The sequence below is a fragment of the Cannabis sativa genome, chromosome 7 (assembly GCF_029168945.1).
Source record: "Cannabis sativa cultivar Pink pepper isolate KNU-18-1 chromosome 7, ASM2916894v1, whole genome shotgun sequence".
Taxonomy (NCBI): Eukaryota; Viridiplantae; Streptophyta; class Magnoliopsida; order Rosales; family Cannabaceae; genus Cannabis; species Cannabis sativa.
In genome coordinates this window covers 2,223,972-2,296,060 of record NC_083607.1, presented here as the reverse complement: position 1 = coordinate 2,296,060, position 72,089 = coordinate 2,223,972, and the positions used below count along the sequence as shown (strand labels likewise).

Genomic DNA, 72,089 nt, shown 5'->3' with positions numbered 1-72,089 from the left:
ATCCGGAGTCAGATCTAAAGAGAAATCCTCCATAGACACATTCTCAACCAAGCTCACAACTTCCTCAACTGTATCAATATTAAACTCCTCCGTAGTCATCTTGAACAATCCCAAGTTACTGTGGCACTTTACAGAACTTCAAAAAAGAAAGAAGAGAGGTGAAAAGGGACTCTGTATATGAGGGGAAGAAATCCAAAGGCTGATAATATTCAGAAAAAATGCAGGATGTATGAAGAACTCTTAATAGACTAGTATCTTCTATTACAGGATAGGAATAGGCAGGTTTCAAAACCCTAAAAAAATTAAAAAGGTTGCACCTTTCCGAACTAGGAACGTCGCGTTCCCACCATACAAAGGACAATCGCTGCTCATTCGTACCCATACCATGGACGTGCAAGACCACAACCCGCGTTAGAATTCCAACATTCCACTAACTGTACGGAGAAAAATCTTTTATTTATAGTTGTATTATAGTTATTTTGAGATTGTTTTTTCTGGTTTTTTTTTATTGTTTTATAATTTATTTATAGTTATTGTAATGTTGGTTTCTCGTAGTGTTTTAGTATTTTTTTTACTTTTGCTTTTGTTGAGCGAACTGTATTTTTGTAATTTTAAAATTGTACAAGTATATTTTTGTAATTAAAAATTTTAGATCGTAAAATTGTAAATAAAAAATATATATATAAAAGAAAGATATCTAAAAAAAATCCTCTTTTTGTAATTATTTTTAAATTTATGGTTATTATATAAATTTTTCTTCAATGTATGTGATTAATTGTTAATAATTTTAAGTGAAATTAATTATGTATGTTACATCATTTTTAATTATATATGTTGAAATTAGTACATATAGTAATAGTATTACTCAATAATATTTAATTACATTGTTACATCAAGAAGATTCTCCATCTAAAATATATATAATAGAACCAAAGAAGTGATTAGTAGGTCAATCTCAATTCTCCTAATGTGAACTCATTAATTACACCACAACCACCTTTATGTGATCTCTCTCTTACACCTCACACTATACAATCCAAATTACCTCAAAACACAAACACATTGGCTTGTTCTTCAATTGCAATGATATATTATTAATTGGTGGTTGTGTATGATGGTAAGGATGTAAATGAGGCCTCCACTCACCAAAAACATGCCTCTCCTCTAACTATAATTTCGCTCTGCCTTAATATTAAGATAATATAGTTTTCTATTTGAACTGAAATGAGCAAATTAAATATACATAAATGTCTACTTATCATTTTATTTTATTTTATTTGTTCATTTCTCATTTTATAATCAATTAACTATATGTTAAAGTCACTACTATACCAACTATACATATCAACATTTATAGAATTTTATAGATTTGATTTGAACACTGGTGGCGTTTGGTTGGGAGGAATAAAAATATAGGAACAAAAATGGGAATGAAAATAGGAATGGAATAAAATAAAATTTAAAATATATTAAAAAAAATTGATAAAAAAATTATTAAATTTTTTCTCATCATGTATTGGAATGGTCTTTCCTTCCATTTCAAAATAGAATAGTCATTCTACCAAAATAGTGGAAAGGTCATTCCATTAAAATGACATTTGAATATTTTAATATGCAACCAAATAAATGAATGGAATGAAAATTGTTTCATTTCTATTCCATTCTATTTCATTACCTCCATCCAAACGCCACCTAAAAGAATTAATTAAGAAATATGTAGGTGTATATGGAGACTTTTCTAGTTATTGGGCTTAAGTCCAAAACTAAAACAAACTAGAAAACTCTAGTAAATTTAAGTTGGGCTATTTATGATACAAAAAATAAAAATTTTGATATATATCACATGCAAATTTAATTACACTAAATAAGATTTTTTTTTAAAAAAAAAAATACTTAAAATATGAGATAAATCATCATGGATAAGAAAAAAATCATAAAAAACTCATATATAAATTTTACTTTTATATAATCAAAAGTAGTTTCTTGATGAATGATCTTTGGTGAATTTTGCTCTGACTGAGTATCACCAGATGGGTGGATCGTCAGTCGCTGTTTACCGAATGTAGAACAAGTGAACGAAGGTGGATAAGTGGAGTTGTTGAGGGGTGATGGAGTTAGGGTTTGACAAAGAAGAAGTGAAATTTTTATTTTTTTAAATTGATTTATCTAAAGATTAAATATGGGTTGTGAAAATTAAATTTACAGATACATGGCATAGCAAATACATAAAATAGTTCCAAAAAAAAATTACCATAAAAAATGACCAAACTTAAAGCTGCTATATTTAAGTAAAAAAAATGAATTAACCACTATAAATACACCTGTTACGAAAATTCTGTTTATTACGCAAGTGTACGTATCAAGTAGTATCTCACGCAAGTGAGGTCGAACCACAGGGAATTGGATTAAGTACTACTAAACTATACTTATGATTCTATTTGGTAAAATAATAAGTTTGCAATTTAAAAGTAAATAACTCAGAAATTAAAGAGAAAATAAACGAAGATTAATCAAGATGAGAGATTAGGGAGGTGAATCCTGTTGATAAGCTACCTATGTCAATGCCTAATTGCTATCCTTATCTCAATGTGAAAGACAGATTATAAATTAACCTAACTCTTTTCAGATCTTTTAGGTTCTAAATAATATGTTCTCTAATTAACTTCTTAATTAGATCAACACAAAATCAGCATTAAGCAATAATCTATTAGTCACTAAGGCTATGTAAATACTTTCGTTTTACATCAAAACCTAGACTATCCAAATTTTAGCATTCCTAATTCTCACTTTTCAGATTTCGAATTAGGATCATAGAACATGTAAAAGGTGATCAAGCTTACACATGAAATTAAACACAAATAAAGATAGTATTCACACATAAGATGAAGGAATGGCAATTATTTATTAAGTAGGCATAAACTTAAACAACAATCATCATCCTCCCTTATTGGGAAATTTAGTTCATAATCATTCTAAAAACATCCATGATTAATTCAGAAATAAAAACAAACATAAAGATGAATAAAAAGGGTAAAAGAAAGAAACTAGAAGGTGGTATCGCTCCGGGTCTTCAAGATAGCTTCCTCTCCACTTTGCCTCCACTATTAGGTCTGTTTTTGCTTGCCTTTGACCTTCAATGTCGTATTCCTTATATAGGGATGAGTGGTGAGCCTCCAATTGAGTGAAAAATCAAAATTAGGTCAAATCTGCGATTTCCGTACCTAGTCGCGACTAGCATTTAAGCTGGTCGCGACTACAGGCAAAACTCGAAAAACCGAGTTTCTGCCTAACTTACGAAGTCGCGACCAGGGTCGCGACCAGGAAAAAGGGTCGCGACCTGGCTCTCTGGAGGTCGCGACTACTGATGCTTCTGGAACCGAATTTTCCAATTTTTCCAAGTTTGTCCCAGTTTTTCGCCATTTGACTGAATTCGAACTGTAACACCCCGGGAACCTGAAATAATGAAAATCAAGCGTAAAACTGCTCCAAAAGACACCAATAGACGAGATAATACTAACTTTAAAGACCCGAAATATAGGTTAATTATAACCTAACAAAATCCCCCAAACTAGATTCTTACTCGCCCCCGAGTAAGAGAAAAAAACTAACTACGCTATCAGATAATCACTACACTGCTGACTCATGCTCTGTTTTCTTCCTTGCATAGACTAGAATTTTGATCCTACTAACTCTAACAATTAACTCGGATGCTCAATTAACAACACTATGTGCAACTGCAACAATCTACTCAAATATGAAACATCGTTATAAAAGTTTTACTCTTTCCATTAGTTCCACAATCCGATAACTCATAAGCTTGCATGTTTACCTTTCTCCACTAATGTTGACAGTATTCTATGGAATCATTAGGTCTTTTCAAGGTTTAGGTAATATGGCTCAGATATTCAGGGATAGGCAAAAAAAACAATTTTGGCTCAAAATATCATAGGCGCACAAACAGAACCCACAAGCTTCTTACTTTTCTTTTTCAATACCCCATAGTGTTCCCACATTTACCAAGATTGAGAGAAGATATATTTACTATTTTCCAACATCACTGAAATCATATACTTTATTTTTTTTCCTTTGTTTTTTTTTTCTCTTTTTTTTTTTCAGTGACATTGAATTACACAATTTTTTTTTCCTTTTCTTCTCAATCTTACAAATTTTGTTTTCCCTCTCACTATTTCGTCACACTAAATGTTTCTAATCCCCAAAACTAATCATATAGCTTATGATATCATGGATAATCATGGTGAGAATAAAAATTAATAGTGTGGTTGCAACATTTCAAATCAGTGGGTGAAAACACAACAGGTTAAGGCTCAAAAGGGTAACTAGGGATATACATTATGGTAGGCTTGAAAGGCTCAAACTATCCAACAAATGCCTAAGTCATATTCCAATTGAACACTATCAAGGATTTCGCCTCAAGAGAATGAACATGCAAGTTCTAAGCTATCCTGTCAATCTTACCACAAACCATAGTAAAACAGTTATAACAATTTTCACAACTTGAGTATTTGCAGAACAACACAGGTTTCTAAGCATCCAAACTAATCCAAAGAGTTAACAAAATCAAGCACACAGTTATTTTACAGTTTCAGATCACATCACACTAATCAGCAGTATACAACTATCATCAAGCTTATTGCCATTCCTTAACTAAAACAAAAAAAAACTAAAACAGAAAATTAAAATGCAGAAATTAAAGTGCAGAATTTAAAAAAAAATTTCTTAAGCCTCTCCCCCCAAACTAAATATTACATTGTCCCCAATGTATACAGTAAAATGCAGAGAGAAGAAACTTACCTGAGACCCTTTCAGAAAGGGTTGGGTGGTGGCGGCTGGTCATAGGGATAGAACCGAGGAGGTTGTGCCAAGTAGTTTGGGTCATCAATCCCAATGTTCATTCTGTTGATGAGAGAGTTGAGTTGCTGAACTTGTCCCTCATCATAGATACTCCTCTGCACCATGTATTGTTGCATGTGCTTGTTCTGCTGAATTATGTAACTCAGCTGTGCATGAGTGTATTGTGTTGTAGGATCGATGGGCCCAGGCAATTGAAGTGTTTGCTCCTCTTCTTCTTCCTCAACACTAGGCTCACGTTGCCTCCTGCGCCCTTGCGGTGCATCAGGTGGTGGCTGCCCATAGGGGTGTGGCTCTTTCAGCCTGTTGACAAAGGCGATGTCCATCTTACGAAGTGGCAACACCGTGTTGTCAAACTCTAACTGGGGAACTTCATATGCCCCGCAGAGTTCTGTGATAACCCCTGCCAAACCGAAACCACCTCCCGTGGCTCCTTGCACGATTTGGTCAATGCTCTGCCTTATGACTTGTCCAATGTTAATGTTGTACCCTTTCATGATGGCGTACACATATTTAAGGCGATCCATTTGGACATCGGAAAAATGCTTGTTGGGCACTAACCGAGCACTCACAAAGTACAGCCATGTTTTTGCCACCGGGTTGAGCTCACACCGGTATAGAATATTGGGCGACCCCTCGGTACCATCATTGTCATGGAACCTCAACCCAGGAAATCCCACTGTCTCTGCGACATCCACCATATCAAATTGCTCTTCCTCCTCAATAATTCGGAGGCGTTGTTCCTCCCTAGTGTAATCTGGGACAGAGTGTTGGGTTTTATGCCCTAAATAAAACTCATTTCAATATAATCAGATTTACTTATTAATATAGATCAGAAATAACATTTAATGTTGCATGGTTCACATGATTTATTTCATGATTATATGTACATAATGTATGAATTCATCTGAAACCCTTTTCACATACTTGATCCTGTTTATTGTGTCGTCAACACATTGGAAAGTAAACATGACTATGTGAATAAAGTTTCCTAGATTTATCAGACACAGGGTTTTACTGATATGATAATCTACAACAAGAGTTTACTTGTATTTGGAGAAATACTATGTTCTTTCCAGAACATTGGTTAAAGTAAAGCTCAGGTTGGATGCATGGAGTATGCATCGGAAGGGACCGATATTGAACTTTGACTTAGATTTATTAAACCTACCGTAATATCTATTCAAGTCAATATCGCATAGTTGATCCTAGATCAAATGATCTTAATCCTGATATGATTAGGCTCAATCTCGAGAGGCTATTCGTGTTCTTTGATTTGTTAGTTAAGCCTACTTTTAGGTCAGGGTGATACGTACATTTTGGGAACACGGTAGTGCAATTGAGTGGGAGCGCTAGCATAAACATGGAATCTATAGCTTCTATCTGGCGAATAGTAAGCAAAGGATGATCTCCTTCGAGCTTGACCAAACGAACATAAATGGTGGAGTACTCATTTCACATAAGCTGAAATATCATTTATACGGGGTCAAGTGTTTTAAGGAATAAATACATTGTAGGGTGTAACGGTAATTTAATCCCTTTACAGTGTAGATCATTCATATAGAGGATCATTGATCACATTAGGATTATAACAATGGATAACTAATGATGTGTCTATATGGTGGAACATATAGAGCATTCTATATACTGGGAGTGCAATTCTAAGTTCTATGCGTGGATTCAACGAAGAATTAATAAGTTAGTGAATTTTAGTGCTAAATTCTTGATCTACTTATTGGAAGCTCGGTTATATAGACCCATGGTCCCCCCACTAGTTGAGATAATATTGCTTGTAAGACTCATGTAATTGGTTTTGATTAATCAATTATAATTCTCAAATTAGACTATGTCTATTTGTGAATTTTTCACTAAGTAAGGGCGAAATTGTAAAGAAAGAGTTTATAGGGGCATATTTGTTAATTATGATACTTTGTATGGTTCAATTAATAAATATGATAAATGACAATATTATTTAATAATTATTTATAGTTATTAAATAGTTAGAATTGGCATTTAAATGGTTGAATTAGGAAATCGGTATTTTTGAGAAAATCAGATACAAAAGGTGTTAAAATTGCAAAATTGCAAAAAGCAAGGCCCAATCCACTAAGTGTAGGGCCAGCCACTTTTGTAGGAAATTTAAACTGATTTTTTCATTATTTTAATGCCAAATAATTCAAACCTAACCCTAGTGGAATGCTATAAATAGATAGTGAAGGCTTCAGGAAATTTACACTTAAATTTTCTATTTTTCCTTCAGAGAAAAACCTGAGCCTTCTCTCTCCCTATCTTTAGCTGTCACTTCTTCTCTTCCCTCTTGAGAATTTCGAAATCCTTAGTGATTAGAGTAGTGCCCACACACATCAAGTGATACCTCAATCATAGTGAGGAAGATCGTGAAGAAAGATCATCAGCAAAGGAGTTTCAGCATCAAAGATTCAGAGAAAGAGATCCAGGTTCAGATATTGATAATGCTCTGCTACAGAAAGGAATCAAGGGCTAGATATCTGAACGGAAGGAGTCATTATATTCCGCTGCACCCAATGTAAGGTTTCTTAAACTTTATATGTGTTTATTTCATCGTTTTAGAAAGTTCATATTTAGGATGTTAATAAACATACTTGTGAGTAGATCTAAGATCCTGGTAAAATAATTTCCAACACAGAGAACATCACATTGAATGCGTCAGCAGTGGCGGGAACTTTCTTTCCACGAACTTCACTTCCCCATTTCGGCGGTCGGGCCAATTCGCAAGGAATTCACAGGCCATAGTAACATTAGCCCGACCCCGAGTATCCACAAAACTTCCCCACTTCATTCTTTCAATCTGCGCTCTGATCGTCTCAAACCGAGGTTGGCGCCTCAATGGATTTTCCGGGAATTCAATACCCCTATCTTCAATATAGGCTCTATTCTTCAACCTTACGAAGCGATTGTGAGCCTCGATACTACCAAAGCGGGTTCTATCAAAACCCGTTGGTGGTGGGTTCGAAGACGAACCTTCCTCAACATTCCTAGTCCTCTTTGGTGCCATTTTTTTCTCTTTTTTTTTCAGAATTTTTTTTTTTTCGAAATTACTTTTTTTTTTTTTCTGAAACCTTTTTTTTTTTTTCTAAGAAAAATTGGGCAGCACCTCCCCTTAAATTTCCTCTATCCCAAAAATAAAAAATTCACTCAATCAATGTTCCTAACCACTCAATACCACAATACAATAATAATAAACCCACTATCATCAATATTTTTACACCACACACAATTATATCACTCAAAATCTCAAAATAATTAATCAAATTCTTGAAAGAATGAAGAAAGTGATACTTACAAACCCGAAAACGCTTTACTCCACCTCCATTGTTGAATGTTCTTGAAAGCTTGAGGTTGAGGGTGACAACAATGGTGATTTTTTTGGATTTGGGTATTCTTTGGTGTGGGTTTTGATGATATGTGTAGATTGTTGAGTGAAATTGGGTTTTTGATTAGATTGGATTTAAGGGATTTGAGAAAAGATGATAAGATTGAAGATTGGAGATGAAAAATTGAATTTTTGAGATGAAAATAGGGTAGGGTCGGCTGAGAGAATTTGAAATTTGAATTTGGTTTGTGTACGGTTGAATGAGGGGGAAAGTGTGAATTTATAGAATTTTTGGTCAGCAAGTCGCGACTTGGCCAAAGGCTAGTCGCGACTAGCTAACGAGAAAAATTCAGGCCTTTTTGGAAAATCAGCAAGTCGCGACTGAGGTCGCGACTTGAGAAATAGGTCGCGATTAGGCTTAATGCTAGTCGTGACTTTTGGGCTTCAGGTCGAAAATATATATATATATATTTTCACGCTTTTCACGATTCAATTAAAAAGAAATAATGTCTGGTACTAAACTAAAAATTGAAAATACTAACAAAATAATCAAAACAAAATAATACTTGGGCTGCCTCCCAGAAGCGCTGTGTTTATCGTCATGCAGCTAGACGCTGAGCCTTGCACTTCAAAGTGGCGCCAGGATCATGGCGGACTTGGCTTGGTCAAACTGACCTCCCAAGTAGAGCTTTAACCTTTGTCCATTGACTTTGAAAGTTGTTGGACTTTCACCTTTTAACTCCACCGCTCCATAAGGAAACACCTTGACCACCGTGAATGGTCCCGACCATCTTGATTTCAGCTTTCCAGGAAACAGTTTCAGCCTTGAATTAAAGAGTAAAACTTGCTGTCCTGGTTGAAACTCTTTCCGTATTAGACCTTGATCGTGCCACTTTTTAGTTCTCTCCTTGTATATCTTCGCGTTTTCATAGGCTTCGTTCCTAAACTCATCTAGCTCATTCGAGTACATGTGATCTTTTCTCCTATGACTTTTAGTTCCATGTTAAGAGTCTTCATGGCCCAAAAAGCTCTATGCTCTAACTCCACCGGCAAATGACAAGCCTTTCCAAACACCAACCGATATGGGGACATGCCAATCGGTGTTTTGAAAGCTGTTCTGTATGCCCACAGTGCGTCATCCAACTTCCTTGACCAATCTTTCCTTGATCTTTGCCTTTGTTTTCTCCAGAATCATCTTAATCTCTCGGTTAGAGATTTCAGCTTGGCCATTACTTTGGGGATGGTATGGTAAAGCAGTTCGATGTCGAACACCATATCTTGAGAGGAGTGCTTCAAACTGCTTGTTACAGAAGTGGCTCCCTTCATCGCTTACTATTGCTCGAGGAGTACCAAACCGAGTAAAAATGTTCTTTTGTAAGAAGCGGAGAACTGTCTTTCCATCATTTTGAGGTGTAGCTGAAGCTTCGACCCATTTAGACACATAATCAACAGCCAAAAGAATGTACTGATTGCTAAAGGATGAAGGAAAAGGACCCATAAAGTCTATTCCCCATACATCAAACAATTCAACTTCTAAAATTCCTGTTAAAGGCATCTTGTTTCTTCTTGAGATATTACCTGTTCGTTGACAACGATCACATGCCTTTACAAAAGTAGTAGCATCCTTGAATAGCGTTGGCCAAAAGAATTCACTTTGCAACACCTTTGCAGCTGTTCTATTTCCACTAAAATGTCCCCCACATGGTAAAGCATGACAGTGATTTAGGATAGAATACATCTCCTCTTCAGGAACACATCTCCTTATGATCTGATCAGCGCAGTGCTTGTAGAGGATTGGTTCTTCCCAATAGTAATGTTTCACCTCAGAAAAGAATTTCTTCAATTGTTGACGTGAAAGCTCGGGTGGAGTTATTTTTGCAGCCAAGAAATTAACATAGTCAGCGTACCAAGGTACCATCAGGTTTTCCCTCACACTAAAGAGTTGTTCATCAGGAAATTGTTCATTTATTTGTACCTCCTTTGTATTCTGACTCTCTTGCAGCTCTAATCTTGACAAATGGTCTGCTACCAGGTTCTCGGTGCCCTTTTTATCTTTTATCTCTAAGTCGAACTCTTGAAGTAAGAGTACCCACCGAATCAGTCTTGGTTTTGCATCCTTCTTGGTCATAAGGTATTTGATTGCTTTGAATGATACCGTGTAAACAATTACCTTATTTCCAATTAGGTAGGGTCGAAATTTGTCACAAGCAAACACTATTGCCAGCATTTCTCTGTAGTGGCGTAGTTTAATTGAGCATCATTCAGAGTTCTACTAGCATAGTAGATTGTGTGGAATACTCTGTCAACTCTTTGACCTAGAACCGCTCCAATGGCATAGTCACTAGCATCACACATCAACTCAAACGGCAGTTCCCAATTTGGTGAAGTTACTATCGGTGCTGTAATCAATTTCTCCTTTAAAATCTTGAAAGCTTTTAAACAATCTTCTCCGAACTCAAATGGAACTCCATTTACAAGTAAGCTCGATAAAGGTTTTGAGATTTTAGAGAAGTCCTTGATAAATGCGGTAGAAGCCGGCATGTCCCGGGAAACTCCTCACTCCTTTTACGAAACCGGAGGTGGCAAATTTTCTATTGTTGAGACCTTTGCCTTATCCACCTCAATTCACTGCTTTTGAAATTTTGTGCCCAAGAACAATTCCTTCGTTACCATAAAGTGACACTTCTCCCAGTTTAACACCAAGTTAGACTTCTCGCACCTTGTTAGTACTTTTTCCAGGTTTTCCAAACAATGATCAAAGGAAGAACCAAACACTGAGAAATCATCCATAAAAATTTCAATACAAGATTCAATTAAATCTGAAAAGATAGCCATCATACACCTTTGAAAAGTGGCAGGGGCGTTGCATAAGCCGAAGGGCATTCTTCTGAAAGCAAAGGTACCATAGGGACATGTGAAAGTAGTCTTCTCCTGATCTTCAGGTGCTATAGCTATCTGGTGGTATCCAGAATATCCATCAAGAAAACAGTAATATTCTTGCCCCGCTAATGTCTAGCATTTGATCAATGAAGGGCAAAGGGAAGTTGATCTTTTCTTGTTGCTTTATTGAGTTTCCTATAATCGATGCGAGATCCTCCAACCTAAGGATCGTTCTTGTAGGAATCAACTCATTCTTTTCATTCTTGATCACCGTCATTCCACCTTTCTTCGGGACCACTTGCACCGGGCTAACCCACTTACTATCGGAAATAGGATAAGCAACTCCAGCATCCAACCACTTAACTACTTCTTTTCTGACTACTTCTTTCATGGGTGGATTGAGTCTTCTTTGAGCATCAATAGTTGGTTTGGCGTTGTCTTCCATGAGAATTCGATGCATCACTGTTGAAGGACTGATTCCTTTAACATCTCCTAGTGTCCAAGCGATGGCCTTGTTATGAGCTCGAAGTACCCTCAAAAGTCTATCAGTTTCCACATCAGAGAGAGAAGGCTGAAACAATAGCTGCGACTTTTTATCTTGACCCAAAAACTCATACCTCAAGTGACTAGGAAGCACCTTCAATTCAAGTTCTGGGGGCTTTTCAGTAGATGGCTTCAGCTCTCTTGGAACCGCTTCCAATTCCTCAAAGTATCTTCTGTTCAAAGGCCCATAGGAATCAAGCCACTTCACATACCCCATGACCTCTTGTCCTTCTTGCTCCGTCAATTCATCTTCAGTTAGACTTAGTTCAAGAGGATCATCTAGCAGCTTTTTCTCACTCACCATTTCATCAATCAAATCAATAAAGAAGCAGTTATCACTTGCCTTTGGGTACGTCATAGCCTTTAGCACATTAAAGACCACTTCTTCTCCTTGGACTCTCAGCTTTAATTCACCCTTCTGAACATCGATTAAGGCTTGGCCAGTTGCCAAGAATGGTCTCCCAAGAATAATTGGGACATTGCTATCTTCTTCCATATCCAAAACGATGAAATCAGCTGGAAAGATGAACTTATCAACCTTAACTAACACATCCTCAATGACTCCTCTAGGATGGGCTAGCGATCGGTCCGCCAATTGGAGAGTTACTGTTGTTGGCTTTGCTTCACCCAACTGCATTCTTTTAAACACCGATAGAGGCATCAAGTTAATGCTAGCTCCCAAGTCACAAAGTGCATTTATTCCCTCAATTTTTCCTATAGTACAAGGAATAGTGAAACTCCCTGGATCTCTGAGTTTAGGAGGGAGTTTCTTCTGTAGGATGGCACTGCACTCTTCAGTTAGAGCAACTGTCTCATAGTCCTCCATCTTTCTCTTCTTTGACATGATTTCCTTCATAAACTTCACATAACTTGGCATCTGCTCTAAAGCTTCAGCAAAGGGAATGTTAATGTGAAGTCTTTTGAACACTTCCAGGAATTTGGTGAACTGCTTGTCCAAGCTTGACTTTCTAAGCCTTTGAGGGTATGGTATTTTTACATGGTGATCTATATTAGTTGGTGGAGGCTATTTGTGGCTGTGGTTGACTATCAGTAGCCTTCGTTGGAGTGGGTGTTGGGGTCGACATCGGTTGCTCTTCATTCTCCTTTTCTCCATTCACTAGTTGTGGCATTTCAGGACCATCATAATTCTTACCGCTTCTCAGGGTAATTGCTTTGCAGTTTTCCTTGGGGTTTACTTCAGTTGTGCTAGGCAAATTCCCTTGAGGACGGGTTGCTACTTGAGTTGCTAGTTGGCCCATCTGTGTCTGCAGGTCTTTGATTGAAGATCTAGTTTCAGTCATGAATTGAAGCAGTAAATCTGTCTGCAAACTAGAATTTCCACCAGAGGTTTGTTCTTGATTAAACTATTGATTCGATTAAGTTCTGATTTCGTTGCTGATAGAACCCACTGTTTCTTCGGTTATTACCCTGGTTGAACCCATAGTTGTTGTTGTTGTTCTGTGAATAGTTTCCAATGGCTTTAGCTTCATCCATTGGCAAATCATCCACATCAGCTTGGCATTCTAAAAAGTGATGGCTTCCCCCACATAACTCACACACAACTTGGGCTTGTTTAGCTTGCCCTGCAATTATCTTTGTCAATGCCTCAACCTGTGCTGTCAACTTGGTGATGGCATCGACCTCTAACACACCAGCTACCTTCTTTGATTGACTCCTCTCAGTTGGCCACTGTTGATTGTTTAGAGCCATCTCCTCCAATAGATCATAAGCCTCATTAGCACTCTTCCTCATAAAGGCTCCTCCAGCTGCAGCATCTATTAAAGTTCTTGTATTTCCCACCAACCCATTGTAGAAGTTGTGGACCAGCATCCACTTCTCTATACCATGGTGAGGGCACTTTCTGATCAGATCTTTAAACCTCTCCCAAGCCTCATGGAGAGATTCATTATCTTATTGGCAGAAGTTATTAATTTCTCCTCTCAGCTTTGCAGACTTGGCTGGAGGAAAAAACTTTGACAAGAATTTCGTTGCCAGATCATTCCAGGTGGCGATAGAGTTGGGTGGCAAGGAGTTTAGCCAACTCTTGGCTCGCTCTCTAAGAGAGAATGGGAACAGTCTCAGTCGAATAGCATCATCACTAACTCCATTAACTTTAAAGGTTTCACACAGTTCCATGAAGTTAGAGAGATGCAGATTAGGATCTTCAGAAGGGAGGCCACCAAGGCGGGCGAAGGCTGCACCATACCGAAGTATGGCGGGTTTGATCTCAAAGTTGTTTGCATCCTTCGCCGTGGCACGATACATGTTGCACTCCCGTCGAGTAGGGAGAATGTAATCTCTCAAGGCTGCGGCCATTAGCTTGATCTTCTTTGCGCCACCATTGTTACCGTTATTGCCTCCATTGTTTGCGGCATTGGCGGCCATGATGTACGAAGTTTCGGCGATTCTTTGAAACTCCCTCTTGCCTCTTGTTCTTTCGGTTTCTCCTACAAGTTTTCTCGATTTCGGGATCAACTGGTAATATCACTGCTTGTCCTTGACGGCGCATACACTTATGATTCCTGAAATAGATCAAGAAAATATTGCAAGAAAAAGGTTAGAAAAATCAGCAAGAGAAAATATACCAAAGTAGAAGTTAGTATAATTTTGTGTAATATCAATCTTTAAACAATTCCCCGGCAACGGCGCCAAAAACTTGTTACGAAAATTCTGTTTATTACGCAAGTGTACGTATCAAGTAGTATCTCACGCAAGTGAGTTCGAACCACAGGGAATTGGATTAAGTACTACTAAACTATACTTATGATTCTATTTGGTAAAATAATAAGTTTGCAATTTAAAAGTAAATAACTCAGAAATTAAAGAGAAAATAAACGAAGATTAATCAAGATGAGAGATTAGGGAGGTGAATCCTGTTGATAAGCTACCTATGTCAATGCCTAATTGCTATCCTTATCTCAATGTGAAAGACAGATTATAAATTAACCTAACTCTTTTCAGATCTTTTAGGTTCTAAATAATATGTTCTCTAATTAACTTCTTAATTAGATCAACACAAAATCAGCATTAAGCAATAATCTATTAGTCACTAAGGCTATGTAAATACTTTCGTTTTACATCAAAACCTAGACTATCCAAATTTTAGCATTCCTAATTCTCACTTTTCAGATTTCGAATTAGGATCATAGAACATGTAAAAGGTGATCAATCTTACACATGAAATTAAACACAAATAAAGATAGTATTCACACATAAGATGAAGGAATGGCAATTATTTATTAAGTAGGCATAAACTTAAACAACAATCATCATCCTCCCTTATTGAGAAATTTAGTTCATAATCATTCTAAAAACATCCATGATTAATTCAGAAATAAAAACAAACATAAAGATGAATAAAAAGGGTAAAAGAAAGAAACTAGAAGGTGGTATCGCTCCGGGTCTTCAAGATAGCTTCCTCTCCACTTTGCCTCCACTATTAGGTCTGTTTTTGCTTGCCTTTGACCTTCAATGTCGTATTCCTTATATAGGGATGAGTGGTGAGCCTCCAATTGAGTGAAAAATCAAAATTAGGTCAAATGCGATTTCGTACCTAGTCGCGACTAGCATTTAAGGCTGAGTCGCGACTACGAGCAAAACTCGAAAAGCGAGTTTCGCACAACTTACGAAGTCGCGACCAGGGTCGCGACCAGGAAAAAGGGTCGCGACCTGGCTCTCTGGAGGTCGCGACTACTGATGCTTCTGGAACCGAATTTTCCAATTTTTCCAAGTTTGTCCCAGTTTTTCGCCATTTGACTGAATTCGAACTGTAACACCCCGGGAACTTGAAATAATGAAAATCAAGCGTAAAACTGCTCCAAAAGATACCAATAGACGAGATAATGCTAACTTTAAAGACCCGAAATATAGGTTAATTATAACCTAACAACACCTTAGGACCTAAAGTGAGTGTGTGCACAAGTGTCTTCTAAGTGATCAAACAATAAAGAGTCCCAAAGTAAAGTGTGTGTCTTAAAGAGTATTAAACATACAAGTGTGTGAAAAATTATGGGTGACTGCTCCAAATAAAGTATTATTGCGGAATAGAAAGAAGAGAGAAGACTTCATTAATTGTGATACAAATTATTACAGAGCAATGCTTGAAGCAAAGTTTATATATGAACCAGACTAACTAACCCAAACCCACTTAACTAAACCCAACTTAGACTAGGATATAAGTACCACACTAACTGTGGTAAAGAAACCGTTAAAACAGTTAGAAAAGAGGATAAACTCTAACTGTAACCTGTAAGGGTACAACAACCAATTAACCTTTAACAGAACACTTAGGAAAAATAAGGAAATAACAATACTCTTAATATCCCCCCCTCAAGGTGGACTGTATATGTCATATACAGACATCTTGGTAGTATGAGTAGTGAGAGTAGTGGAAGGTAAAGGTTGGTGAAGGCATCGGCTAACTGTAGATTGCTGGAAACAGGTATTAACCGAATGGTTGAGTTGTTGATTTTGTCGCGAATGAAGTGACAATCTAGCTCGATATGTTTGGTGCGCTCGTGAAAGGTGGGGTTGTTTGCAATGTGGATTGCTGACTGATTATCACAATAGATAAATGCTGGTTTGTGTTGTGGAATTTGGAAATCTTGGAGAAGATATTGAAGCCAAGTAAGCTCACTGGTGGTGGCTGCAAGTGCCCGATATTCGGCTTCAGCAGAACTCTTGGAAATGGTAGGTTGCTTCTTGGTCTTCCAAGAGATGAGACAATCACCGAGAAAAATACAAAAACCGGTAGTTGAGCGTCTTGTAACGGGACAAGAAGCCCAATCCGAGTCTGAAAAACCTCTGAGATGCATAGAGGAGTTAGCAGGATATAGTAATCCCTGCCCAGGACTTCCTTTGAGATACTGAAGTAAATGAGACACAGCCTGCATATGAGGTGTTCGAGGAGCAGACATGAACTGACTCAAGTTGTTTACTGCGAAGGTAATATCAGGTCTAGATAAAGTCAAATAGAGGAGTTTGCCAATGAGCTGTCTATATTCTGAAGGATTGGCCAGAAGCTCGCCTTGTTGGTCATCCAATTTGGTTCTAGGATCCATGGGGGCTTTTGCCGGTTTGCACCAAAATGTAGCCATTATCTTCGAGTAACTGAAGCGTATATTGTCGCTGAGAGAGGAAAAGGCCAGTAGAAGCTCTCGCAATTTCGAATCCGAGAAAATACTTGAGCTGACTGAGTGCCTTAAGTTTGAATTGTTGATTGAGAGTGGTCTGTAGCTGGTGCAAAATGTGAATATTTGGACCAGTGATGACAATGTCATCAACGTACACAAGGAGTGCTATGAAACTGTCATTGGTTCCTCGAGTGAAGAGAGTATAGTCGGCTTTGGATTGTTTGAAGCCTTCTTGGATGAGAGCTGCCGTGAGCTTCCTGTACCATTGTCGTGAAGATTGACGTAGACCGTAGATCGACTTGTGGAGTTTACACACGAGTTTGGCACCTGTAGAGTCATGGTCAGAATCGGTTAGTCCAGGAGGTAGTGCCATATAGACCTCTTCATTGAGGTCTCCGTTTAAAAAGGCATTATTTATGTCGATTTGTAGTGTATGCCATTGTTTGATATTAGAGATAGCTAGAAGAAGTTTAAGAGTGACCATTTTGGCCACGGGTGAGAAAGTATCAAAAAAATCTAGGCCCTCTTGTTGCGTATACCCTTGAGCAACAAGTCTTGCCTTGAATCTTTCAACTGAACCATCACTATTAAGTTTTATTTTATAAACCCAGCGACAACTGATAACACGTTTATTAGGTGGTAGGGGAACAACACTCCATGTCTTGTTGTTACGAAGTGCAGTTAATTCAGCATTCATAGCATCAAGCCATTGTTGAAATTGAATGGCTTGTTTGTATGTTTGTGGTTCCTTTAGAGAAGTAACTGCAAGGATAAAAGCTTTGTAAGATTCAGCTAATCTAGCATAGGAAAGATATTTATTTAAAGTGTGAGGTGTAGATGATTTGTCCTGCAAAGTGGAATAGCATTCAAAGTCTTTGAGATATGCTGGTGGTCTAGTTATTCTGCTTGTTTTTCGAGTAGTAACATCGGGTTGTTCAGTGATATGTTCCTGCAATTCTTGTAAATTTTCTGCAGCAGCAGGCGGACTTGGTGCATCAGGTGTGTTGTTGGAAGAGCTTTGTGTACTGGTGTGGAGATGTTGAGACGAGTCAGGTGCCTCTGGAATGGCTTGTTGGTAATCATCAATAGGTGTCTTAGAAACATTATTAGAAGGCAAAACAGTAGTAAGAAAAGGATCAATGTTAGTAGTATTTTCATTTAATTTCAAGAAAGGAAAGATATGTTCATGAAAAACCACATTTCTAGAAATAAAAATCTGTTTGTTATTAATGTCATAAAGATGATATCCTTTTACCCCTTGAGGATATCCAATGAAAACACAAGTGCGTGCTCTAGGATCGAATTTTTTCCTATGAGCTGAAAGAGTGGATGCAAAAGCTAAACATCCGAATGTCTTTAAATGTTGATAATCAGGCTCCTTTTTGAATAATAACTCATATGGTGATTTGTTTTGTAAATTTGGGGATGGTATACGATTGATTAAGAATGCAGCTGTCATGATGCATTCTCCCCAAATTTGATTGGCATATGAGCTTGAAAACATAAAGCACGAGCCACATTTAACAAGTGTTGGTGTTTTCTTTCAGCAACGGCATTCTGTTCGGGAGTTTCTACACAAGTAAAATCATGTAAGATTCCATGTTTTAAAAAACGATCTTTGAAGGTTAACTCAGGAGCATTGTCAGATCTAAATCCTTTAATCATGCAACCAAATTGATTTTGAACATAAGACAAGAATTGAGGAACAACATTCAAAGCATCAGATTTTTGTCTTAAAAGATAAATCCAAGTAAAGCGAGAGTGGTCATCCACAAGAGTAAGAAAGAACCTAAAATTTGAATGGGAGGGAACATGATAAGGTCCCCAAATGTCACAATGAACTAAATCAAAAATGTGGCAAGCAAAATTATTGTTATTTGGAAAAGGGAGTTTCCTTTGCTTAGCCATAGGACAAACATAACAAGGGGAATCTTTATGTAAAACATGAGTATTACAGTTGAGTTTGTTTCTTAACAAATTTAGGTATTTGTTGGACAAATGTCCTAATCTAGCATGCCAAGTTTCTGCATTGACAGCAAGAACATGATGAGCAGCAGGTGTAGGATCAAGCATGTACAGACCACCCTTTGATTCACCTCTGCCAATCATCCCCTTGTTGACAAGATCCTGCAAAATAAATTCATCAGTAGAGAACTTAATATCAAGGTTACTGTCACGGGTTAAACAATGTATCGATATGATGTTGTACTTGAAATTGGGTACATATAAAACATCTTGCAAAGTGATATGATCTGAAATCTTAATTGTGCCACTTTGATGTACAGAGACAAAATCTCCATTAGGGAGAAGTAACCTGGTAGGAACAACTATATATATGCATTGAAATAAACCTATACTAGAACAAATATGTCTAGTTGCCCCTGAATCTAAAATCCAGGAGCTGTTATTGGGTAATTTAATCATGTTAGACATTGCAATATCTGTGTTACCTGCACCATTACCAAGATCAGAGTTGGGAATGTTGGTTTGTTGTCCAGCAAGCAGGTTGAGGAGCTGCTGGTACTGTGCAGCAGAAAGTTGAGGCAGCAGTGCATGTTTTTCACTTTGGTCATCATCTACATCCTTGTTGGTTTGGACTTGATTTGCAGCAGCATCTTTTGATTTATTCTTGTTGTAACCAGGAGGGTAACCGTGGATTTTATAGCACCTCTCAATAGTGTGGCCAAGAACATTACAATGAGTGCAAAAAGGCCTATTCTTTTTGGGAGGATGAGACTTATTTCCTTGAGAATCTGGTTTATTCGGGTTAGATTTTTCTCCTTGAAAAGCAAAAGCAATCCCAGGATTGGGATCCGAAGGAGTGTTTGAGTTACTCTTTTGGTTTTCTTCTTGAGTGACAAGGTGGAAAACCCTATTGATTTCGGGTAAGGGATCCATGATTAATATACTCCCACGGACTTGGGAAAAAGAATCTGAAAGTCCCATAAGAAATGACATTATATGTTCCATGTGGTGGTGTTCTTGAAGTTTCTTGACACCACCACAAGTGCAGCCATTACAAACACAAGCTGGCCTATAATTGGACAATTGTTCCCAGATTGTTTTCAATTTCGTATAGTACATACTGACCGTTTGATTCTCTTGTTTTAAATTCATTAGACTTCTCCTAAGGTTGTATATGTGAGGACCATTTCGTTGATGAAAACGAACCTTAAGATCAGACCAAATGGCAGCAGCGGACTCATCGTACAATATACTAGATGAAATTTCTTTAGACACAGAATTCAAAATCCAGGAAATAACTATGTTGTTGTTCCTAAACCATGCATTGTACATAATATGATCAGAAGAAAGGGGTTTAGGAATGGTACCATCCAAGAATCCAAGCTTGTTCTTGACGGAGATGGCCAAGATCATTGCTCTGCTCCAAGACATATAATTGTCTTGTCCAGTAAGGAGTTGAGAAACAAGGACATTACCAGGATTGTCCCCATGATGCAAATAATACGGATGTGAGGGATCTTCAAGATGGCTTCTTGGTTGAACAGCTTGTTGAATTTGATGCTGTTGCACCGTTGGGTTGAGGGGATCTCCAGCAATCGTAGACATGCCATCATTATCGACACCATGAGTGGAGCTTTGATCATCAGTCGCCATTGTAGAATCAAATCAAGATATATCGAGAAAGAAAATCTGGGATGAAAAGAAAGAAACAGACGAAACAGAGCAAGCCCAGCTTCAGTCGTAGGACGTCGCCGGAGAAGGAGCACGGCGAGAACGAAGAGGAAAGAACGGATCAAGGGAAAGCATTCCTTTCCCGCTCTGATACCATATTGCGGAATAGAAAGAAGAGAGAAGACTTCATTAATTGTGATACAAATTATTACAGAGCAATGCTTGAAGCAGAGTTTATATATGAACCAGACTAACTAACCCAAACCCACTTAACTAAACCCAACTTAGACTAGGATATAAGTACCACACTAACTGTGGTAAAGAAACCGTTAAAACAGTTAGAAAAGAGGATAAACTCTAACTGTAACCTGTAAGGGTACAACAACCAATTAACCTTTAACAGAACACTTAGAAAAAATAAGGAAATAACAATACTCTTAATAAGTATCAAAGTATTTGAATAATATCGTGGTTAAATATTATATATAAGTTTTGGTGTAATTACTTATAATAAAAATAATTATATTTTTCACGTGTTATATTGTCTTATAATTAGTGGTATCAAAGTAATATGAGAAAGAGAACCATAAATCAAAGACACGAAACAAGGGAAAGGATTACGATGGAATAGTAGGACTAGGGCTGGAGAATTATTACGTATTTATTTATCAATTTTGTGTGATCCACTACAAAAAATATTTACTTTTAGTGATAATTTTTTAGTCATAACTTAAAGTTTTTGTGACTTAATGTGATTTTTAATCACAACAAAAAATTACTTATGACTAAAACTTAGTATTTAATTTAGTTATACGTTGTCACTAATTTATTTTTAGTCACAACAAGTATTGTGACTAAAAATATATTTAGTCACAAGAAACTGTAATATTTGTGACTAATACTTTTAGTCACCTTTAGTCACAACATAGGAATAATGATTTATAATTAGTTATAATTTTTTTACTTTTAGTCACAAGTTTGTTGTAACTAAAAATATATTTTTTTTTGTACTAATCTTATAGATAAATAATTAGAACTAAAATTTTAAATTCAAATAATTTTAAATCTACCCTAATAAGTTGTGCAATAAAATGTCTTGATTTTGTATGGTTTATTAAGTTATTAAACTTGCTTCATTTGTGTCTATCAGAGTGTTAGAGTTTGACTCAAATTATTTATTTTTTTTCTTTATTTATCTATATTTGTAAAGTTGCAATTTCTTTTTGGGTAATTATTAATTGGGAAAAGGAAACCCTTGGTTGCCAAGTTTTGAAAAGTCTTCTTAAGGAAGCTTTGGAATGTCTTGGTCTCCAAGTTGTCTTGGTGCCCAAGTTTTGTAACTTTATAAATATATGTTTTGTGTGAGAGAGAGAGAGATGGGTGTGTGTGGAGAGAGAAAAATAGTGAGTTGTGAAAAGAGAAGTGTGTGAGTTTGTTATGTGGTGAGAGTGAAGAAGAAGCAAAGGGTGTATTGGGGTTTGGGTAGAGAGATTGAGATAGAGAGTATATGTAATTTTGAAGTAATAAGTGAAATATATCTCTCTTTGTGGGTTTGGTAGTTTTACCAAACTGAGTAAATTGCTTTACTTCGTTTCTTTGTTATTTCGATGTGCTTGAAGTTTATTGTTTTTCCCAACACAGAGAGTGTTGTTTGTACTACAAAATAATAACTTTTTGATGTATTAATTTATAGACTAGATAAACTAATTACTAAACTTTGTAAAATTTCAATGCGTTCTTGCTATATTTTATTTAAACATACCTAAATAAGGTTCAAACTCTTGTACTGTTTTCGTTGGGCAAAGATTAAGCCGAAGAGAATGAATAAGAGTAAGTGTGGTTGGCCAAGGAAGAGAAAGAGAGAAATATAGATATAGGCTTAATATTTTAGATTAATTAATATTAATATTATTTTATTTTATTTTTAAAATATATATAATTAATTTTTTTTATAATAATATATAAATCTTTAAATTCAATACATAACAATCTATTATAAGAATATATACCTTACAAAATAATTAACAATCGATTTAAAATTAATAGTTAAAAAAATTTCTCTATCGATAAGAAATTTATGCTAAGTCCTACGTTTTGCCTATATATATTTATATAAGGTAGTGTAGGGACTAGAGACATAACCAATATTTTTATTGAAAGTGCTACAATTATTATAGTCACAACTTGTTTTAATTAAAGGATGTTACAATAATTTTTTCGATAAGAAATTTAAATAACAAAAAAATTGAGAGTTCTTTCCCTCACTATATGTTGGCTCAATGAATAAGAGATCAAGTTATAAAGTATTATTATCTAGCTCCAAAAGTTATATATATATGGACAAAACTATGGTAGTAAAATTAATTTTATAAAAAAATAATAATAATTCAAAATAAAAATTAATAAAATTTTTAAATATTAATATTATTTTATTTTCTTAAAAAATAAATATTATTATAATATGCATAAAGTTTTAATTGTATACAAGCAGTCCTATCGTAAGAATATACACCTTACATTATAATAACCACATGATCTAAAATCAATGGTCAAAAAAAATTCTCTACCGGTAAGGAACTTTTGTTAGGTGCTACTATAGTCTTGCCCAATATTTTTATATACCCATAATTCTTTCTATTTTTAATTAATATGAAACTTTAATTGCATTCCCAACAAATTTTGTAGTGATTAAAATAACGTTAGAATTAGATTTTTTTTTTCTAAAAATAATGGTAAAAGAGAAAATAGTAACTATCATCTTATATATTTTCTAAAATACCTATTTCACGTAAATGGTTAATGTTGATTTGTACATAACTTTATAAAGTTACATAGAATAAAAATAAAATAAAAATTTTACAAAATATTAATAATAATAATAATAATAATAAAAATCAAAAAAGCAACCGACACAAATTAATAAACCAACAAAGAAATTCATCTCTCACCGACTAAAAAAAAAACAGAAGAAAAAACAAAAAATTATATAACAACAAAAATATAATAATATGGGTCCATATATGATATATATATATATATAAATATTTATATATAATGACTTTATGAGGAGGAGACATAACGACTAGTGTACTGACATATATACCAATTATATCTATTTATTTTACTATAATAATTTATTTTTTTATTTTATTTTTTTTACATTTTAAAATAATTTTTTTTTTTACAAAAATCGATGAAACTCACATAGCAATTAAAAGAACAATTAGAATCAAATAATAATATTGTGTAATGCTGCTCTGCTAGGGCTCTGCGATTCCGATTTCAAATCGGTGGCTATGGCAGGTCGTGGGCGTCCGAGGAAGGTAGCGCAGGGGAAAACTAAAAATTCTGGAAAGAAAGTGAGGAAGAAAGGTTTTGGTTCCACTTCAGATATCATACGCACAAATACGGTGGAGGAAGAGATTGGTATTACGCCTCTGGAACTCTCGGAGGACGAAGATGCTGAAGTGCCAGGATTTGATGGGAGAAGGAGTTGTGATTCACAGACTGATCTGTATCCACCTCCCCTGTCTCCTAAATCGTCATTAAGAGAAATTCAACGTGCTGATGAAGCTCGCGAAGATCTATTGCACTTCATACACTTGAACAATCAATGTAACAGTGCCCTGATGCAAGGTAAGAACACTAATCCCCCTATTTTACGATCCAGTACTGTAATTCGAAATCTGGAAGAGACTTTGAATCATTCTATGAAGCCTAGTAAAGTCAAGATAACAAGTGATGATATAGAAGATGAAGTGAATTTCTGGCAGCCTTCGATTGTTTGCTATGTTTTGGGGTCTAATCCTCCTTTACATATTCTGGAGGGATTTGCTAATAGACTATGGAAGGACAAGATTGATAAGGTTAGGATGCTAACCTATGGGGTGTTCATTATTCGATTTCACTCTATGGAATACAGGGACCAAGCTCTGAATGGAGGGTACATATTCTTCAATCGACGCCCTGTTATCATGAAGCCCTGGGATGCCAATACGAACTTCAGGAAAGAAGATGTTAAAGCTCTTCCTATATGGATCCAATTAGAGGGTCTCGAACTTAAATACTGGGGGCAGAGGTCTCTATTCAAAATAGTGGGAATGATTGGCAAACCAGTAATGATGGACTCAGTTACTCGAGACAGAGATAGATTGAACTACCCAAGAGTATTGGTGGAAGTTCTAATGAACCAAGAGTTTCCTAGCATGCTAGAATTTGAGGATGAACATGGTAGTATGGTCTCTGTGGGTGTAAAGTATGAATGGAAGCCAGATTTGTGTGCTAATTGCTCTGGTTTGGGGCACCTGGTTGCAGATTGTAAAAAGAAATCTGGTGCCAAAAGGGAATGGGTCATTAAAGAAGATAAACGGAAAGAGAAACCCAAGATTGATGATGAGGGATTTCAAGCAGTATTGAAAGGAAAAAAGGTACAAGAACAACAAAATGGTGTGAAGGTGACTAGTACTTCAAACGGTTTTAAGGTTCTGGATGGGGTCAATGATGATATGGAACTTAAGGATATGCAGGATATGCAGTGGGCTAATGATGAGCAAACAGGCTATACAAGAGAGGGGGGAGGACCCTCTCTTGGCAATGGATAAGTTTCTAGTATGGAACGTTCGAGGAGCTAACAACCAGCAAAAACAACAACATATTAAACAGTTCATTCGAACTCAAGAGGCTGGGTTTGTTGGTCTTCTCGAAACACGGGTCAAGGTTCACAAACTGGGAGCCTTGTACCTTAATGTTTTTAATGGATGGTGTTTTTCGTCAAACATAGCATGGCATCAAGGGGGGAGGATAGTGATTGCTTGGAATCCAAATCGATTCATAGTTGATATTGTCAAATGCACAAGCCAGTTTATGCATTTGAAAATAACAACTATGGATAATACCTTTCAAAGTTTCCTGACTGTGGTGTATGGTTTTAATGACAGACAAGGAAGATTAGAGCTATGGAAGGATTTACAGGCTTTGAAAACAGATGAAAACTGGATGTTGATGGGAGACTTTAATGCTATCTTAGGCAAAGATGAAAGGGTGGGGCACAAAGTTAAATATCAGACTGAAGCTGAGTTTGTTGAATGCATTCATGACTGTCACCTTGAAGACATTAAAGCTACTGGCACCTTTTTTACTTGGTCAAACAAGCAGCAAGGCCTTGACAGAATCTTCTCGAGAATCGATCGAATCATGGCAAATCAGAAATGGTTAGATACTTACCCGAATGCTGAAGCTTTATTTTTGAATGAGGGAACTTATGATCATGCTCCAGGAATTCTGTCATTATTTCCCAAATGGAAGTGTGGGAAAAAACCCTTCAAATATTTTAGGATGTGGAAAACACACCCTGAATATGATAGTAAGGTGTCTAGTGTTTGGAAACAATATGTTGGAGGAACTTGCATGTACCAACTGGTGTCTAAATTGAAAGCTTTAAAACCTGTTTTTAAAGAGATCAACCAGAATGGCTTTTCGGATGTACAAGTTGCATGGATACAAGCAAAGCAACTGCTTGATGAAACACAAAGCAAGCTGCACTCTGATCCATTAAATGTAGCCTTGCAGGTTCAAGAGCTGAATGCCAGGAATTCTTTTTGCTTAGCTCAGCAACACTACCATTCTTTTCTGCAACAGAAAGCCAAGATTGGTTGGTTGAGGGATGGAGACAGCAACTCAGCTCTATTCCATGCGAGTCTAAAGCAAAGAAACAGGCAGAATCAAGTTTTTTCCATTGAAAATGAAGCTGGGGTAAGGGTCTTTGAGCCAGATCAAGTTACTGAGGCTTTCATTAATTACTATAAATCTTTGTTGGGTTCCAAAATGGTTAGTAGGAAGAGAGTGTCAAACCAGATCTTGTGTAGAGGTCCAAAAGTTACTTCTGGGCAGGCTGAGATGCTTACTAGGCCATTCACTATGGAAGAAGTCAAGAGAGCAGTATTTGAGATAGAGGGGAATAAAGCACCAGGGCCAGATGGTTTTTCAAGTTTCTTCTTCCAGGACAATTGGGATTTGGTAGGCCAAGATGTTTTCAGGGCAGTCACATCCTTCTTGTCTTCTGGGAAAATTCTCAAGGAGATTAACTCAACACTACTCACTATGGTGCCCAAGTTGAAGTGTCCTAACACAGTTAGAGATTTTAGGCCAATAGCTTGTTGCAATGTTATTTACAAGATTGCAACTAAGCTTTTGTGTTCTAGAATCAAATGGATCCTCCCTGAGTTGGTCTCAAATTCACAAGGAGGGTTTATTCAGGGTAGGTTCATTGGGCATAACATCATGATATGCCAGGACTTGGTGAGGCATTATGGAAGGAAGTCAAGCAAGGCAAATTGCATGATTAAGATTGATCTCCAGAAAGCGTATGATACAATTGAATGGGATTTTTTAGAGGAGATGCTTAGAGGTCTCCAATTTCCTTCTAGCTTCATTCAGGTTGTGATGAATTGTGTGAGGACACCCAGATTTTCCATTATGTTTAATGGTTCCACTCATGGGTTCTTTGAGGCAAAAAGAGGTCTGAGACAGGGAGATCCCATGTCTCCTCTTCTGTTTGTGCTAGGAATGGAATATCTATCGAGAATTCTTAAAGTGGTGGGTGATAAAAGTGGCTTTCACTTTCATGAGAGATGCTCAAAACTGAAGATTAATCACTTAGCGTTTGCAGATGATGTGATGTTATTCTGTAATGGGGATTACAAAAGCATCCTCTATATGCTCCAGGGTTTAAAATTGTTTTCTGTATCATCTGGTTTGCACCCTAACTCTCAGAAGTCAGCGATATATTGCAGTAACATGGCCCAGGAGGAGGTAAATAGAATTTTACTAGCTTCAGGCTTTAAGCATAAAAGCATGCCATTTACTTATTTAGGAGTCCCTATTTGCTCTAAAAGAATTTCAGGGAGAGAATGCACTGCCTTGGCTGAAAAGATGACTGCCAGAATTAGAACCTGGAGTTCCAGGAATTTGTCATTTGCAGCTCGTGTTGTACTAATCAATTCAGTCTTGATGGCCATTCATGCGTACTGGTGTCAAATATTCATATTGCCTAAGAAAGTGATTAGGCAATTGGAAGCTATTTGTAGGGCTTTTTTATGGAAAGGCCAAGCTTGTGTTACAGGACCGGGACTGATTGCTTGGGACTCTCTGTGCCATTCCAAAGCTGAAGGTGGTCTTGGTTTTAAGAGAATCCATGAATGGAACCAAGCTGCAATGGGGAAGTATATTTGGGCAATAGCTCAAAAGCAGGATAGCTTATGGTTGCGGTGGATCAATAGTGTGTATCTCAAAGAAAATGATTGGTGGAGTTATAAGGCTTCCTCTCAGAGTAGTTGGTATTGGAGGAGTCTTGTAACTCTCAAGGATCAATTTCGAGACATTGCAGGTCCCCAAATCTGTCCTCAGCAGCAACAATATCATGTGTCTCATGGGTATTCCCTTCTCTGTCCAGTTCAAGGGAAAGTTTCATGGTCTCAACAGATTTGGGGGAGATTGAACACCCCAAAACACTCTTTCATCTCTTGGTTAGCTATTCAAGGAAGGATTCGCACCAAAGATAGATTGAGGAAAATGGGCATGAATATAACTGAGCAGTGTGAATTTTGTGTTACACAGCATGAGAGTGCAGAGCACTTATTTTTTCACTGTACTTTCACTGCTTCTGGTTTGCAGATGGTTAAAAGATGGCTTGGATGGCATGTCAAAGCTGATTCATTGCTGTCTCTCACCAGGTGGCTTGGAAGATCAAAGTTAAGCCGATTCAGGAAAAATTTCTTTGCTGCTGTGCTTACTGGTTTAGTCTACAACCTGTGGAAAGCTCGCAATCTATGTGTGTGGGAAAAGAAGAAGCTGACTGTTGCAGAAGTGTTCGAAAGAACCAGAAGTGAGGTGCTTCAAAGAGTTCAAGCAATATGGCCGAAAAAGGTGTCAACTGATGATACCAACTGGTTTCAAAATTTAATAGTTGTGTAATTGTAGCTTCTGGTTGTATTGCACAGAGTGTATCAGATTAGAGTAAAGCATGTATTATATTGAAAATGGTTGCATCTGGTGTGGAAAGATCTTAATTGTATAGCAGGTTATTATTTTAGGCCCTTTATTGGGGTGCTATTTGATTGTACAAATTAGTTTTGAGCAATAAAAACTTCCTGATTCATCAAAAAAAAAAAAAAAAAAAAAAAAGAACAATTTAAATTACAATTAAAATCTCCATACATAACAAAGCTCACATAAAAATTAACGAAAAAAAAATAAAAAAAAATAATATATTAGTTCTCTTATTTTTTTTAAAAAAAAATGGTAAAAAAAACAACGCATGTAGCTAGGTTAGTTTTTTATTTTAATTATTGTTATTTTTTTATTTTAATATCCAAGGTAATATGAACATGGCCAAATATGGTGGTGTTTATATATGACTTTGGGTTCAAAAGGTTTGACACTATAGCATGTTATATATTTGATCTCTTGTTCAATTAAATATACTATTTATTATATATTAATTTTAAACATCTTAATCAATTTTTTAATGCAACATAAAAAAAATAGGCCAACGATTACCAATATGTGATAATGATAGAGTTATGAAACTTTTATTTGAAGTAATTAACATGAAAGTATCACTACAAGAATAGTAGTAGGAGCGACAAAAGTTACCCCTAAAAACTTTTATAATCGTCATTAAAATGTAGTAGGGACGACAAGTCGCCACTAACTTATCGCTCCTAATACTTCGTCCCTAATGCTTCTTGTTGACCGAGGTTTTCGGCAACCGATTTAAAAAAATATATGAGAAAGTTGTAGGAAGTTTAATGCATGAGATTTTTACGTGGTTGGGGCATTAATGAGCCTTAGTCCACGAGTCTTTCGTATTTATGAGTATTTATTACAGAGAATGTTCTTGGTAGTTTTTCTCTCTTTGATTCTTATAAACCTAGAATTCTCGACCCCCGTCTTAATGTGTTTAGGGGATATTATAGTGTGTTTCTGGGGTGATCCCTAGAACCGAACTTCTAGACTTTCTGTATATTTTCAGTAGGGGCACACATTCCCAGCAGATATAAAATGGGAAATACATGGCTTATACCCTAGGTATATTAGGGGTTAGGTAGATATAACCCTTTATCCCTTCTTGACTGATGTGATCCCTCATAAAGTAGTCGTCACTAGGCTTATTAATCATAGCATAATAGCTGCAGAAGAGGGGTTACGCCGTCAGACTTAATGCTTATGGCAGTTTCAATACGTCTTCTCTCATGCAGCATTAAATGCGAGGTGACTGTTCAAATGGGGTCTGGTACCTCCTGGAGGTGCTTTGCCATAGCTCTGTCCTCTAGGAGTACGTGGACCACTCATATCTTCTCCGAGAGGTATTTTCTTGTTGATACTCTTGATCCAAAAAGACTTGGTTAAATTATCTCAGAACCATATTTTTCAAATCCACATATTGCAGTTGCATTGGTCCACGTATTTTGGGCAAAATTAAGGGCAAATGGCCAAATATGATGGTGTTTATATATGACTTTGGGTTCAAAAGGTTTGACACTATCTATATGGTCAAGCATGTTATATATTTGATCTCTTGTTCAATTAAATATACTATTTATTATATATTAATTTTAAACATCTTAATCAATTTTTTAATGCAACATACAAAAAAATAGGCCAACGATTACCAATATGTGATAATGATAGAGTTATGAAACTTTTATTTGAAGTAATTAACATGAAAGTATCACTAGAAAAGATAGTAGTAGGGGTGACAAAAGTTGCCCCTAAAAACTTTTATAATCGTCCTTAAAATGTATTAGGGACGACAAGTCGCCACTAACTTGTCGCTCTTAATATTTCGTCCCTAATGCTCCTTTTTAGAGGCGACAAAATGAATCGCCCCTAAAAATGATTATTAGGGGCAACTTTTTATTGCCCCTAAAAGTATTAAAATCGCCCCTATTTTAGGCAAACTAGGAGCAAAAAAAATTATCCCTAAAAGTGTAATTAATGTCGTCCCTATTCGCATGCAAGTATGCCAACATTTAGTAGCATTAATCAACCCTATATTATTTAACATCAACAATTAAATATAATATATCAAATGAATCTTGTAAATAATTTTGAATTTCAATTACAAAGAAAAAGTTTATATCAAATGAATTTCAATTTATAAACATTCATAAAACTTTTTTCATGATTCAAATTATCTAAAACAAAAAAATATTCTAAATGTCTAATAAACTCATGTCTAGTAAATCTCATTAGATCATTATATGAGTGAGTTTATAAAGTCTTGAAACTTAAGTCCAAGCACAGTGAAGCTTGATTTGACATTTTGCAAATATCTAACGGTTTTCTACAATAATCACTAAATTAAAATATGTGATACTTAATTACACTAATTATAATATAATATTACACTACTAGTTTTGATTTATAACATTGTATAGGTAGGAATAATGTTGTAACGACTTTGCTATTTTTGTTGCTTCATAGAATGCGGTTGACCTTATGTAAATCAACACACGAGTCTTTTTATTTTAACGTGTATTGTCTTCACTCGCACGCTTTTTGAGAATAACGACTAGCCCTACAAACTAACACAAGTAATTTTAATATTTTATCCTCACTCGCACTTTTTAAAAATAATGACTGGCCTTGCACATGCTCGTTGACTCAAGCCAATTAAAGGCCTCGGGCCATTAAAATTAATTGGATCTTTTTTATATAATTATTAATTTTTTATGTCTTTTTATATATAGTGGTAACAGGCTAAAATATAGTATCTTAAAAATATAATTGGGTCTTTAACCTTAATAAAATATTAAATACAGTATCTCAAAAATAAAGGATAATTACATAAAATACTATTTTTTGTAAAATTTTAATATTTTTAAGTTCAATTTTTTTTTTTACCTTTTTACGGTGCTCTATAAAAATAACATGAAAATAACAAACAAAAAAATTACATAAAAGTAACAGAAAAATAAGAATAAAATAATATCAAAACAACAACAAATTAACAAGAGTACAACATAAAAATACATCTAAACACTGTATTTTCTGTAAATAAAATTATAAAAATCGTAAAAATATTTAAAATTCTGTAAAAGTATAATTTTGTAATTTTTTTAAAATTATCCCTTAAAAATAAATTAGGTATTTTTTTTTTTTAAGAAAATGATTATATTTTTTAATAAATAATAGTTAAAAGATAAAATATAGTATTTTTAAAAAATAAATTTTGAACTTTTTTGGTAAAAAGTTTTTTGGGTTTGGGTGTGGGGATGTGAGCTTAGGCCCTTACTGCCTCACCCTCAGCCGGTGTTGTAAATCAACACGAATTTTTTTAACGTTTTATACTCACTCATACGTTTTTTGAGAAACTAAAAAATGTGCGAGTGAGGACATCATAACGCTGGAAATATTCGTGTTATTTTGCAAGATTAGTCATTATTTCAAAAAGCAACTAAAGTGACATACTTATATCTTTATATATATAAAAAGTGTCTATCTAACGGCAATTGTTGGTTTAACGATTTTTTTTTTATTTAGCCTTACACGATTAACTTAACAGACTGTTAAAGTTAAACGTTAACAAATAAATAAACCCAATAATTAAACCAAAAAATTAAATAATCTTTTTTTAAATTAAAAAAAAAAAATATATCTTACCCACATATCTCTCCAACAAATCGTATATTCCCAATTTTTGAAATTTACAATCTTTACGATTAACTTAATAGAAACGTTAAACGTTAACAAATAAATAAACCCAATAATTAAACCAAAAAAATTAAATAATCTTTTTTAAATTAAATAATTTATAAAAATATTTGAAGAGGAAGAAACTGATAACTGTGAAACGATTTCTTAATTTGAATTTGAATTAAATTAATCTCCTTTAATCTTAATTTTAATTTCCAAATAAATTTTTATTTTAATCAAATTAATTCTTCTTTAATTTCTCCTTTAATTTTAATTTTTTTTAATTTTAATTGTACATTACAAACTTAATAAAATTATAAAAAGTTTAGCACACATAACACACGTGCTTTGCACGTGTTAACTAACTAGTATAAATATGTATATTTATATATATACTAGCAAAAAGTTACGTGCGAGGCACGTATATTAAATTTTATGCTAGTTTTTTTCTATGTTATTTGAAAGTGATATAATTAAAAATTAAAGAAAAAATATTATTAGTTATTAGGTGAGATTATTATTATGTGTATAGGAAGAAATCACAAATTAATTAATCTTATAATTGTAACTTTAATTAAATGGGGTTCTAGATATATGAACAATAAATAATCACGTAAAAATCAAAAATAATTATTTGAATAAAGAATTCAATATACACAGTTATATATATGAATCTCATTAATCAAAAATAATTATTCAATATTTGAACAATAATTTGTCACGCTATATGTTTCCAAATAAAGAAATCCACCTCCTCATAGTCAAAAATAAATGATACATGTGATACAGATCTTTGTAATGGAGTACCAAAAAGAAACAAAACTTCAGTTACCCCATAATCGGAAAAGGTTTAAGTGAACTAAATAATGACTAAGAAGATATAAATTACAAAATGAAAATAACATGTCTATATGAGTATGATTTTTTTGCTATATGAGCATGATTGATCTAAGAGAAAATAGATAAACCTATAAACATATAAATATACTTATTATTAATTTTGACAAAGAAACAATTCAATTATTTTATTTTATTTGATATCAAATGATAGAGATTATTGAAGTTTTCAGCCATGGAAAACACACTATGATCAAAAAGTAATGCTCATTAATTGTATATTTCAAAGAAACCCTAATTTCCATGAATGTCCCTAATAAGATATGAACAATAAAGTTGTAAATTAAAAAAAAATAAAAGTAGCAAAATTTCAGTTAATATAAGAAATAGAACAAATTGAAGATTTATACAATACTGGAATTTGAACTCTTAGAGGCCATTAGCGAAGGGGCAAAACTCGTTAGATCCTCTAGTAGAACACTACCTTAATGGTCTGAACACAAAACTTGTAGAAATCAAAATATGAATAAATTAGCATCATCAACAAAAGGAAAATTAAATGGAAAAGACTTAATAATTACGTGACAAATAATTATTAATTGAATTAAAAAGTTAAGATTATAAGATTAATTCAAATTATTGTTCATGATTAATCCCATTAATAAAAAATAATTCAATATATGAACCCTATTTGATTAATCAACTCAATTTCGGTCATTTTTTACGCTAAATCTAACATCAACTCACAGATAATAGACATTAATTATACAATTTATTATATTGACAATATTATCAATGGAGAAGTCGTGGTTGATAGAGAAATTGTTGACAACATTATCAATGGAGAAGTCGTGGTTGTGGGTGACGGGTTGTAGGTCGAGTTCTTGGGGTGATTAGTTCAGAGAGCGAGAGAGAAGAGAGAAAAGGAGAGGATTAGGTGTTTGAAATAGGAGAAGTAAAATTGAGTTTTATGAAGTATTAACCTCTTCTACTAATATGGATTAACTTAAATTTAAAAAAATAATTTTTTAATCTATAGTAAATGCATAGAAATCTTCCCTTTGATGATATAATCCACGGTCCATGTGATTTTCGTACCCACCAAATTTATATCATAATATATATATATATTTATATAAATTAAATACAAGATGGAAGCAACAATTTTCTTCGCAACACAAATAATAATAATTGATCAAAATTAATTAAAAATAAGAGCACAAATGTGACGTGTGAGATATTGTGAGTTTTTTATTTTTTTGGATTTAATGAGATTTTGATATTAAATAAAAAGTGACCCATGAATTTCTCATAAACCATTTTATTTTAATATTAAATTATTTTATTTTTAATATAAATAAAAAGTGACCCATGAATTTTTCATAAACCAAGAATTCTGTTATATAGGCACACTTTATATAGAATAAATATATATATACATCGTGTATATAATGTAATATAATTAAGACTATTATTACTTACAATTGATGGATTTTTTTTTTTGAAAGTGATTGAACACCAATTATATACATAACTAATTAATTAACAATTGATAGGTAAGTACCAAATCGGAGAAGCTAATTAATGTAAGTGATGTCTATTAATATTTTCAACTGTATGTATAGAGATTTGGATTATATATGATCGATTATATATTAAACCCTAGAACTTGATAGAACCATTTAACATGCATTATCTATTTTTTTAAAAAAAAAATGTGACATTATTTTTGCTTTTATTATAGGACCAATTATAATTTTTTTAAATACAATATAGTGTATATATCTATATTTTTTATATATAAATTGATACTTGGACATGGTTATGCCAACAAACACGTAGGCATAAAATCCACCCCATAATATATAATTTAAATACAATATATTATTCTTAGTATCGATATAGTTTATTATATATATTTTTATCAGTTTATAGATTCTAAATACATAAAAAAAAAAAATAGGCATGGAAAAATAAGTTAATTATATATAATACTATTAATTTAGGTTTATTTTTTATTTTTATGTAATATATATATATTTTTATATATATTTGACTCATTAATTAGTGTTTAAAAATGGTATTTAATTTAGAGATTAAATTAAATATGAGACTTCTCCCTCGAAGAGAAATTACAAAAATATTCTTTAAATGCAAGGATATATACTTAATTAATTAAAAATGAAACTATATATGTGCATGGCTTAATTTTTTTTCATTAAAAAAAAACAATGAAGAAACTATTAAATTACTTTTTTTAAATAATATTTTTGTACAAAATGTATAAAAGACCATCATTTATGCTATTCCACTTAATTAATTTGGCTAATTTGGTTTCCATTTATTTATTTATATAGATATATATAAATATTTATATTTATATTAATTATATCATTTTCTTTTGTTTCTTTTTCTACTTTTTAATAAACTATAAAGCATTAATATACATTCGATTCTTATTAATTATTGTAACCATGTGATCATAAAGTTATCCACATTAAAGACTTCTATGATCAATGCATATATATATTGTGTTGATATATTATATATAATATAATATATAGGTTTATAAATAATTAATATATATGGAATTTTGGACATATATATAATATATACATAAGTCTCGCCCTTTCGAAATGTCATTTTCTCTTCATTAATAAATTAAGATTTAGCCGTGTATATATATAATATATATAGTCTCCATTTACATTTACAAAATATATATATATATATATAGATGTGAATATATTATTATTAGATAGAATAATTAATGAATGAGTGATACGTGTACTTCAAATATTAATATATTATATATAATATTTTTTAAGTAGAATAATATCATCACATGCATGGATATATAATAATGCATGTAAGCATGGGCTTTAATCACAATCACACAAACGTATAAATATATATATAAATATATATTAATTTATATATAATGACAAAGCATGCATGGGCATTCCATTCATGGTTCCTTAATTATTGTATATAGATATTGCTTATATATAGCCAAAATTACTATATATACATACATATGTATAGTACATAGAGATTGTGATTTAATACATATATAGTGTAAAATAATTATAAATACCTTACTATGAATATAACCCACATACACAAAAAATGTCATCCATAATTATATACATATATATATATATATAAATACTTGACGGGATCTATAAGTAATTCCATATGTTAAGAGATCATTTAAAGTGCTCAACCACTAACTAAAGTATATGACCAAAAATTGTTCAAGTATTTTTATTTATTTTGGCATTATAGTGATTTAGAATTATATATGTTATAAGTTTTTATAATATATATATAGTTATTTAAAATGTTAAAGGTAAAATTAAAATATTTTGTTACATGTATATATGATTGTTTTTTTTATGTGTAGTATACGGACATTACAAGAAAATTATCTTTAAAGATAATCTTTTAGTTCTACAAATTTTTTGTGACTAGCTAAATGTGACTTTTAAACATTACAATAAAAAGTTACTTGTAACTAAAATATAGTATTTAGATACAAGTTATTACTAATTTACTTTAGTCGCAATAAATATATTGTGATTAATCATACATATTTGGTCACAATAAATTATAATTTTTATACTTTTAATTATGAAACTTTTAGTCATAGAATAATAATTTATAATTAATCACAACTCTTTTACTTTTAATCACAAATTTTACTGTAACTAAAAGTAAAATTTTTGATAATGAGTATTATAAATAATTTAAAATTTTCTAAAATTTTACTAATAATCTTAAATAATTATGTATATAAAAAATTTTACTACAAAATTATATTAAATGTCAAAATAGGGATAAAGAATATATCAAAATAACTCTTTTAGGAGTACAATTATTTGAGAATTAAATATGGTTTTTTTTTTTTTGTCAAGGAGAAATATGGTCTTTCAATAAATTCTAGATACTTCGTAGCAAAGTAATACTATTATTATCAAAAAATTAAATATATCTTATATATTGAGGAAGATCACTATAATTTAAATTTAAAGATAATTTCATCGATTACAAAAATATGGAAGAAATAGAGGGGTTAACTTTTTTTTAATATAATAAACTGAGAGTCAAATAATATACTAGTTATTAAATATAGAAGAATTTCTTTCTACCACAAAATCTCGTTTTCTATCTGTAGTGCATATCTAACTCATGTGTTGCAACCGTATTATCATTTCGCATTATATGTAGAAAATATACATCTGAAAAGACAGATAATAAAGACCTAATATAGATCTTAAAAAACAATCCCAATCAGAGACACCCTAAGAGAAGTTAAAGTATAGTATAGTACTAGAAACTTCCAAAAGACGTAAATTTTTTTTCTTATCACTTGAACCAAATTAAGATTCTTTAATAAAACTTAATAAGTGGTGTCTCATACTGTATATATTAAAGATGTTAATTATTTTTGTTGACTCAATTAAAAATTCGTGTTAAATTTAAATTGGTTTAACACAATATGAGGCACACCTTTTTAACCGAAATCTTATTTCACTTGAACCATGGCACTTGTAGAACGTTCCTTAGATTTTACAAACAATTTATTGATGTGGTTTGATGATATGAAAATTGAGAGAAAAAACAGTTATATTAATTAATTTATTCTTGAAACAATACCATTTTTGTGTTCAAAAAAAAAAAAAAAAAAAGAAACAATACCATTTCAAAAAGATCATTTTGCAAAATAAGATAATTACCTATATTACTCATATTTGTTTTTTTTTTTTCAAATAATAATAATTGAATAGCATTAAAGTATCGAACAACTTCCAACTAATAATAGTGACCCTCACTCATCTCCCTCTCTAGGCACCACTCCTATAAAAGGAGTAGAGACCTAAGAGATTTTATAACAAAATTATAAGAGCTATAATATTCTTTTAAGTATAGAGAGATATTAATATTCTTATTAACTATAACAATGGCAATGAAGAATTTGGCATGTGTGATGATAATGGTAGTGGTGGTGGTGGTTGCTAATTCCCCGAGTGCGATGGCTGCCCTAACTTGTGGACAAGTAGTAGGGAGCCTTTCGCCGTGCATAACATATGCTAAGGGTAACGGTGCTGGTAAACCACCGGGAGGGTGTTGTAGCGGGATTAGCGCCGTCAACAATATGGCCAAGACCACACCCGATCGCCAGACTGCTTGTAGGTGCCTCAAAAGCGCTGCAAGCCAAATCCCGGGCATCAACTACAACCTTGTTGCTAGCCTTCCTTCAAAGTGCAATGTCAACATTCCTTACAAGATTAGCCCTTCCACCAACTGCGACAGGTATAATTAATTCATCATGAGTTTTATTTATTATATGTTTTTTCTTTGCTATTTGGCACTGTATAAGGTGTCCAATATCATATTGATGTATGAGTATCTTATAATTATTTATATATTGTGATTAAAATTTAATATATTTTAAAATACATTTAGTTTGATATATTTTATCAATCCAATTATTAATATCCAAAAATTATAGTATCACACAAAAAGAAAATATATTATATACAGTGGAAATTTATATAATTAATATGCTATTCTATTTCTTATCTCATAATTGAAAAGGTTTTGTAATAAAACAGTATATATTTATTTATTAAAAAAAACATTATATATTTATTATATATTTCAATTTGAGGTTGTAAAGTAATATATTCTCCATCTCTATATATATCTCAACTACCCATATTTAGTAATAAGAGTTCATTTTTACTAATTATTTGTGTTTTCAAAAAAAAAGAGTTAAATAGTTTGCACTAATTAATATAATTAAACTATATATATAATTAATTAAATTGATGGGTCATGGGATATGGTTATATACAATAATTTTTTTTTTTGTCAGGCTATATACAATAATTAATAAACTCTTGTTATTTTTTTGAAGTTTTTCCAATAATAGTGCTTATATAATAATTTTGTTGTGATATATATAATATATATATATAATCTAATTATTAAATTGTTTTGTTTAATTTTGCAGTATCCGTTAAATAAGTTGAAGGAGAAGTACTACACAATCAAATTTTAGGCCACGGATGATCCATATATAATTATTAGAAATATATATATGATAAATAAGTTATATATATAATATATATATATATAGCACGTACGTGAGAATAAAATATATTAAGTGTGTTGATGTTCATGATGTGAACAGGTTATTATACATATATATATATTATATATATATATAGCTGTAATCTGATCATCTCATCTAGGTATTGAGTGTACCTGTTTTATTAATTAGTTGGTGTGTTATTTTGATTAGAATGAAATTAATGAATAAGTTTTTATTTTAATAATTTTCTTATATAGATGAATCTGAATGATTAATTCTAATTAAAGTAATTAATGCCATATATAATTATATAATATATATATATTTATAATGCATTGGCCATGCAATTAATAATGTTACGTAAATTCACGATCAACAGCGATAGAAGTGATTTAAAAAAAAAAAAGGGGGGCTTTAAGACAAAATAATATTATGGAATTTTACAAAAATATGGAAAGGCAAAAGTTTATAATTTTATTGTCACATGCAATTTTGTATAAAAATACTGTGTTTTTATAAAATAACCGTAAAATAACAAAGCAGATCAGTTAAAATAATAGTGGAACAACTAAAAAACAACCGTAATTAAAAACTTAACACAGTACACAGTATTTTTAAAAAGAATTCTGTCCACAGTAAAAAAAGTAAAAAAGTTGAAAATTTCAGTATGTAGTGTAATATTATTGGGTCCTCATAACAAAATATGTGATATTTTTGAAAAATATTAAAAATATTTATATTTTTCAAAGGAAAAAATTAATTTTGGGGCTCTAGACGGAGGCCTAGCCTGCTTTAGTCGAGGCCCAACCTTGTTTGTAAGCGGCATACCTAATGATTTTTTTTTTTTGGAAATTTACATGGTATACTTATTTTTGCCATTTTTTTTACAAAAATACTTCCTAGCGGTATTTTTTACTTTTATACTGTGTAGTTTCATACTACAGTATACTGTGTTTATTTTTTAGGTTTTTTTTTTGTTTGTTTTAGTGTTGTTTTATGGTTGTTTTAGTAGTTTTTTTGTTCTAATTTTTTAAGATTGGGCTTATAAATATAACTGCTATTGCATTGGGCATTGAGGTTGTGCAGAACATTTTTTAGTTTTTTTTTAATCATGTTTTCCTTTCTTTTGTTTGATTTGTTTTAGTGTTGTTTTACAGATGTTTTGCCATGATTATTTATTTGACGTCAATTTCACTTTTTTTTCTCAATCTCACCGGAATTAATGGTTGTTTTCCGATTGTTTTGGTGTTCCTGTGGTGGTTTTGTCTGTGAGTGTGGAAGATGGAGGCCCCATTTTTTTTTTTTTTGTGTTTAAAAAAAAATTGGCCAAGACAGTATAAAAGAAAAAAAAATTGGCCAAGACAGTATAAAAGAAAAAAAAAATTGGCCAAGACAGTATTTTTGTAAAAATTGGACTAAAAGTCAGTATTTTTGTAAATTTCTCTTTTTTTTAGCAACATAATCCAATGCTAGCAAAAGTATAATTTTTGTCCAGTTTCGTTAGTATAGAATTAGATTTTAAATTATTGGGTCTGAATAAAAACATGTAGTACAAGTTATTTTTAAATCTTTTTTTAATAAATTTAAAATAGAGTTTGTATTGATGAAACTAACAAAAATTATATTTTTATTAACATTGAGTACTTGTGACGCTAAAAAAATTAGATTTAGGATAATTATAAACTCAAAACTTTTAGTACTCATGTCACAAATTATCCCAAAAATAATTATATACTAAAATATATATACCTTTTCTTTGATTAACTATTTTAGAGGGGCTAATATATGCATTAATTATTCTACAAAATTATATACAGAAAACAAATTAGGGGGGCATTATAACTATCCCAATAATTCCTCTAACTTTGTCATTGTCGACTATAATAATAATAATAATAATAATAATGGTAACTATACATTAATTAATCCTTATAACTTTAATAAAATTCATATAATATCTGTAATTTTAAAATCGTTCATATATTTTAACTCAAATTTAAAAGACAAATCATTTGATTAATGTGGCTAAATTATTTGACCAAAACATGGAAATCATATCAATTGAACTACGCAAGGCTTGAATAAACACTAAACAATCGATTTTAAGAAAAACTTGGCAAGATCGATTTTCTTTGATCCAATTTAAAGCTTTCTTAACACCCAAAGCTTCCACAAATTTTGGTGTAGCCGACCTTTGATAAAGCATGGTTAATGATTGTAAGGCTTTATTGAAAAAAAAAAGTGAACATGTTTCAATCTTTTTTGTTAGGCGATCAGCTAATAAGGTGGCTCATAATTTTTGCTAGAGCTTCCTTATTCTATCCTGATTGGAGTTTCAATTTGGGGACTGTCTCAGTTGATTTGCTACCTTCGTTGGTAGTTGAGTTTAATGGTTAATAAAATTATGATTTTCCACTAAAAAAAAATATGGCTAAATTATAACTTCCATATATAATTAAGTAATTAATTAAAGAGCTATTAACTATATAACTAATAAAGTTTGATTATATTGATAATTTGATTTTATTTTTTTTTTGAAATAGAAGTGATAATTTGATTTCAAAGTATCAAATATTATTACTTGTCATATGGTATGAGTATTATTAAAAATACGAGCTTTTTTATTTTTAGATTTCAAAATAGTTTTTTTTTTTTTTGTATTTTTACAGAATTTTACATAGAAATTTCTATTGTAATTAATGGAGCAACCTAAATCGCAACCAAAATCCGTATAGCAACCCACATAGAAACCACCATAGAAACTATTTTGGAAACCCAAACCGTACATTTTTTTTAAAAAAATAGTATATGAAGTAATTTCCCTTAAAAATATTGGGTAATATTTATTTATAAATTACATACATATTATATATTACCCTAATAATAATAAGGAAAATTACTTTATATATATTTTTAAATTTGCAATTTGAGTTGCTTTAGTAGTTGCTCCGGTAATTTCTATATGAATTGTTATATGAATTTTAATTACAATTTAGATTACTCTGTTAATTGCTATGTGAGTTGCTATGTGAATTTTCATAAAAATATAATAGAATAAAAAAATTATTTTAAAGTGTAAAAGTAAAAAAAAAAAAATCCTAATAATAAGTATTATATAATAATAATAATAATAAGGGATATTGGCGGCTAAACCACCTGAACATTAAGGTTTGTAATACTTAACCACAAAAACTGAAATTTTGGCGGCTAAACTACCTAAACCCTGGTTCCGTTTTGCTCTGCACACCTCCGTCCAAAAATCACAGTTAAGTGCCACGGTGGACTGTCCACAGAATAATGGCTCTTATACACGAGTAAGTCACTCTGGCTGCTTCATAGACTGATGACTGACCCTACAAACCAACACAAGTGTTTCCAGCGTGCTTTGTCCTCACTCACACACTTCCTGGGAAAACTTCTCAGGAGGTCACCCATCCTTAAATTACCCCAGGCTAAGCACGCTTAACTGTGGAGTTCTTTCGAGATGGGCCACCGAAAAACAAGATGCACATTGTTGATATAGGTAGTACCAATCAATTCATTTAAGCCCTCTTCAACTGTGTAGTCCCATACCTACACAGTCTCAGAATCATCCCACTTGACCTTCCCCAGGCGGTGTGGGATTGCACAGCTTACTCGGTGTTTCCCCTTATGGATCACGGGACTACTGACTGTCACAGAAAGCTTGGCCGATATCCTGTTCAAGGTTGCCTTCCAAGCAATTGGGTTACTTGAAGCTAATTTGATGTCATGCACTATCCAGCTTCAAAGCTTTAATGGAGATTCCTTACTACATATGGGAAAGATTCAGCTCCTAGTTACGTTGAACAGGGGTGTAGTCAGAAGCAACACAACCTCCGCGTTCAATTATTGCATGTTCATAGTGGTGGACTGTCCCATTGCATACAACATTATTCTAGGATAACCAGTCCTAGTCAATTTTGAAGTTGTAACTTTCGTTTGACATTTGTGCATGAAGTTCACAAGCGACAATGGAAGCATTGGTGCGGTAAAAGGCAATCAGAGAAGCGCCAAAAAATGTTATAATGTCTAAACCAAGTCAGTTTTTATGGTCAGAGAAGAAATTGAAGAAGAGGGTCCCAGAATACTTGCCCATCAGACATAAGGGGTAATTCGAGAAGAGGGTGAATTAGATCCTCAAGTACGCGTAGAAAGAATGATCAAACTATTGGAAGAAGCTGAATAAATATGCATCAATAAGACATATCCTATGAAAATCATCAAAGTAGGACAAAATTTACTTTTGGTGGTCAAAGACAAATCGTGTCCATAGTGAAAAAGAATCAAGATGTATTGACGTGGAGCCATTCGGACATGACTGAGGTCAGTCCCAATATAATTTGCCACACTCTTAACATTGACAAAGACACAGACCCATTCTGACAGAAGAGAAGACCATTAGACATGGTCTGGGCTGAGGTAGTGAAAGCAGAAGTCGAGAAACTAACCTCTATAGAGTTCCTCAGGAAAGCTTTATATCTAGTTTACCCAGTGCTAATCTCGAAAACCAAATGGAACATGGAGAGTGTGCATCAAATTCACGTACATAAACAAGGCTTGTCTGAAAGATTGCTTCCCACTTCCCCGGATCGATCAAATAGTGGATGCCACGTCAAGGTATGAACTCCTAAGCTTTATGGACACGTACTCCAGCTACAATCAGATCAAAATGCAAGTAGCCGACCAAGAACATACAAATTTCTACACAAACAAAAAGGTGTACTGCTATGTTGTCATGTCCTTTGGGCTCAAGAATGTCAGAGCAACATATCAACGTCTGGTGAACAATATGTTCAAGGATGTCTTGGGGAAGAACTGTTTGAACTTATTTGACCAGGATCTTAATTTAGTAACATGTATGTTGATTATAAACAATATAATCTAATAATATAACATGGACCCACCCTATACCTGGTCACACACACTCACACCACACACACGTGCCACACACACCCACCTTCAAAAATAAAAATCTTAATCTCATTTCCCCTTCCCATTCTCCCCCAATTCCCTTCCTGAAGCCCCCCACCCACCGACCTTCTCTAATCTTAGCAGCCACCACCACGCATCAGCGGTGCACCAGACAGACAGAGCAACACCACCCATGTGCATTTTTTTCCTAGCTCTACGTGTGTGAGTCTCCCTCTCTCTCTCAATCTCATATTTTGGTCTCTCCTCCTCCCTCCACCAATTTAACATCTCTAGCTAGCGACCTCCTCCCTCCTCGACAATCTTGCAATGGTGGTCTTCCCTAAAAAATGGACTATACATGTTATTTGTATATTATTTAATTTAATTATTTTTCTTTATCAGCCCAACCCAACCCAACTCAAAACTCGGACCAATACCACCCGAACCCAAACACACCTGCACTCAAACAAACCTGGACCCGAAACCAAAAAACCCGAATCAAAATCCAACAAGTACCATTTATATTTTGTTAAACCTAAAGTTCAAAACTCATACGCAGTTAAACCCGCCCAATGTTCAACTCTAGCCCTTGTCAATAGTAATTACTATGGGTGTAAATGCTAATATCTATTTTTAGTAGGCCTAAAAGTGTAATTATGGAATATTTGATTTCCATTGTGACTCACTGTACGGCTACGGCTAGGGCGAAGAAAAATCCCAAACTCAAAGAAGGTTTGAAATGGAAGCTGAAGAAGTAGTACTTGAAGAATTACTCAACGTTGAAGTTGAGATTCACGAGGTTGAAGGTTCGTTCTTATTGCTATTTCCCCTCTCTCTTTCTTCAAATCATTAATTTTTATTATTTTTGTTGTTTTTTTCATTTGACAATTTCTCTCTTTGATTTTACTGTATTCGAAACCTAATTCGAGAAATTTGTTGAAGAAATGGATTCATGAAACGGTCAATCATGGAAATTTTTTAGCTTTAATGAAACGAGGGAGTAATTTGGCTGATTGGCTGATTGGCTGAAGTATTGTTAGGAGAGAAATCATGGAATGAATCCTAACATTTTCGAAATTATGGTGTTAATTTTCTCTTTCTCTGTTGTTTTCTATGCTATTATCATAAAATTAGGTTCTTTATCCTTTCAGATTCAGTCAATATGATTTCTTAAGCTTATGTTTTGAACTAAAGTGATTTAAGGAGATTGAATGTTTTTGTTTGATTTTTGAAAGCACTGAATTCCCACAAGGGGTGGCTTTAGTATTATCCTTTTTGCGTTGTTGAAAAATAGAAAATTTGGGACAATGCTGAGAAAAATGAAATAGTAATGCTGGGAAAGTTTTAACTTGGGAACCACCTGCTTTTTCTGTTTTACTTTTACCAACTGAATGTGAAGAAGATGGCCTATGAATTACAGAAAGAAAAATTCAGTGCTGATCAAAAGTCGTTATGGAGTTTAATCATGGTTGTTGCCCTTCTGCATTTCGGGCTTTTATAATTATGGTATTGAGAATTGATTATGCAGTCTGTTGATTTTATAGTCCTTTATTCATTTATCATTGCTTTCTTCTTATTATATCTTGTACTTTTTCCTTTTGAGATGAGATTAAAGCTTGATTTTAAAACACTTGTTTTTGTTTATCTTATACGATCCCTTATTAATTCTGAATGTCGTTTTGTTTTCATACTTTAAGACCATTTGTGGACACACATAACTTCTTTTTTGTGCTTCATTTATGGTTAATTTTATTTTCCAGAACAAATATCGGTGTTGCTTGAAAAACAAGAGGGACTATATCAGAGACAATCAGAACTAAAGACCCTGCTGGAAGCAGCGAAAGGGTCCACGAACAATGTTAATGATAGTACTCCAACTGTTGTAGAAAATTGGTCTGGGTCTTTTGAGTGGGATTCTGAAGCTGATGATATTAGATTCAATATCTTTGGCATATCCTCTTATCGTGCCAATCAACGAGAGGTGACTACATTGTAGATACACTCATGAAATGGAAAACCAACTCTGTGAATACATTGTGAGTAAAAACTCCAGAGTTTTAAACATTATGAAAGAACAACAGTGCATGATAAGTTTGTGTGCAAATGTTTAATGCTCTGGAGTCATTACTCATGTGTTTTTGTGAAATTTACTCATTTTGTCAACTAATATCAGATCATAAATGCTGTCATGAGTGGAAGAGATGTCCTAGTGATTATGGCTGCGGGTGGTGGGAAGAGCCTCTGTTATCAGCTTCCAGCACTTCTTCGCAATGGAGTTGCCCTTGTTGTCAGTCCCCTACTTTCACTAATCCAGGATCAGGTAGCTTGTTTAAACTCAGTCAAACCCTTTGTAAGGATGACATATGCAAACTTCATCTTAGAAATCTAAATCAGCTTCTTTGACAATAAACATGGGTTTAGGTGATGGGCTTGGCTGCTTTAGGAATTTCGGCAAATATGTTGACGTCAACTACTAGTAAGGAGGAGGAGAAATTTATTTACAAGGCCCTTGAAAAGGGTGAAGGAGACTTGAAAATATTGTACGTGACACCAGAGAAGGTATCAAAGAGCAAGAGATTTATGTCAAAGCTTGAAAAGTGCCACCATGCTGGTCGTCTCGCTTTGATTTCAATTGATGTAAGGATTTTTCTTTCAATCAAATTTGATTTGAGATCATGTGCATTATTGAAGTAAATTAATATTTTTTTGTTGAATTTTCTTATTCAACCTAATGGTATTTAGGATTTAGTTATTTGAAATAAAGATTTAGTCTTTGGTCGAATAGCTGGGTTTTATTGTGCATCCCTTTATCTAAGATTGTTATTTTGATTTGATTCATTCCTTTATTTAAAAATATATGTATGATACGCCTGTGTACAAAGAAATCAATCTAAAATAATGATTAAGCCTTTCCCTATAATGTAGTTAAAATGTTTTATCAATTCTTGGAATCTAGACATGTTTCCTAGTGTGTCTGTGTGTTTCTTTAACGACATAACTTGTATAATTGATAATGGTATTAAGACATAACCATGCCATCAATATTTTGATTAGGTATTAGTTCAAAATGTTTCTTGAAGGTTGAGTTTTTATGGGCTTAAGGTAGCTTAAGCTCTTGGTATGGATTGTTTATCTAACAAAATCTCTAATTGGAATTGCTATGAAGTGTAGCTTCCTATGAGGCTCTTCTAAATAACATATTAAGCTATTCAAATTTTTAACCCTCCTTGAAGTGGATGGAAGTCTTAAAAGGCTAAAGAAAGCTATTTCAAACTGGCCCAAAGTTCATTGCTTGTTCGTCTTCTAAATTTGTAATCATGATATTTTCTGATGGGTCTTTAATTTATCTCAATATTTAGAGCAGGAGGTATTGAATTTAAAATTTTGCAAGTGCCCTCTTCAATTGTCACCACACGATAAGTTTCTGTTCTCACACTATTTCTCTCTGCCCAGTTCACATATGAAAGGGATTCGCAATTCACCACTTCTGCTATCTTGTAATAGTTATTTAGCTATTTATAGTGCAAATTACCATGAATTTACTCATGTTTTCCTTTTGTTGTGGTTGGAGATGTGTAATATTAAATAAAAGGGTAAACTTCATGACTGCTTTCTGTATTGTTTTAGAATATATGTAACTTAAGGTATGCAACTGAGTTTTAAGCTCTTTGGGGTTCTTCGCAGGAGGCACACTGCTGCAGCCAATGGGGTCATGATTTTCGACCTGACTATAAAAACCTTGGCATCCTTAAGACTCAATTTCCCAATGTTCCCATGATTGCTCTGACTGTATGTCTTTTTTCTACCTATGTATAGTTTCTACTATTTAAATTTTAAAGGAACCAAGATGAAGCATCTGGTTTTACGATTCAATGTCTCGGTTAAGTTCACAACGGCTCTGTATATTTTACAGGCAACAGCTACACAAAAGGTTCAATATGATTTGATGGAGATGCTCCACATTCCAAAGTGTGTCAAATTTGTCAGCACTGTCAATAGGCCAAATCTCTTTTATATGGTACTTAAATTTATTCATAGTTTTTGGATATGGAATTCAGAAGCTGAAGTTTCAATTTTCCTATTCTGCAGGTACGAGAAAAATCATCTGTTGGGAAGGTGGCTATTGATGAAATTTCGGAGTTCATTCAAGAAAATTATATAAATAATGAATCTGGGATAGTTTATTGCTTCTCTAGAAAGGAATGTGAACAGGTATGTGACATGTCCTATTTCTTTAACTTTTTCTTTCATTACATGTCAATACTTGTGTAAGTTTGTTACTCATTACATCCCTTTCAAAAAGGGCGAAATTGTTTCTACTATTTGATAAGAGTGACTAGAACCCCAAGCGGTAAGAAAATGCTGGAATGCGTGAGTAGCCGCACTGTTCCAGGGTTCGAATCCCATTTTCCCTTAACTCAAAAACTTGGGGTGATTGGGAGTCTCTCGACTGAACTGCCAGGACCTCGTGGGATTAGTTGGGTGAAGCCCGGATACTCACGGTTATCAGAAAAAATTGTAAAAGAAAAATAACAACATTATCGAAAATTTTGTCCTGTGTTTTTATATTATCGAAAATTATAGGTTGCAAAGGAGTTAAGGACAAGAGGAATTTCAGCTGATTATTATCATGCAGATATGGATGCCAATGCCCGTGAGAAAGTTCATACTCGGTAGGGTCATGGTTATGATATACTTTGGCATTCATAAGATACTTTAAAATGTGCAATAATTACAATGACCATGTAAATATTACTTGAGTGATATTGTGTTTTCTTTCATCAATTTTAGTCCTATACCTGACATATGTTCGATAACAGGTGGAGCAAGAATAAGTTGCAGGTCATCGTTGGCACGGTATGTCTTCATTCAGCTCTCTCTTTTCATTCCGCTTCTAATTTACTCTTTCATTTATTAAGCTGAATTTAATTTGCAGGTAGCTTTTGGCATGGGAATCAATAAGCCAGATGGTTCGTATTTTAAAAACGAATAGTTTGCTTAAGTTTACATTATGTAGATATCATTATTCTCTGAATTTAATTCCTTCTTTTTATACTTTTTTGTTCTCACTTACAGTATTTTTCTCCAGTTTTGAATTTGTATTCGACTATTCGTGTACATCTATGCAGTTAAATTCCTTTAATTTTTCTGGTGTTTTAAGACTCAGTAATTACTTGTAGTCAGGTTTGTCATCCATCACAGCTTGAGTAAATCAATGGAAACATACTACCAGGTTTTTTCACCTTTCCGATTACAGTTAATTCCTAACAAACAGCGATGTTTTGGTCCTATAACCAACTTATTGCAGGAAAGTGGTCGAGCTGGACGAGATGGGCTCCCTTCTCAATGCCTACTTTACTTCAGGCCGGGGGACGTTCCCAGGCAGGTAAATGTTTCTTTGTATTATTATTGTTATTTTGTGGGAATTTTTTATTTGAATATCTTGTCAGCTTTGATCACGGTCCTTACTTTTCTTGGCAGAGTTCGATGGTTTTTTATGAAAATTCAGGATTGCAGAATCTTTATGACATAGTACGATATTGTCAGGTAATGCTAATGTCTTTTACATCAAGAAATGAAAACTTTATCTTGCATCTAACGGTAACGAATTTAGATTTAGAATGGTTTCCCTTTGTGGTCTTCACACTTACAGACTGTTAGACATTTTTTATATCTGAGTGGAAGAATTATCATACCTTTGATAAGTAAAACACTACATGAATTTTTTTTGCTAGGTTCTTTGACATTTTTAAGATCTCTATCAATGCAACAATCATCCCTACAAATCGACTTGATGTCCTAAATGCGATTTTTCTTTCTATTTATTCTTGTTTCGAGCATGTATTTGATTAGTCATGTCATCTGCACACGAAAGATATGTATTTCAATTCTTATTTTTCGGAGAAAGAAAAATAGTCAATGCTCTGAAATCGCTCTACTTTTGTTATGTATCGCAGACAAGAAGACAATGTCGTCGAAGTTCCTTTTTTCGACATTTTGCTGAGCCACTTCAGGACTGTAATGGTACTAATTGTTGTAAATAACAAAATAGATAAGCACAAATGTCACAAATCTGATCCTATCATTAATACAAATTGTTTTGTCTTTCAGGTATGTGTGACAACTGTGCATTCTCAAGTGAGATTAGAACAGTGGATGTCTCTCGTACGGTTTTCTTCAAATCTTATTTAATTCCAGTTCAATCAGTCAGTTACAATGCATAGCCAAGGTAGCTATAGAATCTGTATATCCTTAAACTATGTGAATAATGTGGTCATTATTTGCAGGTCATGCGAAATTAATGGTTTCTGTACTGCAAGACACACTGGAAAATGATCAGAGATTAACAATGTTGCAGCTGATTGATAAAATGAAAACTAAACACAAAAAAGAAGGTGCGCATCATTTGCACCACTCTCTGTTCCACATTCATCGTACTTATCCTTCGTGTCATGAATTTGTCAGATCCTGATTTAAAGAAAGAAGAAATGGAACAGCTTGTCATACAGCTTATCTTAGATCGCGTTTTGGTATGAACTGTTACTTGTTTAGAGTTTTCCACTTAATACTTTTGAGCTTCTGACAAACTGAAAACGTAAATATTGTAAGTTCTGAAAAAAATACTAAGAGGAAACATTGGTATTCTTGTATTGAGCCATCTTTTGTGGTGTTTTATTTAATAGATTTTTGTTGTTTTTGCATGATCACCATTAGAGTTACAAGGTCTGAGGTTCGAGTCCCCTAAGTTAGACGGTAATCCTAGTTTCAAAATAAAATTATTAGAGTTATAATCAAGTAGAAAGTACTTCAATGAAAGTTGAAGCGAGTAAATATAAATTCTCGAACATGCTGACGATGGTGTTGAACAGTAGAGAAGAGATGAATAAGAGAAATTTTGATTAAGACTCTTAATAAAGTTTTAATATTCACCATTTCTTTCTTCCTTTATAAAGTTTCTTTGAGAATACTTTTCTTTTTATGAGATTCCCATGTTTCGTGTGCGTTATTTCTTCTAATGATCTAGACCGAAATTGGTGTTATTTATAGTTTTTTTTGACCTTTTGGTGTAGAAAGAAGAATTTCAGCATACAGCTTATTCCACAAATGCTTATGTAACATTAGGACCCTTGGCTAGACAAGTATTGCAAGGTAAGATTCTTTCTCCGATGATGACTCTTCGATATGCATATCCAATCTTTGTTACGAGCATTTTAATTGAAAATGGTTCAAATTCCACTCATGACTACTTATGTGAAAATTTTAAAGGTCACATTGTTCTTGATTATTGGCTATAATTGTGGTTTTTCGTCTCGCTATTTTTAAGGGAAGAGAAACGTTACGCTTGAGTTATGTATTGGACAAAAAAGAGTAGCTCGAATGAAGTCGGTTAAACAAAGTCTTCAATATTCTGGCTTGGAATTAAAGCTTGATGAGTTGAGAAGAGAGCTCTCTTCTATCCATGGAGGAATATTTCCCCATTCAATCTTGTCTACTCAACAAATCAGCATCTTAAGTGAGCAGAAGCCTAATTCTATGGAAGAGGCAAGTGTTATTACTAGCACAATAAATAATCTTTTCTTTTTCCTAATAATTGTCTAGTGGATCTTCTTGCTTGAGTTTCTCATGTCTGTTTACCGAACAAAGATAAAACGATCCATGGGAAAAACCCGAGTTGACCCGAAAAATTCTTGTTCACTACAAAAAGTTTTATAGATACAATTGATTCTTTCTCAATTTGTCTAAGGAAATGAATGAAGTTAAAAGGGATTTCCTTCTAATTTACAGAGACATCCTTTGAGTTAACATTAGAAAAGATTTGAACATGTAGAATGAAAAACTAACTAATATTTTGTTCTTTCTTGGTTATAATGCAGTTGGAGAAGATGATTGGAAAAGTGAAAACAGAGAAGTATGGTAGTAGAATTCTTGAACAAATAAGCAAATATTCAGATATGGCTGAAAATTATGAGAAGAAAGAAGAAGCAAGTGAAGAGAGAGCAACAAAGAGATTGAAGACCAAGAAAGCCATAGTTGTTAAAATAGATAGTAGTAGTGATGATGATTTTCAAGATCCATAAATGGAAAAACTTCTATTGTTTCCTTCCATTGGTACCCTTTGGCTTCTTGTTACATTTTTTCTTTAAATTATTATTATTATTATATATAATTTTTTAAAAGAACTTTTGTCTTACCATTGACAAAAGTCAAAGGAGATAATGAGAGGAAAGGAAAAAAATTAAGGTCGCGTTTGGAATATTTTTTTTCAATTTTTTTATAGTAGTATTTATTATAGTTACAATATTTATGTTGTAGGGTTTTGAAAGATTTCGAATAATTAACACTACCGAAAACATAGTTTTTGGTATTTTAGCTTAGCAGGCGTATTCAAAAAATTTTAAATTTATTTTTGACATTGTAAAATATTCAAAAAAAAATTTAAACCCTAACTATAACGAATATTGTTATAAAAAAATATTTCTGTATATATTTTTAAGCAACATGTTGAGTAGGAATTTGTAATATAATACTCAAATATATTATTGATGCTGTAGCATGCTAAAATGAGAAGACTCTATTTTGTGTTAATTACATTTAAGCAAAGCAAATAATTTCTGTTTAGTTGTTAATTACAGTTTTTAGTGTGCTTAGCATGTAAAGAGCTTATTTTTTGTAATATTTATGCCAATTCTACTAGCTTTTTATTTTATCCAAAACAAAAGCATATCATAAATGACATGAATCCAGCTATAATTAAATTAATCCTTTTCATAATTAACAAAAAAAAAAACAATATTATTACAAAATTATGGATATGTCGTTACCACAAAAATATTTATATTACAATAGATATTGTTTTGACATTATTTTTTATGTTATTTTTATAAAATTACATAAAAAAATACAATTAAAAACAAAATTTGTTAAAAAATTAATTATTATCCGTAAGTATATTTAAAATTCTATTTGTCAGTAAAAATTAAAAATGTGATATTTTGAGTGTGTAAAAATTCCAATAAATTTTATAAAAATCATATTTATTTAGAATAGGACCTGTTATATATTGACTTGTCATTTAAATTTTTTTGGTGAATACATGTGCACATTAATTAATATATTATTTACAACTCTTATTTCATTTATTTATTTATTTGAAAAGGAATAATAATTAACAAATACTATTAAAAAAAATTATTTTGATAGCAATTTTTTAGTCACAACAAAAATTTAATAGTGACTAAAATAAAACATTTAGATAAAGTTGTCACTAATTTAATTTTAGTCACAACAAGTATTGTGACTAAAATCACATTTAGTCACAATAAAATATAATTTTTGTAACTAATATATTTAGCTACAAATTTTTTTAATCACAATATAAGAACTTTTTTCACAAACTTGTGAGTAAAAGTAAAATTTTTTTACAGTAAATCTACCAAAAGAGATTGTTGATAACTCTTATATTAACACAACACCCTTTTGCATTTAGAGCATTCATTAATTATCCCAACCGTTTATTAGAGATAGGTAAAAATGAAGAACACAAGTAGTGGTTAAAAGAAAATTACAACACTAGTAAAAAACAAAAATTGCTCATTAAAGTCAATTTACCTACCGACATTTACACAGATTTCTCTTCTCCAACACACACACGACACGTGTCCATTCATTTACCACACTCAAAACTTTTCCTTTCCTATATAAACACCACAAAAACCCAAGTCTCTTACCACAAATAACTCAAAACCTTTTACCCAAAAACCAAAATCTATACACTACTTAGTTTTGCTATATAGTACTTTCTTTCTTTTGGCCCTTTGAGAGAAATGGCAATGTCCTTAGCTATGAAGCTCACCACTTGTGTGGTACTCATGTGCATGGTTGTTGGTGCACCGCTAGCCCAAGCCATAACATGTGGCCAAGTGGCTAGCTCGGTAGCACCATGCATCCCCTACTTGAGATCTGGGGGTGCTGTCCCGACGGGATGCTGTAATGGGGTTCGGAGCCTAAATAGTCAGGCTTCGAACACAGCAAACCGTCAGGCTGTGTGCAAGTGCTTGGTTAGTGCTGCAGGCAATTTTCCCGGACTTAAACCTAATCTCGTTTCTGGCCTCCCTTCGGCTTGTGGGGTTTCCCTTCCTTTTAAAATCAGCACCTCCACCAACTGCAACAGGTAGAATACATTTTATTTTATTTGGTTTTTGTTTTTCTCTATATATGATGTTGCAATATTATGTGTTCACATTATTGAGGGTTTTAACTACTTAACTCTATGTATCATATATTAATTTAAGTGCTTAGATTAATATAAAAGAATAATTAATTAAACTTAAGTAATATACATTTCATTTTTGACACTATATATATTCTCAAGGTCACTAATTAATATGAAGAAAAAAATTACCTATTAAATAAAGGGAAGAAAAAAAAAAGATTACAAACTTATAAAATGTGCTTTAGTGATTAGAAATAGTCTATTTATTGTCATAATTATTATATACCCAAATCATTTTTCTTTTTTCTTTTTTTTTTAAGACAAAAATATATACTTTTTAAAAAATATTTTTATTAATTATTTTATCTTTATCTTGTTTTTTTTCTTTTTTTGCAGCATCAAGTGAATGAAGGTTTAGAAAGAAAGAGAGAGTATTAATAATAAAGTGATCCATATAGAGAACAAGACCAACCTTTTTAAGTTTGTCTTTTTCTTTTATTATTAATTTTTATATATTATTATGATCATCCTTAATTAGTGTGTGTGTTTTGTTAATGTAGCACCTTTCAATGTGTACTACTACTTCGTTATTAACTTAATTATAAAAATAAAATTTATTAAGAGATTTGTGTACCAACTAATATATCTATATATATATATATATACACTAGCTATACATATATATAAAAGTTATTATATATATATATAAAGATATCACTTACACTATTCACTTTTTACACATAACAATAATGTGTATTTAATTTTAATTAACCATGTAATAAAAGTCTTCTAATTATATATAATTAAGATTAATAATATAACACATTCATTATATAATTTTTATTATCACAATTATTATATACTCATATATATATATGATCATAATGTATTATATTGTTCTTGTTATGTGATCATCATTTATATTTTATAATACATTAAATCGGTTAATTGAGGTAGTAACTAATAATCACTATTATAATTGCAATTGTCTAACGCTAAGCAATTTCGTTTTATTTTTTTCCAAAACTATACACACATTTATTATTGACTTAATTAAAAAAATTAATTAGTATAAAGAAATGCTAAAAGGCACGCAACAGTCTAGCACATCTAGGCGGCGTGTGGTTAGAGGTAATAAAATAGAATAGAATGGAAATGAAATAATTTTCATTCTATTTATTTGTTTGGTTGTATATTAAAGTATTGGAATGTCATTCCAATTGAATGACCTTTTCACCATTTTAATAAAATGATTATTTAATTTTAAAATGAAAAAAATACCATTCTAATACATGATGATAAAATATTTAATAAATTTTTATTAATTTTTTTATGCATTTTAAATTTTATTTTATTTCATTCATATTCTTATTCATATGTTTTCATAAAAATAATTTAATTTAAGTATTATTATTGGTATAATTATTAAGTATGGATTTCACATTAATTTAATTTAATAACTATTGTAGAATATCATTACCAATTACAAGGTGTCGTCTTTAGGTAGTGTTAGGCACTACTAATGTCTTATAGCAACATTTTGAGAAATGTTAAAGAACACAATGATACCTAACATCCTTAAAAGTGTGATATCGCACATCATTTGATTTAATAATAGCAATACTCAAAGACTAGAGAAAAGATAGGCACTATATAGGGATGGCAATTTAAGTTTTGACATGACAATACGATATGAAATTGGTATGAATTATTGCGGGTCAGGGTTATGAAAATAAAATTGGATCGAACTTTATTTGGGTTAGGCTAGAGTTAACACATGTGACACGAATTGACTCATTTATAATCTAATATATTAGGAAAAATAATAATTTATAGTTAAATTAATATTTATTTTTATAGAAAAATATATAAATTAGAAAAAAAATTACTTATAAGAATATAAGATAAATAATGTATAGTTGATATTAATAATTTTATTTATTGTATTGATAAATATGCAATATGAGTATAGTCGATGTTGAGAATTATGGGGTTCCATCTCAAAACCATGATTGACAATGAGTGGAGTAGTCTATATTCTTTGTATATGGCTCAATACTTTTACATTTAATCCATGTGGGACAATGTTCTTCAATAATCAACATTTAAATATAACAAATCGGATTAAAGTTGAGATTTTTTTACACGAGAAAATGTATTGTTGATCTAATAGGAATTAATATAATATTACAATCACAAATTACCACCCTACGTATATATTAGGGTTAGCATTAATATCTTGTGCCGTACGTTTTGTCCCCGTGCATTCATGCATTAAGGACAATAATGTATTCATTAATTAGTGGGGCAACTCATCACATCACCAATAAATAAATAGAAAATAATTAAATACCTCTTAAAATAAATTGTGTCCACCTATATTTCACAATAAATTATTTGAATTATTTTTATTTTTTACTTCATAGTAAAAATTATTCACAACAATTTTAGAGTCACAAATATTAATTAGTATATTGATGAGTCTTCTCACAAATTTTATATTTATTGTTGGCAGTAAAAATTTATTAACTAATCTTGTGGTTGGAAAATTAAAATCTAAGCGTTAAACTCATAAATAAAATAAAAGTGAAATAAAATGCAAATTTAAATGGTTAAGAGAATTTTTGAGTAGGAGAGTAATTTTCTTTTATTGCATTCAGTATGTGAGTTACACCTTTAATTTTCTAACTCCCTCTCACACTTGAAAATATGATATTTATAAGCTCTAATAACTTGAATTATATAGTGGTCCCAAAAAGACAAGTTGTCGCTTTCGAGCTACAAAATACAAGTGCAGGAGGTGGTCGTTGCGTCTCGCACCCTTATTTGGTGTCAGGTGGTCCTAGGTCGCAGAGGTAGTGGCTGCAACGTACCCTTATGGGTCCTCAGACCTTGCAGGTGTAGTGCCTCCACTACTCGTACCTCCTTACTTTCAGAGTTTCCAAAAGGCGTGGTCGTAAACTTTTTTCTTGCACACCTTGTCCTTTGATATTCTTCCTCTGATGACATTCTCTTCACCATGTATTCAAATTCCATCCCTGCTTCATCTTACACACACATGGGCTTGCACGTGAGCCCTCACACACACAATAACACTCGACACGACACAACATATGGGCTTGCATGCAAGCCCCCATGCACCATGAGATCACACGCGAGCCCTCACATAAACAACACCACACCCGACACAACACACACACACGACACAACACATGGCATGCGAGCCCCTTATGGCTTATGCACCATGGGCTTGCACGTGAGCCCTCACACACACAACACCACACCCGACACAACACACACACACACACAACACAACACAACACATGGGCTTCCATGCGAGCCCCCATGTACCATGGGCTCGCACGCGAGCCCTCTCACACACACACACCACACTACGGCTCGCACAATGTACACACACCACGACTTGCACGCGAGCCCTTCGCACAGCTCGCATGTGAGTCCCTCATACCGCACCCTGCTCCTGGCCTTCTTCCATGTCTTTCTCTATTCAGGAGTCGTCACGGGGCCAGTCCTCGTGGTGTTTCAGATTAACTCAAAAATTATAAGCACTAATTTTTGGGGTTAGTACTTGTCCCCCAGTCTACAAGAATTCCTTTTAGTGTTCTTGTTGACTGAGTGTAACGCCCTTACTTACGTAAAATAAGATGCCATAAATAAACTGGCGTTAAGATACTAATGTTGCCTTTATTAAAAAAAAAACACTTTTCAAAACATGGGTACCCAGTTGAAAATAAAGTATTACCACTTAGGGAAAAGTAATAGAAAATTTAAACGACAACATCCTCGATAAGTTTAATAAATTAAAAAAAAAACTTTCAGCGGAAGATGGCCAAGACCACACGCAGTTACATGATCACACGAGATACACCCCATGCTGCCCAGACTCAACTTGTCACCGAAAGCTTACAGGTTTACTTATCTGCACATAGGGAGTAAATAAGGGGTGAGCTGCAAAGCCCAGTAAGGAAAAACAAAATACTATGTACCAGCATTCACACATCATAGCACAAACATATACATCAAACATACAACAACCTAATCATAAGTATAAATAGAGGCAGCCACACAAATACTGAAATACCACACACTCACACTCACAATCACACTCCAGCTTCCATACAAATCTGGAGTGTCTTACGTTCTTAACCAGAACGCAGTACCAATAACCAGTGCACCCTTACGTACACTGCCTCACTTACCACATCACCATACATGTGTGGTTTCCAACCACTTTCAAGTACCTGGAACATGATTAAACAACCATATACAATTCATCGATAAAACACTATTTCACCGAAACTATCACATTCCACAGTTTCAATACAATTTATTCAAGCAGTCATACTAGATACTCAAACCATATAAAAAGCAAGTATAAAGTATAATTATTTTTCCTTACCTCAACTCCGCTGTAATTAACTCCTACGATACCTTCTAGGCCCTATAACAATTAGTGAAACTCTTAGTCCACCGATAAACTCAATATATTTATTATTCTTACTGTACAGCAAGTTTAGCCTAGAATTTGACTTATAAAACGTTTGAATTAGAAGTTCTACTGTTCACAAAGTTTTTAGTTAATTGAAAGACCTTTCTAACGGTATAAAGATCACCAAAATCGGAGCTATAACCTAGGAGTTATGCATGTTTTCTCAAAACAGTTTCTTTAAAATCCTGGATCATGCCGATTTCTGAATACAGCCTAAAAATAAAAGTTTTAAAAATAGTTACACCCCGATCTAGACAATATTTTCTTCATAAAAAATGTAGCTATTTTTCTAAGCTTTAAAACGAGATAAAGATCTTTTAAAATGGATCAAAAGTGAGAGAGATATTGAATTTTTACTGAAGACACTTTTTCTAAAACGAAACTTAAAACGAAATACCATAACCGAGTAAAGATCCTAACTTTTGACTGGTAAGAACTCCAAACTAGGGAAAGGTTTCTTCAAAGAAAATATAGATTATTGAATTATCTTTCTAACAGTACAAGAATCGCTGTAAAATAATAGATATCGAGAGAGATATCACACTTTTACTAAGGCAATATCGGAAAGAAATTTTAAAAAGCTGTAAATCGACAGTCAGTGTAAAACATGAATTTTTTGACATCGAAATAATCAGAATTAGGAAAGAATTTTTTCATAAAAAATATAGATCATTAAATTATCTTTAAAACGGTACCTAGATCACTGAAAACGGACCTATGGGGAGAGAGATATGATAGTTTTATGAAAGCCTATTTCTCTGAAAACGAAAATAAAAACAAGTACGAATTTTACCTGAAGATTTCGAAGACACGGAACGATGATCGGTTGATTGCTAACCCCGAAGCTCTTAAGATTAAAACAATTGATTTGGTTCAATAGAGAGAATAAAAAAAAGGAAATTGAGAGATGGTGAGAATAAAGGAATACGATACTATCTGGCTGCTAGGGTTCTAGAGTATATACGTATATAACATATCGTATAATAGGTTTAAATTTAAAAAATAAAAATCTAACTAATCAAATAAAATTATGCTGATTTAAATTTAAATTTTAAATTTTAAACTAACTAATCTAATGCTTCACTATTTATTTATCTCACTATTTAATATATATCTATATATATTTTTCTTTTCTAGTTACACACGCACAACAACAACAACAACAACAACAACAACAACAACAACAACAACAACAACAACAACAACAACAACAACAACAACAACAACAACAACAACAACAACAATAATAATAATAATAATAATATAATTGTATCACACTTAATATACCAAATACCAATATATGTATATAAATTGGATATTACACTGAGTTAATAGGGTTCTTGCTCGGTTGAAGTGCGAGCCTTATCCTCTTCACATTTTTTGAGGATGTGTCCACTATATATAGATGGCCTCCTTTGCTTGAATTTCACTTTACAATCATCACCTTGGTGTAGTGGTAAATTCTTCTCACCTTGTCTAAAAAGTTCTGGGTTCGATCCTTCCCAAGATCATTCTTTCAACTCTTATTTCTATTATTTAGATGTATATATTTATTATTTTATTTTTATATACATATTTAAATATACTTGGATATGTTCCACACTTGCCTCCATCGTACATGACTTGTTTCACCCTTAATCTTGGGGTAGCATTTTAATGCTCGCATTTTGATTTATGTAATAGGTGTCTTGCTCACTTCGAAGCAAATTGTCCTTTTTCTGCTATCTTTCCTATTCCAAGAGGTATCATACTTATCTATATCTCTTCTATTTTTGTTATCCCTACATTATGTATCTAGAATACTTGTAGTTATGGTTCGTGTGTTGCCCTTGTGTTGTTAGTTGCATCACTTGCACCCTCGTCAGGGCATACACCCTCGTGTCTAATGTCTAGTGAGCTCAATACCTTGATTTTACCTCTTAGGTTGGATGTGTCAAGGCAGCGCGTTTCTTTGGACTATTCCGTCCCGGGTCCCATTTGGAAGCGACCCAAAGAGAGATGTTTTTTTGCGACCGATATCATTGACATTTCTTCCTCTGATTTGGAGGGTACTCAAGAGAATCCACACGCTAGAGGTACACACACTTTTGGGATCTGTTGATTGTGCATATTGCTCTTAAGAACTAGTGGCGCCTTGCAATTGTACATATTACATTAAATTATATAAGACTTGATACTTAATTGTATCAATAGCGATATTATACCTTAAATGTCTAGTCTCATTTAGATTTGATTAATTTTGATACCACTCTTAAGTCAGGATTAAGTTGTTTTTAATATCAGTGTGAATTATGTTTTTATTGTTGTTTTTAGGTACGGACGGCTGTCCAAGTGAAAGGTGGAATTCATGGGTTGGTTTCATATGAAAAGAAGTCATTTTGATTGGGATAATTTGGTTGAGAAGAGCCATATTATTTTGTGCCCCATGGTTGGTTGTCTTTGTGTGTCAATATTTATTAAGTTGTGCAATAAAGTGGGCTGGTTTGTTAGGGTTGGCTTGGCATTCAAGCTTCCTTTCTCCAATCAGGCCTATCCGAAAGAGATTCTTGGTTGTGAATCTATAAATAGAACGAACCGCTCTGTGAATATCTTTGCTTCGGAATAAAACAATTAGAATTAGTCTGTTATACATTTAGGATATTTAATTTAATAGGATAAACTATTAAATATAGTTTACGAATAGGGTGTGCATAAATCGATCTAATCCAATTACAATCGATCGATACAATCACAACTGATCACCATACATTAAATATCCAATTGTGATCGTATCAGATTAGATATTATTTTTAAATATCCAATTAGATCGGATCAAATGTTGAATGGACTGTCTAAAAATTCAATACATCCAATATCTAATTGAACTAATTAGTATTTTCATTTAGTTTAGATGAGTTATTAGATTTTATGTTGTTATACTTAAAATAAATGTATATATTAAAATTAAAAATTAAATGTTTACCCTTTTTTGTTAGATTAGATGTATCCAATTCAATCTAATAAATACTAAATCTAAAATATTAGATGGATGGATTCAATGCGATCTAAAAATATTAAGTCTAAATATTACATAAATACAAACTAATTCAATAAATATACATGAAATACATTTAATGAATAGAACCGATCCAATTCAACATCTAATGAATATTAAATTAATTGAATTACTAAAATTAATTGGTTCAGATTTTAAATATATCTAAAAACATTAAATGTAGTATAATAAACACCTAATTACGATAGTAAATTGATTATTTCCTCTCACCCAAAAAGAAAAAATTAATTAATTAATTAACAAAATTAGACTTTATTATTTTGTCAAAAAAAATTTGTAAAGACGAGATTTGAACCCATAATCTTAAGATTATTCAATCTAATTCGTACTACTTTACTTATTAGTACTTCCGATTCGTATTAAGTTCGAATTTCATATTATAAATTACAAAACCTATCTACATATTTACAAAGTCAAGAAAGAAACCACAAGATAAATCGTAATATAACCTTAAGCACTCTATACACTTTAATTTTCATTCTGAGGAAAGTATACACAAAAAATACTGAAAACCCCATACCAAATTTATGTTAGGAAGATCGTTTGATCACCATCAAGTTGTTGGATTAAACTTGATATATAGAGAGGAATTCACAATTTCCAACACCTGCAAACATCCAAAAAAAATTAGTTGTTACTGCAAAGCATAAAATTTTTACCCCCAAACTATAACACAAATTTTGTCCCTTAAATTATTTTTTTCATTACATTTCGCTTACTTTTTGAGATAATTTATTGATGCAACTACAAACCACGCGTATAATTACAGTACAAGAATTTATTTAACTAACTTAAACTAGTTAAAACCAATTGAACTTGAATATTCAAACATTAACTCTAGAAAAATGGCAAAAATCCTATTTAAGCATAAGATAAGTGATCTTACTCAGCAGTGATCCTCATCCAATAAAAGTTTCTCAAGTCGAAACACAAGATTGTCTGATGACAACCTCAAAAGTTTGTTATCTTTTCTCAACTCATCATTTTCTCCCATTAATTCTACATTCTCCTTCTGTAATTCCATGATTTTCTCTTCCAACATCTTGACTCTTCTTCTCAAATCTTTTTCCTGTGTCAAATAAATTTCTTATCCAATCAAATGAATTGAAAGATACTGAAAACACAATCAAATACAGAGAAGAATAAGATGATATCTTACTTCACCAATAGTAATAATTGTGTTGGCATCGTTTTGAGATGCTGATCTTATTAGCTTTGGTTTCTTATGTATTATTTTAGATACAGATTTCACTTCAATAATTATTGGACTCATCATTTGAGGTGTAGCACCAAAGTCACAGACCTGTTGGATAGAAAATTACACTTCTTCAAACAGTCCAACACAGTAATAAAAGATTGAATAAACAGGATTTATCCCCATCAATTATTACCACTTTCAAATCCAACACTCAAGAGACACCATCTATTTTAGACCTAAGCCCTCACGGATTTGTTTTTGGGCACCTTTCCAAAAAACAACTCATTCCAATGGAGATAGTGTTCATCCTTATATACCCAAGATCTTTCCCATTTCTAAACAATGGGGACTTTGGTTGTACACCCAACACTCTCGACTATTCCTAATACTGAGTTATTCTCGCATCAACTCCACATGTATAAATAACAAATTAATTAAAATCAAACTAATTAAAAATAACAAATCAATTTATTAAATTATTTAATTGAATTATACAGATAGTGTTACGACATAAGCAGTTTGTCAGTCACGTATGATTAAAATAGACAAAAAAGAAAATGTTTAACAAGCGAAAAAGTTTAGGGTCATGATTTGAAAGTGGTTATAATTGTGGGAGGATAAAACATTTTTATTCTAAAGATTTATATTTATTTAAAGAAAACAAAGGAATGAATGAATGAAAAAGGTAAAAGAAACTCACAATAACAATAGGTGAATTCACACAGGAGTTTTCTGCTTCAGAATGTTCCTTCCCATTACTGTGCGCCTCCAATAACTCTTTAATTGTGTCAACTTCTGATTCACAGTCCTGTTGAATAGACAATTAGGCTTCTCAAACCACACCAACATAGTAATAAAAATTATCATTTATTAAAAGAAAAAAAAAGATATGAATGAATGAAAAAGGTAAAAGCAACCCACAATAACAATAGGAGAATTCACACAAGAGTTTTCTACTTCAGAATGTTCTTTCTCATTACTTTGTGCCTCCAATAACTCTTTAATTATGTCAATTTCTGACTCCCAAGAAGTTAGTTGAAGCTCCTGAGTCACCTAATATATGGTAAGCCAGCAAAGGACAAGTTCAAATATAGAAACTCAAGAGAAACTAAGCTTAAACTAAATCTAACTCACCAAATATAATTACCTGATCATTGTGTAGAGACTTAAACTGTGACATAATCTGTTGTTTACTGTGTAATTTACTTTTATCCCATTTGAACACACGAGGAAATGAAACAGAGCTACCCAACAAGGCAGGCCGAGCTATGTCAATATGCTCGAAAGACCATATCTAGTAAAACAAGACCAAAAACCATTCCTTCAAACAAATGATAAACATGACAAGCAACTTCTTCACAATGTTTAAATGTAAACAAACTCACTTGAAGAAATAGAAGACAACCTCCCACATACTTTACACTCTTCATTTTCCTTTGATCTAACCAATTACAAACATCTTTAAGAACTGCTTCACCCCATGAAAACCGGCGAATATTGTCCACATCTTGAATATAAGAAAGTAAACGGGAATCTACAGTTCCATTTGCATTGGGGAAAAGAAAAGTCCCAAATGTATACATTAAAAAAGTTATTACAAATTCATCACTGCAAAGATCACCAAATGAATTCAGTTTACTTTCTAGGGATGTAACTGTGATCTTCCTTTTCCATATAACAGCGCCATAATCTCTTTCTAAATCCCCGAAAGGTATAGAATTAACAAGTGATACTGGAGGACCAACAACACGCAATCTCAATATCAATGCGATATCCATAAGATTAAGAGAAATTTCACCTCGAGGAAGCACGAAAGCTTGTTTATTAGTGTCCCATCTCCTCATTAACTCGTCTAACAAACTTTTGTTGAGCCTCTGGTTAGGAATCGATAGCAAATTTCCAAAACCAGTTTTCTGTAGAGCTTCACTTTGATGATCCGTGAGTCGTTTTACTTGCTTAAGAAACGAAGGCAGAGAAAAACGAGTACTAAAACTCCCAATCTGCAACAAAACAATTTGAACTAAACTGAAGCCTTAATTTCTCAAACTCAAAACACAAAACAACTAAACTCCAATCTGAACCAAAACAATTTGAACTAAACTGAAGCCTTAATCCAAAAACTTTCTCAAATTCAAAACACAAAACAGCTAAACTCCAATCTTCACCAAAACAATTTGAACTAAAGTGAAGCCTTAATCCAAAAACATTCAATGCAACTTCTCAAACTCAAAACACAAAACAACTAAACTCCAATGCACCAAAACAATTTGAACTAAACTAAAGCCTTAATCCAAAAACTTTCACTGCAATTTCTCAAATTCAAAACACAAAACAACTAAACTCCAATCTGCACCAAATCAATTTGAATTAAACTGAAGCCTTAATCCAAAAAAATTCACTGCAATCTACACCAAAACAATTTGAACTAAACTGAATCCAAAAACTTCTACAGCAAGTTCTCAAATTCAATACACAAAACAACTAAACTCCAATCTCCACGAAAGCAATTTAAGTGGTGTTTGGTTGGAGGTTATAAAATGAAATAGAATGGAAAGAAAATAATTTTTATTTCATTTTGTTCGGTAGCATTTTAAAGTGTTGGAATGGAAGGTAGTCAATAAAAAAAAATTGTCAATTTTTTTTATACATTTTAAGTTTGATTCCATTTCATTTCTGTTCTTACTTCCATTCTCATTCTCATTCTCATTCTCATTTTTTTTCCTATATTTTCATTCCTTCCAGCCAAAAACGCCACCTTAAACCTTTAACTGTAATCCCTCAAATTCAAAACACAAAACAACTACTCCATCTCATTATTTTTCCACCAATTTTCTCACGAATTCCACCAAATTTTCACGTTCACTAAACAATAACCAGATTCACAAATTTCTTCCACAATTTCTTAAAACTCCAAACTAAGAACTCAACTTCTTTCATTTTGAAACAAGAAAGCAGAGACAAATAGCTTGAAAAACAAACAAACAAACAAAAAATACCTCGTCGGGAGAGTTGGTAGCTCCGATGGATGATTTTCCAGCTGCTTTGACCATCTGGAAGCTGAAGAATCGAAGAAAAATGGAAAAGTTGGAGAGAAAGTGAGATCGGTGATTGAACTCGTCTACTCTGAGTCTGAACTGAAAGAACGTTTCGAGAGAGTGAAGCGTCTGTAAGAAGCTTTGATTTCACAAAATAAAGCGCCAAAGCTCATAAATGGAGCGGCTTTAACCCGACCCGTTCTATCCAGGATCAAACCGACCCGTTCTCTTTCAATATCAATATTTTTATATATATATATATATATATATATATATTTTTGGGTAATAACTTTTTGGATTTCGCAAAATTATTAATTGAATCTTCTATTTTATTTAATGATAAAATAGATTTTATATTTTTTAAAATAGTACGAATAGGATTCTAAACTCAATTTTTGACTATTTTTTTTAATATAATTAACTTGAAAGAAATTTCTAGCACGAACAGATATAGAAAACGACAAGACGTAAAAAAATTAATCTAGGGTTCTATTTAGTACTATTTTAGAAAATACAGGGTTCAATTTGTCATTTAACAAAATAGAAAGTCCAATCAGTAAGTTTTATAAAATATGAGGTCCAAAATATTATTTATCATATATTTTTTTAGAAGTTAAATTTTAGTGAGGAAAAAAAGAATTATTCTAAAAGTTGTGAAATAATCGTTTTTATCATAATTGTATATGTTGTATTTACAAAAAAAAAAAATAATAAATAAAAAAAATCAAAATATTGTATTTATTTTGGCATCCCGATTTTCTTTTTTATTTTAATACCTTTTTATAATTGTACATGTTGTAATTATTTAAGATCACATGTAAATTTTTACAAAATTTTGAATAATTTATAGTGCCGAAAAATAAAATTTAAAAGGTAGTAGTACACCCTCTTAAATGATCGGCTAGCATCCCAAATAATTTTTTAGCTTAATTTTTTTTCATTATTGTATGTGTTGTTGTTATTAAAGACTATTTATAAATTTTTTAAAAAAATTCTAAATGGTTTATAGTACTGAAATAAAGTTGCAAGCATGACTGTTTTTTTTCTACACGGGAGGTAAATAACTGTTTGAATCTTATTTTCGACACTATAAATTATTTAAAATTTTCTAAAAATTTATAAAGATCTTAAATAAATACAACGTATGCAATTATGAAGAAAAATATATATTATACTAAATTAGTGAAACATATAAAATAAAATATTAAAACAACTCTTTTAGAGTGTGTACTATAAATCTTTTTAACCATAAAATATAAAATAAAATGATAAATATATACCTTTCGTGCACTTAAAATCAATTAAGTACATCAACTTACAATTGAAAATCCCTTGACCCCTTAACACCCAATCATCCTATACAATCATTCACATTATCTCTCAAACCAACCTTTTATTTCTTTATGCCACAACACTTTCTTTCTTGCCCTCCAAATCATATATGTAATTTTTTTTTTTTATTTAAGCGTTTTGTATATTACCATGTATAATTTAGGACTCGAACCGAGGACCTTCAACACAGACGCACCCTCCTATGATCACTTGATCTAACCTCAAGTGGTGTATATGTATATGCCTTAAGCACTAAAGAATGCACATTTAAGAATTCCTTTGTATAGGGTTTATACCAATCCATTGCAGTAGTTGTTGGACACATTCTTGAGTCTTGACTATACAAATGCTTGAAGAACAAGTGATTATGTGTTTCAAGATCATGCCCACAAAGGAAACAATCTTGCACCCCTTGAATTCCTTGCCTTTGTAATATGCCACTCATTCTCAATATTTTCTAAGTCATCAACCCAAGATATAAATCTATGTTTAAAAAGACTGTACTTTGCCCAAACATGTTTAGCAAACCTTAACAAGCAATCACAAGTCTTCTTTATGGAATAGTACTCCATTGTTTTCAGTTCTTTTAACTTATCCCTTACCTACATTATTTTAACTCACTACGAGCTACAATCTTAGTAAGTTTCATATTTCCACCAATTTGAATCTTTTAAGTAAGTTTTATGCATCCATTTAACTCATAAATTATCTTTATTTTTTGAGTTAAAGTCCACACATATTTTCTAATAGCTCACAATAAGCCTAATCCCTCTTGATCTTTTGGCTTGCAAATATCTTTCCAAGCCAAAAGATCAAGCTGTTTATATTCAGAAAGTACCACTTCATAAAAATCACGACATATTTTATCAATAGTTTGTAAATTTTGCTTAGGAAGGATGAGTTCTTGGGCTCAGTATGTATAAATAGCAACAAGAATTGAGTTGATCTGTGTAGCTCTCCCAGCATAAGATAAGTGTCCAGAACTCAATAATTGAATTTGAACCATCATTTTCTCTATATGAATTTCACATTTAATAGAGGAAATATTACCTTTTATTATTATTATTAGGTAAAATTTATTTATTTTTTCTAAAGGACAGATGAAAGGATACTTTAAGTAAATCATACATTTGAAAAAAAGAGAGAGAGAGAGAGAGAGAGAGAGAGAGAGAGAGAGAGAGAGAGAGAGAGAGAGAGAGGACAAAATGAAGCTTCAAAAGAAGTTACATTTGAAAAAACTTTGTAGTACTGTGAAAAATTTAATGACCTATTGAAATTATTTTTTGGATTTTGTTTTAAAAATTATTTAAAAATAAGATAAATATAACAGTGTTTGTAGTTTTCAAAAAAAAAATGTTTGGTTAATGTTTCTAAAAAATTTAGAATTATTTAAGAATAAACTTCAATGAAAATAAATAATATATTTATAAAAAGATAAATATTTTAAAATTTATAGTAATAGTGATATAAATTAATTTGAAATAAAAAGTTATGAAAACACTACAAAATACTTGTTCGCAATTTTTCCTTTTTGGTAACTAATTGGTAACCAAACAATAAAAAGTTATGAAAACTCTACAAAATGTGTTATTATTTTAAAGGGAAAGAAATCACTTGTTTTCTTTTTTTTTTATTTTCTTTTCATATAGAGAGAATTTTTGGATTTTCCATCCAATACCGAACCATTTAATATTAGTTAAGATACTTTAAATTAAGGGACAATCAAGAATAGAAAGATTAGATTAATTAAAGTACTAGAGATGAAATGGGGTATACTAAACATCATTTCAAATCTAAAAGCTATATAAAAACAACTACAAACTAAAAATGTATATACAAACCCACTTTACATTTCACTAAACTTTTTGCTTTTTTGTTCTTTAAACCACCAAAATTAATATCAAAGAAAGTGAATATTATTATGACAAGTGTCACTTGTAATCATCCTATAATTAATGTCCGTTCAATTTGAAGAGAAATGCTAAAAAGTACAAATAGTACTTGAGAGATGCTAAAATGCATCAGTACCGTTGCCAAACACCCTCTTACGTGTCAATATCGCTATTGGTATAATTTAGTATGAGGTTTCATATAGTTTAATATAATAGCTTTTAGAAAGTATCGCTAGCCAATCGTAACACGACACGTCTTAAGGGTACTAGGCACCACTGGTACCCAATAGCAAAGCTCATAGTCCTTAGTACTATTTAAAAATATCATATAGGTATTAATTAGTATAATTAAGTTCTTAGGGAAAAAAATAGCTTAATTAAATATTGTGTCTCACATAATTTAATAATTATTATAAAATAACACTAATTATTAATTATCTAAAACATATATATGATTGAAAAATATTAAAGGGTGCACAATATAACTATGAATGTATTATAATATTATTGTTTTTAATGGTTAAACCATTCTAACTATCGTGTTAATTATACTTGATCCTCCAAGCTCAAAATTTAGTTGTAAAACCTTCCAAATTACTGAACAGATAGCAAATTTAACGGTTAACTGCTACCATAAACTGCTTATGTGTACACTCTTATACATGTGGCACGTTTATATTGATATACACTTAATATTATTATTTCAAAGTTTATTTTAAAATTAAATAAAATGATAAAAATAATAATAAAAAAAAATATTACAATTTTGAAATTATTTTTATAATTTTTAAATAATAATATTAAGTGTACCAATATAAACACGTTATGTGTATAAGAGTGTACACATAAGCAGTCTATGTTGACAGTTAACTGTAAAAAAAAAGATAACACTTTAAATTTACTAACATTTGAGTAGTTTGGACGGTTTTACTACCAAAATTTAAGATTTAAAAGTTAAGTGCAAGTCGAATAATAGTTAAGATGGTTTAGCTGCAAAAAAAATCTATTATTATTGATATAATTAAGTATATCATGTTTTACATATCTAAGTTTAATGATTGTCATAAAAATTACTAAACATTCATAATGAATATATATTCAATCATATCGTAATTGAGATGTCGGCTAATAAAATTGAATGAAATTGAATGAAAATCCTTAAATCCACAATAATTTTAGTAGTTCAAGAAGAATTTTTAAAAATATTCAGGAACACAATATGACACATGTCGAAAAAAATCATAGTTAACCTAAAATTTATTATTTAGATATATTGTTGATATTATTTTTTTTTTTAAAAGAATTTTATCGAAATAATTAATTGTTACTATTAAAGCGGAGTTGAAGTATGCATGCTCGAGATTGAGTTGTGAAGAGATTTTTCAGCAAAGACCAGAGTTCATAGGAAACACGACAGCATAAACACATGGCCAAGCATGGCCTCAGAAATAGAGTTTAAAAGCCAACATAAAATGGCTTGGTCAGTGCGAACCCAGAGAGTAAATTGGGAATTTACTTGCTGCTGCTACAGGTCGGGGTTAACTTCATCTGGAACTTCGATGTACTGAGGCGGAACCGGTACTGTGCCAAAGAGAAATCCATCTAGATCGTGAGCACAGATGGCTGGGACGACTTGTGAACGCCAGTAGGGATAGTTATCTCTGTTTAGGTGAATGTTGATGGGTGCCAAAGGTTGCAGCAAGGGCACAGGCTGTGCTGGAGCAGCTGGTGCAGGAGCTGGAGCTTGAGGAGGAGCTTCGACAGCTTGAGATCTCGCATTGTTGACTAAAGAATCGTCTGGAGATACCAAACCTGGCTCTGATACCAATCTAAAATACAGGAACAAAAATAAAAATAGAGTATAGCAGAGGTAGAGTATTGCAGCAAAATATGATAAGTATATTTTGTGTATTGATTTCTCAGTGCCTTTACAGTGAATAAAAGAATGTATATATATAGTACAAGGAATGGAATATTTTCCGTAACAATAAAATATTCCCTTGTCTAATGATTGGTTGTTGTACAAAAGGGAATCCCAAGATTTTAAGAGATTTCATAACAGCTCATGATTGAGGAATAATCTAGAATTCAAAAATACCAGCACACCATATTCAGACAATGATTGGGTGCGGTAGAGATCACTCTCAATTATAACAAAAGTAAATGAAGTGTATTTGAAGAACTTCTAGAATAAAAATATTATATTTATATTTAACAAATAAATAGTATATATTTAAATATTAGTTGTTGAATGGAATTAATCGAATCTTCTTATTCAACAACCTGAAAAGATTTGATTATATGGGATATCAAGTAGGTTTGATTAAGTGTCTTGCTTATCTTCTTATAATTACATCATTTTAAATCCAAAAAATAAAATAATAAATTAAGATCATGAACTAATATATGTAATAGTTACAAACCCACTTTACATCATCATCATCTAACAATAAGATCGGCTTTGACTAAATTAACTTTATTTTCTTGGACCTAAACATTGTAATTATGACAAGTAACACTTAAAAATATCCCATAACAAATAGGTACAACACCTTAATTACCTAATTAATGGTGATGATTGAATATTATCCTAATTATTATTAAGTATAATATATTGGTTATAACAAGAATGAGTGTAACAAAAAACAATAAAACCTAACTAAACCGATGGAATTGAAACCAATAATAAACTAAAACAAACACCAAGAGAAAGATCTATATCTATACACAATACACAAATTAAAATGTAAATTTAACTAAAAATATATAAATATATATATATATATATATTATCAACCTATTTCTCAATTCCTTAAGGTCAAAACCAAAAGTTATTTCATTATATTATAGTTAAATATACATAGAATTAATTAATT

General features: G+C 32.3%; 4 protein-coding genes, 1 long non-coding RNA gene and 1 other non-coding gene across 9 annotated transcripts; 5 read left to right on the top strand and 1 right to left on the bottom strand.

The window, feature by feature from the left end:
• The first annotated feature begins 13,484 nt into the window (after positions 1–13,484).
• LOC133029396 (small nucleolar RNA R71) lies at positions 13,485–13,591 on the top strand. The gene has a single exon (XR_009683520.1). It is a non-coding gene; the product is annotated as a small nucleolar RNA R71 (small nucleolar RNA).
• Positions 13,592–37,833: 24,242 nt separating this feature from the next.
• LOC115697814 (non-specific lipid-transfer protein 1) lies at positions 37,834–39,290 on the top strand. The gene is made up of 2 exons (XM_030624947.2): positions 37,834–38,262; positions 38,966–39,290. Exons 1-2 carry the CDS (start codon positions 37,910–37,912, stop codon positions 38,973–38,975), a joined length of 363 nt encoding a protein of 120 aa, XP_030480807.1. The 5' UTR covers positions 37,834–37,909; the 3' UTR covers positions 38,976–39,290.
• A 4,698-nt stretch (positions 39,291–43,988) lies between these two features.
• LOC115697743 (ATP-dependent DNA helicase Q-like 2) lies at positions 43,989–52,223 on the top strand. 3 transcript variants are annotated; one of them, XM_030624860.2, is made up of 21 exons: positions 43,989–44,200; positions 44,616–44,784; positions 45,739–45,959; positions 46,152–46,298; positions 46,400–46,615; positions 47,663–47,767; positions 47,892–47,996; positions 48,068–48,190; positions 48,563–48,651; positions 48,799–48,835; positions 48,915–48,948; positions 49,159–49,211; positions 49,287–49,364; positions 49,460–49,525; positions 49,936–50,002; positions 50,090–50,143; positions 50,266–50,373; positions 50,444–50,508; positions 51,049–51,127; positions 51,303–51,520; positions 51,853–52,223. In XM_030624860.2, exons 2-21 carry the CDS (start codon positions 44,718–44,720, stop codon positions 52,054–52,056), a joined length of 2,136 nt encoding a protein of 711 aa, XP_030480720.2. In that variant the 5' UTR covers positions 43,989–44,200; positions 44,616–44,717; the 3' UTR covers positions 52,057–52,223. The 3 variants fall into 3 exon arrangements, with proteins under 3 accessions (XP_030480720.2, XP_030480721.2, XP_060957558.1); XM_061101575.1 differs by lacking the exons at positions 43,989–44,200; positions 44,616–44,784 and having other exon boundaries at positions 45,739–46,014; XM_030624861.2 differs by lacking the exons at positions 43,989–44,200; positions 50,444–50,508; positions 51,303–51,520; positions 51,853–52,223 and having other exon boundaries at positions 44,625–44,784; positions 51,049–51,113.
• A 1,418-nt stretch (positions 52,224–53,641) lies between these two features.
• LOC115698170 (non-specific lipid-transfer protein 1) lies at positions 53,642–54,828 on the top strand. The gene is made up of 2 exons (XM_030625354.2): positions 53,642–54,149; positions 54,588–54,828. The coding sequence occupies exons 1-2, from the start codon at positions 53,803–53,805 to the stop codon at positions 54,595–54,597; spliced, it is 357 nt and encodes a 118-aa protein (XP_030481214.1). The 5' UTR covers positions 53,642–53,802; the 3' UTR covers positions 54,598–54,828.
• A 5,214-nt stretch (positions 54,829–60,042) lies between these two features.
• LOC115698041 (uncharacterized) lies at positions 60,043–61,643 on the top strand. The gene is made up of 3 exons (XR_009683312.1): positions 60,043–60,443; positions 60,625–60,776; positions 61,015–61,643. It is a non-coding gene; the product is annotated as an uncharacterized LOC115698041 (long non-coding RNA).
• A 464-nt stretch (positions 61,644–62,107) lies between these two features.
• On the bottom strand, positions 62,108–66,200 carry LOC115697854 (protein MAIN-LIKE 1). 2 transcript variants are annotated; one of them, XM_030625009.2, is made up of 8 exons: positions 65,951–66,200; positions 64,340–64,954; positions 64,102–64,248; positions 63,876–64,007; positions 63,655–63,762; positions 62,916–63,059; positions 62,643–62,825; positions 62,108–62,363 (listed from the first exon to the last, which is right to left on the bottom strand). In XM_030625009.2, exons 1-7 carry the CDS (start codon positions 66,002–66,004, stop codon positions 62,643–62,645), a joined length of 1,383 nt encoding a protein of 460 aa, XP_030480869.2. In that variant the 5' UTR covers positions 66,005–66,200; the 3' UTR covers positions 62,108–62,363. The 2 variants fall into 2 exon arrangements, with proteins under 2 accessions (XP_030480869.2, XP_030480870.2); XM_030625010.2 differs by lacking the exon at positions 62,916–63,059.
• Between the last annotated feature and the right edge of the window lie 5,889 nt (positions 66,201–72,089).

Coding starts and splice junctions, on each gene's coding strand:
- LOC115697814 (XM_030624947.2), top strand. CDS start 37,910: ATGGCAATGAAGAATTTGGCATGTGTGATGATAATGGTAGTGGTGGTG.
- LOC115697743 (XM_030624860.2), top strand. CDS start 44,718: ATGGAAGCTGAAGAAGTAGTACTTGAAGAATTACTCAACGTTGAAGTT. Junction 49,365..49,459: donor CGGGGGACGTTCCCAGGCAG/GTAAATGTTTCT, acceptor TTTTCTTGGCAG/AGTTCGATGGTTTTTTATGA. Junction 51,128..51,302: donor GGCTAGACAAGTATTGCAAG/GTAAGATTCTTT, acceptor GCTATTTTTAAG/GGAAGAGAAACGTTACGCTT.
- LOC115698170 (XM_030625354.2), top strand. CDS start 53,803: ATGGCAATGTCCTTAGCTATGAAGCTCACCACTTGTGTGGTACTCATG.
- LOC115697854 (XM_030625009.2), bottom strand. CDS start 66,004: ATGGTCAAAGCAGCTGGAAAATCATCCATCGGAGCTACCAACTCTCCC. Junction 64,249..64,339: donor GTTGTCTTCTATTTCTTCAA/GTGAGTTTGTTT, acceptor TTGTTTTACTAG/ATATGGTCTTTCGAGCATAT. Junction 63,060..63,654: donor TGAATTCACCTATTGTTATT/GTGAGTTTCTTT, acceptor TCTATCCAACAG/GTCTGTGACTTTGGTGCTAC.